This window comes from Saccostrea cucullata, unplaced genomic scaffold (genome assembly GCF_032062105.1).
Source record: "Saccostrea cucullata isolate Sc308-1 unplaced genomic scaffold, CSIRO_AGI_Scuc_v1 ctg495, whole genome shotgun sequence".
In the NCBI taxonomy this organism is placed as follows: Eukaryota; Metazoa; Mollusca; class Bivalvia; order Ostreida; family Ostreidae; genus Saccostrea; species Saccostrea cuccullata.
Window position 1 is genome coordinate 58,373 of NW_026923961.1, and position 72,089 is coordinate 130,461.

The 72,089-nt window shown below is 35.3% G+C and overlaps 2 protein-coding genes across 2 annotated transcripts; both read right to left on the reverse strand.

Annotated features, from left to right (window-relative positions):
• Positions 1 to 40,099: 40,099 nt before the first annotated feature.
• On the reverse strand, positions 40,100 to 44,542 carry LOC134265339 (uncharacterized). The gene has a single exon (XM_062747559.1). It carries the CDS (start codon positions 44,540 to 44,542, stop codon positions 40,100 to 40,102), a length of 4,443 nt encoding a protein of 1,480 aa, XP_062603543.1.
• Positions 44,543 to 52,443: 7,901 nt separating this feature from the next.
• On the reverse strand, positions 52,444 to 54,122 carry LOC134265338 (uncharacterized). Its single transcript, XM_062747558.1, has one exon. The coding sequence runs from the start codon at positions 54,120 to 54,122 to the stop codon at positions 52,461 to 52,463; it is 1,662 nt and encodes a 553-aa protein (XP_062603542.1). The 3' UTR covers positions 52,444 to 52,460.
• Between the last annotated feature and the right edge of the window lie 17,967 nt (positions 54,123 to 72,089).

A 72,089-nucleotide genomic window follows, 5' to 3' on the forward strand; every position in this document is an offset into this window, starting at 1 on the left:
TTTTTTTCTTGCATCCATCTTGCAGCAAAAATAATGTTTTGCTACATGTATTATCGTCGACAAAAATCTGATTATAACCATAAGTACAAAAAGGATATTATGCATAGATGTTTTAATTATTCACCGATTTGAAGAAAATAAATAAACATATATTTTTAATTTTTTTTATTTATAAATTTCTTTTTTCTATTACAGGTAGCTCACGTAAAAAAAATTGAAACAGACTACAATATTTCATGATTTCTATTCATTTGAGTAAATTACCAACGATTATAATACAGGTCTGTTTCTTGAATCAATTTCTTTTGGCAAAAATAAAACAAACCCTTTCGCTTTTATCGGCCTCAAATATAAATCCCCTCTATATAAAAAGGTCATGAAAATTTAAAGGACAGTTTACATATAATATTGATCACTATTTAACACAATCTGAAACAGGATTTTTTCCTGCAAGTTTTGTACCAAATTTCATCTATTTTTTTCTATAAAGGAGATAAATATGATATTGAAATTTTAACTTTTACTTGCCTGATTTTTATTTGGTTTATTCCATTGATCCGATACGAAGAGCGAGCTATTGAGTACTCCGACAGTATGTGTTGACATTCGTCGGCGCGAACTCTCTATGACCCCTCCATAGCATGGCTTGTTTTGTTGGCGCGTCGGAGATAATCTAAAGGAATGCCGGCGTGGAAGCCCCAGTATTGCCTGCCTCTTATTATAAACACTGCCAGCAAATGGACAGAAGCAAGCATGTGGCAAGGAGGGCAGTTTCTACCAAATGAAAAAACCAAAAGCTCAAGCAAGTTTTGCTTGACTGGAGATGGCGGGCGCTATCCAATAAAATTGTATATATTTAGTTTTTGTATTTTTGACCTGAAGGACGCGTAAGTAGTGAGGTGAGTGTCCCCTTATATTTGTCCAAGCTGTTCAAATCACTCAGATGAGTAGAAACTGTAAAGAGCTGAAAAACAACGGAGTCAAGCTATGTGTACAAGGTCCTACGAATGACTCACAATCACGTAGAGGAGAGAATTCCGCTGAATCAGGAGTAGTCAAAACTAGAGGAATTCAGAATGAAGGGAGAGAGCAAACCGCCATTATAAACAACATCAGCCATATCAGCCGATAGAAGATTCCCGCCAATTTACGTCTCCCGCTTCAGGAATCGTACAGAACTAAAGAGCTAGTTTTGGCCTATTCTTAATCAGGCACGTTTCTTAAACTTAAAAAAGCATTCTGTTACTTGACCAAAACCTAAGGATGACCCATCACAGCAACAGGATTGCAGACAATTGCACATAGTGATTTGCCTGCACATGTACATGTATATTGCAGTGTGCAGTGTTTCCTTGCAGTGCTGTTGTACAGGAGATTTGCTGACTATCAGATCAATACGCTCATTGGCACTTAATTTATCACCACGACAGGTTTCAATTTTAACGACAATTAATACATGTCGTCCTCCACAAGGTCTTAATACCGCTACTAACCCCTCCTTATGATGAAATCCAAGTTTCGACAAACCCAGCACAGGCAATTGTATCATTGTCACGTGTCATTTCAAAATTAGAGGGAAACAAAAGCAGTGCGCGATAGTTTCATTTTCTGTGTATTTAGTCCTGTAAACTACTGGTTTATTTCATCTGTCTAAATACTGACCCATCATTCTTAAGAAAATTCTGTTTATTTATCGCAAAAACTTGAGACACTGTCTGTCCTCCGGTGATCTCGGCTCGTCCTTTATTATTGTAAATACTAGTATATATACCTCTTGTACCATTCGCATAGTTTTTGAGAGAATAATTGAATTAATGTATATATCTATATATATAAAATCGTTCACAACAATTGAGCAGCAGCAAAGCAACATTTTCTACCAGACTTGTCTAAAGGTACCGAGAAAGTATTGAAAGAAAGGTCATATCAACAATGTTCATGATGTCATAAACTTGATAACTGCCGAAAATTGCTACTTTAAGATTTTGTTCACAACAACATCTAAAACTAAAATAAAATTGAGAAAAAAAAGGCATTATAAATAAAAATATTAGATTCAGAGGTATAAATCAACATTTTTAAAGCACTATCCATAATGCCATCTTTTGCAACACCTAACAATTAAATGAACTTGATCTATCAGACCATTATTTTTTTCATTCTTGAGCATTTCTTGGCTTTTATTTACCCATCAGCTCTGTACAGACATCTGTGGTACTATACGGAAGACAATACAAAAACAAAGTTAAAAAAAGAAAATTTTAACGAAGAAATGAAAAAAAGAAAATGTCTGCCAACTATGAAAATATATTAAAAATTTTAAGAAAATGCTATAAAAGTATAGTTATTTTAATTTCATTCTATGAAGTATAAGGCAATAACGAAGATACGTGATTTTCCTCTGTTCGTTTTGTCAATTTTTTTAAGATTGTAAATCATGAAAATTTGTTTGAGAAATATTTAAACTACGTATACCGTCTTCAAAGGTGGTAAACGATATCAGAACAAACAAAAAATATAATGAACACTATATTATAAAAATAAATTATACGGTGAGGAATTTATCAAGTTTATTTGTAGGACCTTGTACCACGGGTCGAATGAATCATGGTGTGAGTTAATGGTACCACCAAAACAAAAGTAGAGGCAAACTTTTTTCACTATCAATTCCTTTCAATAGCCATTTTTTAAGCTTACAATACTATATTTCCTTCATATTACTTTACTTTAGTATAAAGTGGGAGGGGGCAAACAGCCTTTCAATGAACATTTTCAATAGTAAAAGTATTGTTGGCAAAAAAGTGGGGGGGGGGGGTTAGCCCCCCCCCCCCCCCTGTTGCTACGTCCCTGGAATGTGAGGTATTTGCTAACAATAAAATAAATAGATAAATTAAATAAATAAAAAAGTTAAATTAGATAAAAAATAAAATTTCGAATTCGTTTTTGGATGTTTATTTTTACAGAAAAAACTTTTTTTTTAGCGGCTATAGACTGAAAAGAACAGACAATCGGTCTCTAAGCCATGACCCTGACTAAAAATGGAAAACTGAAAAAAAGGGGGGGGGGGTAAATTAAAGAAGTTAAGAAAAATTACTTTGAAGATATACGGTCGAATGTTTTGGGTTCAAATTAGGTAATATGATTGAAAACTAACATTTCAACTCTGACAAGTCCCACACGTTAAAAAAATTATTTTTCAAAAAAACAAATTGAAATATTTGTCCGCTCTATGATCCGACATTTGACCTCCAGTTGCCGATAAGTATTGTTTTAAAAAGAAAAGCCACATCAAAAGCTCTCGAGGAACAACTTTTAACAGTAAACTGAAGTAAGAACAGTATGCAGATCTATGATTTCCTCCTGATATTTTTATGTTATTCTTAGAAATGAATTTCTGAAATAACTTCCTTTAAACAATGTATTTACATTTGAAAAAAACTCCCCTCCATCATGCTGTTTGAATGTTCCCATAAAAGATATACAATAATTATGATGTTCTGAATAAAGATGTTTTTATAATAAGGCGTAATTTTGTGCTCTTGTGGTGAAAAAAAAAAGAAAGACAGAGAGAAGACATTTTAAATTTTTTTTCTCTTTTATAAAAGCAAAATACACTGCTCCGAAAAATTATCTATTTAATGTTATTTTAGGATGATTAATTTACGTATGTATATAGTATGTACTCGTGGTATTTAATGGGGGAGAACAGTGTTTCCGAAAATTGTAGCTTATTTTCAAATTAGAGATATATAGGTCGTTTTTTTTTTAAATCTTAATAGTAGATTCATTTGTACACACTACATCATTTTAAGATTCATCCTTTTGTGCATGCTAAGTTAACGTAAGTAGATTATTTTATATAAAATTAAAAAAAAATTATATACAAACGCTTATTTATAGACATAAGTCCTACGTTATTTAAATATTTTCAAAAAGAACTGCTTTTTATTGTTTGCTTCATACTTAATGTTTGCTTACAAAACGACCTTTTTTTTGTTACTGAAAATTAAAATAAGGAGAATAACTTAAATCATAGTTGCTATTCAAAAAAAAGTGTCGATTTTATTCATTTTTATTTCCATTTATTCGTTTCCACTCTTTTTTACGGAATGGATTTTTAAATAATAATAATAATTGTTAATTCGTACGTAAATTAGTTAGTAATTCACTGGCTAATTATTTACCATGCGTTTAATAAATATCAAATTCAATAAACGAATATGTTCATAAAATTCATTTTCTACTACTTACAAAAAAAAAATAAAAATACATATTCCAAAGTTCATGAGAAAGCGCGTTAATTTTTTTTTTCATTTTCATATTTTTCATGAAAGGGGCATACTAGTTGCTATAATGTAGCCCTCTCCAATTTTTAAAATCTGATATCCCAAGCTAGAGGCATGCATAAAGCAGATAATAAATTTCCTGATTTTTTTTTTTATTTTAACATAAAAATATTTTATATAAAATCAAAAAGGAAATCCAATTTCGTGAGTTTCGGGGGAAAATACTCCAGCGGAAAAGCAAAAAGATCAGTGTAAATTGACATTTTAATGAGTTCATTTTTAGAGTATTTTGTGAGGGGTTTCGACGCAGAATTCATTTTTAAACAGAGAAAATGTTAATACTATAGTATGTAAAATATAATGTGTTTCTGTCTTGATATTGTGAAAATCATCTGTATTTTTTTAACAAATGATTTCCTACTCAAAATCTACCTGCACGGTTGTAAACACGGCGGAGTAGACAGTAGGGCTAATGGAAGAAAATTTAGAAAAATAAATATATCTTTATTTAAAATATCTGCTACCAAGTGTATACTCCACTAAAATATCCTATATATCTTCCGTAAAAATGTCCACATTTTCCCGCTAAAATGTCTAATAGAAATTTTAAAAAATGAATTCATTAGCAAAAGAGGAAATTTGCAACAAAAAAATTGGGGGGGGGGGGGCCTTTCAATAAACATATCATAATTAATTCAAGTAAAATAATTAGGTTCAGAAAAAAGTATATGCCTTAAAGGGGGGTCATTATCTTCAGACAATGGACAGGCGTGGTTTCCAGATCATAATTCTAAGTTCAGTTCAACATTTCAAAAACATTTGATTATATTTTACTGTTATATAAATTTGAAATTAAAAATGAACACACTTGCACAACAAACACCCGAACGAACAAACAAATAAACAAATAAACTATCTTCTCAAAAATATAATGCAAAGATTTTTGGAAGGAACTTTTCATTTTACGTAGGTCGTATTGATATTATTGCAACAGTATTCTGCAACATTTTTGTTTATCATTTTGTTTCTAGTTTCCGAATGGAGAGGAGTGGATAAAAATCCTTGGGGCTGAAGTACAATACCGGGGCAGCGGATCCTATCCTCAGGCACCCACAATTAAAACCATAGCTAAGCTAGACAATTTTTTTTTTTAAAATCACATTTAAAATGCTATATTTGATCACACCCCAGTATAAAAAAGCAAAAGGACGAATGAGAGATGAGGCCTTATTTGGATGACCATAACTGACCAATGAGAGGGGTGTAAAACACCAGGACTGACAACTGGTGGGTTAGGATATATAAGGCACGTCCGGTCAACTGTAATATACATTCATAACAGCGGTGATTTATAGAACATAGTGACCCACGACCATACTTTACTGATATATACCTAAACAGAGAGACCTCCCTCTCTCTCCCTGACCCGAGGAGAGTCTATTTATAGACTTCATAAGCTCTCCGTCCCCTAAATTCACCGACATTGACCTCGGTAGAGTTAAAAATAGATACAGGACTACAGTGATGAAGAAGAAACCCAGATCTGCACTAGCTAAAGTTTAGAAAGGGCAAAAGATATCGACCATGTTTGTTTCGTCAAGGGTATCAGAATTTCTAGACCAACGAAAAATTTCGAAGACGAACAGAAATATATGAACTATTTATATTAGATAATGAAGTATTATTTTAGTGTCTGTGATAGTTAACTTTTTTAACGATTTTTTTCCCACATCTAACTAAAGAAACCCCCAGGAAAACAAACAAACAAAAAAAAACAAACAAATAAACAGACAAACACACAGACAGAATTCTAAAAACTTCCAGAAGACTACCATTCATTCGAAAGAATGTATACAAAGATGAAGTATTTAATAGTTTTTGGACTGTGCACTTCCTCTTTTCTTTTGATTAGTAAACTACGTGTGATGGGAAAATTTTCAATCATTTCATTCGATGACAGCTGTTCGAAATTCTCGCACCTACCAACTTTTTTCCCCCAGATTTTCAGACTTTAAAAAAAAATCAGCAAAACGAACAAAAGAATATAGATGACAATTACAATTTAATTTTAAAGTAACTATGAAAAGTATTTATATAACCACAGTAAACCGAAATGTACTCTTTTGTCTTTTACATCTAGTAAGCGTCAAAATGTGTTTACTCATTTTTCTTAGTTTGGATCTGTCTCGCATAATATGAGAGACAGATCCAAACTATATTATATTATTAACATATTATGGTAGAACTATACGGTCTGTAAATAGCCGATGAAGACATTTTTCAAAGCCAAGACCCCGCTCAAGAATAATACGACCTGATTAGTGTATGAGCTGTTCATTGTTTAAGGTTGTCGCTAAAGACAACAATTTTTTTTGTAGTTAAACGTCTTGTGTAGATTCCTGGAAGTCGTATTTATGGGACAGACAACACCAAAGGCATTAACCGGAAGTTATTGATAGAATGCTGGAATTAAGTGTAAGGGTCAAGGGTCAATTGACATGTGCTCAACAAGATAAAGAACGGCAAAATGAGAAGTAATGCAGTTTAGCGCCGTAACATGGGGGCTGCCAACACCTTGTGGCGGAGGAGAACTGCTGTGGGAGAAACAACAAACGTTTGATGTTTTCACATCGATAGCGTCATCCCAATTACTCTGACAAAATTCGCCACGTCCAAGAGGGTATGTCCGACCAGAACACAAATAAGATGTCAGTCTGTCATTAAAAAATTCTGTTGACATGCGCACTGAATAGCTACAAGTGTAATTTACAGGTGTATCCTAATTCAAACTAGTGCTAATTGTAACGGGGACCGTTACAGATGTTCCCCAAACGCTCCCCAACTCCTTTCTGGTGCCATATTCCCTGTAAGCTTCATTAAATCAGACAAACTCTGTGCATTTTGACTTAAACAACGTTTTCTCAGAAGGATACCAATTATATTCAAATTTTAGCATTGCACCCGTGCGCATGTGAATGCATGTCCGTTATGATCATATCATCTTGTCTACACTATCTACATATTTTAATATACAATTTATTAAAGCATTCAGTCCAAAAGTATGAAAAACCACTCTTTCAAGTGTATTTTTCATTTCACTCGTTCCAAATGCACGCACGTGCGTGCACGTGCATGATTACCATACCTTCTTGTAGGAGTCCCTTACATCTATCTATATTCTAAATCCCATCCTGTTTGGTTGAAAAACAAGGGAGTTATAGCCATTTCAAGTTTAAGCCAATCAGATTGCAGCACACGTGCATGCACGTGATTTCATGATTTTTTTTTCTATATCATATTGTAGGATGTCCTAATGCATGACAATGTTTTAAATTTCAAAGCATTTCGTCAAAAAACAAAGTAGATATAGCCATTTAAAGTGTCAGCCAATCAGATTTCAGGACGCGGTCATGCGCATGCTTTCATGAAAATTCTTATATATCATGCTGTAGATCTTCATAATGTAGGTCTATGTTCAAAATTTCAAAGGATTATGACAAGAAACAAGAAAAATATTGAGACTTTAGTTTCAGCCAATCAGAGCGAAGCACACGTGCATGCGCGTGCGATCTTGCTATCTTGACCATGTCATCTTGTGCATACTACTAATATATACTTATAAAATGAATTTCAAAGCATTTCATCAATAATTTTAATAGTTACGTCTGTATCAATTATATTGGACATTTCTCGTGTTGCACGTGCGAGCTCTTGCAAGCACATGTGCATGCACATGCTTTCATGAAAAAAATCTTATATTACAGGCTGTAGATCTCCCTAATTTATGACTAAGTTCAAAATTTCAAATGATTTTATCAAAAAACAAAAAAGATATTGAGACTTTAGTTTCAGCCAATCAGAGCGAAGCACACGTGCATGCGCGTGCGATCTTGCTATTTTGACCATGTCATCTTGTGCATACTACTAATATATCCTTACATTATAAGTTTCAAAACATTTCGTCACAAAATAGAGAAGTTACGGTTATATCCATTATATATTGGTCATTTTAAGTTTTGCACGTGCGCGCTCTTGCAAGCACGTGCGCGCAAAATGACCTTGATTCCGCAAATCTCAAGCACGTGCGCGCAAAATGACCTTGATTCCGCAAATCTACATAATATGCCTACTTACCCTAAAAAGGTTTCACCTAAGTCGGATGTGTAGTTTACAAGATCACTCGCGGACAAAATTTTCCCAGGAAGAAAAATAATAATAATAATAAGAACTAGAGCAAAGCTCGTTGCAAAGCAACGAGTAGGTCTTCCGTCCTGTTTTGACCGGAAGTGATGTCAACAAAAGAAAGCAATGAGCTAAGTTGTCTCCATTGACTTTATAATTTCAATTTTGCGTCAAAACCTTAAAAAATAAGCTATTTTTGGCTACTTCCGGTTTGACCGGAAGTGATGTCGACGGACGGAAAATTAAGTTTTTATGCTTCCAGTGACATGTGTTACCGCAAAATATGTCAAGAACGGCAAAAATATGCATTTTCGTACTACTTCCGGTTTGACCGGAAGTGACATCGTCGGATGTATTTTGATGACCCAGATAGATTCAGCTTAGCATTTTGAACAACTTTGCTTCTTTGATGTATTAAAAATTTTAATACTTTTTGAGATATAAAGGAAAAACGTTTGGCCCCTCTCGGCCCTTTATTATAGGGGCCAGCCCTTTTTTCGAGATATCGTTTGAAAGATCAAGTAATTCTACACTTCTTTTGTTCTATATGTCTTAACGAAATATTTTCATGTGAAAAGATATCGAAGAAAAAGTGTTAGAAATTTTAAAATTCTCGACATGCCCTTTTTCGGACCATAGCGAGCGTCGGCGTGCAGCACTTCCGGTGAAAATGAAATACGTATGTCACATCTACATATATTGCTCTATCATTGCTGAAAAACTCAAGTTTCTACCCTAAGCCGTTTTTGAGAAAACTTGCGGACAAACTGACCCCCTGAAAATCACTAAATCGCAAAAATCTCAAAACCGGAAGTGACGTCATCAAAACAAAAAATTATATATCAGCTTTGTTTGATGTTCTATCAGTCCTGAAAGTTTCATGAAAATCGATCGAGCCGTTTCTGAGAAATCGTGTACACAAAATCGGTAAGAAAAAAAACAATAATAATAATAAAAATAGTGGAAAAGAAACCTAAGAATAACAAGAAGGTCTTCCGCTGAAGACGGAAGACCTTAATAATAATAATAAGAAACAGAGTAAAAACAATATGTTCCCCAACTTCGTTTGGGGAACATAATTAAGTTCCCACATTTCAGGTAAATGATCTTGTACAGACAGGACGGAAACAAAAGCCGGAGAGGGTCATTGAGAGTTTATAATCATTAAAGCGTCCGCTCAATCGATGCCATGCTCTGTCGTTTATCCAGCAGTATACACATAAAGGCTTCAATCATCTTACGATATTGACAAAAAGTAACGTAGTTCCGGGAAACACAGAATTCCTGCTGCATTGATATTGCTTATAAGAAATTTGTGATTTCATTGCATTTAAATTCAGAATGAAAAAAAAGCAATTCAATAAAGGTCAACCATTCAATTGTTAACTGGTTCTCTCGCAGAATCAAACTGGTCGCGGTTTTGGTTTGTGGTTGATATAGTGTGTTGTGGTTGATATTAACACGGTGGTTTATGGTTTATATTGATACGGTGGTGCGTGTTTTATATTACAGGGTACTTTGTGATTGATATTAACATGTTGGTGTTTGTTTGATATTACACGGTTGTTTGTGGTTGATATTAACAAGCTGGTTTGTGGTTGATATATTTACACGGTGGGTTGATATTTACATGGTGTGTGATTGATATTGATATACGGAGGTCTGCAATACTTTTTTAGATAAGTACAACAGAATGGTACAGTAGGGATACCACTAGTTCTAAGCTAGCTGATGCAGATAAAAAGTTCCAAGCGGCTTCTAATCCTAACTAACCATGCTGTGTGATATGGGAAGTTAATATACTCTGATTTTACATAAATAGCCTTCTGAAGGTAAAGTAGCAACAACAATGAGTGTCGACTCATAGACAAGGCTGTTGTACGGGAGGGGATAAGTCGGGTCAACTTGTTGTAAAGGACACTCAGTTCCTATTGTCTGCAATCTAATTAAAATTAGATGTTAGATCCGCTCGCATACTCCCTACACTAACATCTAACAACATCTCATAGAGGGCCATGTCAGAGGTCAAATTCAGAACAGCTCTAGACTTATCCGCTTCAACAATATATGATGATTTTGCAGGCGACGATTTGATTGGTTGATAGAATTTGACCTCTGACGTGACCCTCAATGGGATGTTGTTAGATGTTAGTGTAGCAAATATGCGAGCGGATCTAACATCTAATTTTAATTAGATGGTATTGTCTGTCAAGGACACACAGTTCCTATTGTTGTCAAGGATACTCAGTTCCTATTGCCTGTCAAGGACAGTCAGTTCCTATTGTTTGTTAAGGTCACACAGTTCCTATTGTGTCTGTCAAGGACACTCAGTTCCTATTGTGTCTGTCAAGGACACTCAGTTCCTATTGTCTGGCAAGGTCACGCAGTTCCTATTGTCTGTCAAGGACACTCAGTTTTTATTGTGTCTGTCAAGAACACTCAGTTCCTATTGTCTGTTAAGGTCACGCAGTTCCTATTGTCTGTCAAGGACACTCAGTTCCTATTGTGTCTGTCAAGGACACTCAGTTCCTATCGTCTGTTAAGGTCTGACGTGACCCTCAATGTGATGTTGTTAGATGTTAGTGTAGCGAATATGCGAGCGGATCTAACATCTAATTTTAATTAGATTGTATTGTCTGTCAAAGACACACAGTTCCTATTGCTGTCAAGGATACTCAGTTCCTATTGCCTGTCAAGGACACTCAGTTTCTATTGTCTGTTAAGATCACGCAGTTCCTATTGTGTCTGTCAAGGACACTCAGTTCCTATTGTGTCTGTCAAGGACACTCAGTTCCTATTGTCTGTCAAGGTCATGCAGTTCCTATTGTCTGTCAAGGACACTCAGTTCTTATTGTGTCTGTCAAGAACACTCAGTTCCTATTGTGTCTGTCAAGGACACTCAGTTCCTATTGTCTGTTAAGGTCACGCAGTTCCTATTGTCTGTCAAGGACACTCAGTTCCTATTGTGTCTGTCAAGGACACTCAGTTCCTATTGTCTGTTAAGGTCACGCAGTTCCTATTGTCTGTCAAGGACACTCAGTTCCTATTGTGTCTGTCAAGGACACGCAGTTCCTATTGTCTGTCAAGGACACTCAGTTCCTATTGTGTCTGTCAAGGACACGCAGTTCCTATTGTCTGTTAGGGTCACGCAGTTCCTATTGTCTGTCAAGGACACTCAGTTTCTATTGTCTGTTAAGGACACTCAGTTCCTATTGTCTGTTAGGGTCACGCAGTTCCTATTGTCTGTCAAGGACACTCAGTTCCTATTGTCTGTTAGGGTCACGCAGTTCCTATTGTCTGTCAAGGACACTCAGTTCTTATTGTCTGTCAAGGACACTCAGTTCTTATTGTCTGTTAAGGTCACGCAGTTCCTATTGTCTGTCAAGGACACTCAGTTCTTATTGTGTCTGTCAAGAACACTCAGTTCCTATTGTGTCTGTCAAGGACACTCAGTTCCTATTGTCTGTTAAGGTCACGCAGTTCCTATTGTCTGTCAAGGATACTAAGTTTCTATTGTGTCTGTCAAGGACACTCAGTTCCTATTGTCTGTTAAGGTCACGCAGTTCCTATTGTCTGTCAAGGATACTCAGTTCCTATTGTCTGTCAAGGACACTCAGTTCTTATTGTCTGTCAAGGACACTCAGTTTCTATTGTCTGTTAAGGTCACGCAGTTCCTATTGTCTGACAAGGACACTCAGTTCTTATTGTCTGTCAAGGACACTCAGTTCCTATTGTCTGTTAAGGTCATGCAGTTCCTATTGTCTGTCAAGGACACTCAGTTCTTATTGTGTCTGTCAAGAACACTCAGTTCCTATTGTGTCTGTCAAGGACACTCAGTTCCTATTGTCTGTTAAGGTCACGCAGTTCCTATTGTCTGTCAAGGACACTCAGTTCCTATTGTGTCTGTCAAGGACACTCAGTTCCTATTGTCTGTCAAGGACACTCAGTTCCTATTGTGTCTGTCAAGGACACGCAGTTCCTATTGTCTGTTAGGGTCACGCAGTTCCTATTGTCTGTCAAGGACACTCAGTTCTTATTGTCTGTCAAGGACACTCAGTTTCTATTGTCTGTTAAGGACACTCAGTTCTTATTGTCTGTTAGGGTCACGCAGTTCCTATTGTCTGTCAAGGACACTCAGTTTCTATTGTCTGTTAGGGTCACGCAGTTCCTATTGTCTGTCAAGGACACTCAGTTCCTATTGTCTGTCAAGGACACTCAGTTCCTATTGTCTGTTAGGGTCACGCAATTCCTATTGTCTTTCAAGGACACTCAGTTCCTATTGTCTGTTAGGGTCACGCAGTTCCTATTGTCTTTCAAGGACACTCAGTTCCTATTGTCTGTTAAGGTCATGCAGTTCCTATTGTCTGTCAAGGACACTCAGTTCTTATTGTGTCTGTCAAGAACACTCAGTTCCTATTGTGTCTGTCAAGGACACTCAGTTCCTATTGTCTGTTAAGGTCACGCAGTTCCTATTGTCTGTCAAGGACACTCAGTTCCTATTGTGTCTGTCAAGGACACTCACTCAGTTCCTATTGTCTGTCAAGGACACTCAGTTCCTATTGTGTCTGTCAAGGACACGCAGTTCCTATTGTCTGTTAGGGTCACGCAGTTCCTATTGTCTGTCAAGGACACTCAGTTCTTATTGTCTGTCAAGGACACTCAGTTTCTATTGTCTGTTAAGGACACTCAGTTCTTATTGTCTGTTAGGGTCACGCAGTTCCTATTGTCTGTCAAGGACACTCAGTTTCTATTGTCTGTTAGGGTCACGCAGTTCCTATTGTCTGTCAAGGACACTCAGTTCCTATTGTCTGTCAAGGACACTCAGTTCCTATTGTCTGTTAGGGTCACGCAATTCCTATTGTCTTTCAAGGACACTCAGTTCCTATTGTCTGTTAGGGTCACGCAGTTCCTATTGTCTTTCAAGGACACTCAGTTCCTATTGTCTGTTAAGGTCATGCAGTTCCTATTGTCTGTCAAGGACACTCAGTTCTTATTGTGTCTGTCAAGAACACTCAGTTCCTATTGTGTCTGTCAAGGACACTCAGTTCCTATTGTCTGAGGTCACGCAGTTCCTATTGTCTGTCAAGGACACTCAGTTCCTATTGTGTCTGTCAAGGACACTCAGTTCCTATTGTCTGTCAAGGACACTCAGTTCCTATTGTGTCTGTCAAGGACACGCAGTTCCTATTGTCTGTTAGGGTCACGCAGTTCCTATTGTCTGTCAAGGACACTCAGTTCTTATTGTCTGTCAAGGACACTCAGTTTCTATTGTCTGTTAAGGACACTCAGTTCTTATTGTCTGTTAGGGTCACGCAGTTCCTATTGTCTGTCAAGGACACTCAGTTTCTATTGTCTGTTAGGGTCACGCAGTTCCTATTGTCTGTCAAGGACACTCAGTTCCTTTTGTCTGTCAAGGACACTCAGTTCCTATTGTCTGTTAGGGTCACGCAATTCCTATTGTCTTTCAAGGACACTCAGTTCCTATTGTCTGTTAGGGTCACGCAGTTCCTATTGTCTTTCAAGGACACTCAGTTCCTATTGTCTGTTAAGGTCATGCAGTTCCTATTGTCTGTCAAGGACACTCAGTTCTTATTGTGTCTGTCAAGAACACTCAGTTCCTATTGTGTCTGTCAAGGACACTCAGTTCCTATTGTCTGTTAAGGTCACGCAGTTCCTATTGTCTGTCAAGGACACTCAGTTCCTATTGTGTCTGTCAAGGACACTCAGTTCCTATTGTCTGTCAAGGACACTCAGTTCCTATTGTGTCTGTCAAGGACACGCAGTTCCTATTGTCTGTTAGGGTCACGCAGTTCCTATTGTCTGTCAAGGACACTCAGTTCTTATTGTCTGTCAAGGACACTCAGTTTCTATTGTCTGTTAAGGACACTCAGTTCTTATTGTCTGTTAGGGTCACGCAGTTCCTATTGTCTGTCAAGGACACTCAGTTTCTATTGTCTGTTAGGGTCACGCAGTTCCTATTGTCTGTCAAGGACACTCAGTTCCTATTGTCTGTCAAGGACACTCAGTTCCTATTGTCTGTTAGGGTCACGCAATTCCTATTGTCTTTCAAGGACACTCAGTTCCTATTGTCTGTTAGGGTCACGCAGTTCCTATTGTCTTTCAAGGACACTCAATTCCTATTGTCTGTTAAGGTCACGCAGTTCCTATTGCCTGTCAAGGATACTCAGTTCCTATTGTGTCTGTCAAGGACACTCAGTTCCTATTGTCTGTCAAGGACACTCAGTTCCTATTGTGTCTGTCAAGGACACGCAGTTCCTATTGTCTGTTAGGGTCACGCAGTTCCTATTGTCTGTCAAGGACACTCAGTTCTTATTGTCTGTCAAGGACACTCAGTTTCTATTGTCTGTTAAGGACACTCAGTTCCTATTGTCTGTTAGGGTCACGCAGTTCCTATTGTCTGTCAAGGACACTCAGTTCCTATTGTCTGTTAGGATCACGCAGTTCCTATTGTCTGTCAAGGACACTCAGTTCTTATTGTCTGTCAAGGACACTCAGTTTCTATTGTCTGTTAAGGACACTCAGTTCCTATTGTCTGTTAGGGTCACACAGTTCCTATTGTCTGTCAAGGACACTCAGTTTCTATTGTCTGTTAGGGTCACGCAGTTCCTATTGTCTGTCAAGGACACTCAGTTCCTATTGTCTGTTAGGGTCACGCAGTTCCTATTGTCTGTCAAGGACACTCAGTTTCTATTGTCTGTTCAGGACACTCAGTTCCTATTGTGTCTGTGAAGGACACTCAGTTCCTATTGCCTGTTAAGATCACAAATGTTCCTATTGCATGTCAAGGACACTCAGTTTCTATTGTCTGTCAAGGACACTCAGTTCCTATTGTATCTGTACAGGACACTCAGTTCCTATTGTGTCTGTCAAGTACACTCAGTTCCTATTGCCTGTTAAGATCACACAGTTCCTATTGTCTGTCAAGGACACTCAATTCCTATTGCCTGTCAAGGACACTCAGTTCCTATTGTCTGTCAAAGACACTCGGTTCCTATTGTCTGTCAAGGACATTCAGTTCTAATTTTTGTCAAGGACACTCAGTGCCTATTGTCTTTTCCTTACTTTGACAGTGTTGCCGAAATCTCATGCATAAATTTATCAACAACTAATTCATCTACTCAATTAACTGCTCCTGTATGTATACGAGAGACCCGCATATTTCTAAAATTGACCATTTCTGTGTTAACCAAAGGACCGCACATTTGCATAAATCTAAAGCTTTCTGATTCCATTATGCATGTGTAAAAAAGAAGACATACACTTACCATTTACTACAGTGGTGCCATTTCATTGAGAATTCTGAAAAATAGAACAGAAAATCAGTTTCTGACTAAAATGATTCACTTAAATATACTTTAAATACGCTGTTTAACCCTTTGCGACCCCCCTTAAATATGCAATTCGCAGCTGATAAAAACGGTCAAGTTGGTTTAAACCCGAGATGACCCCAACTACCCTAAAACCAGACAAGCGTGGCCCACTTCAGGTATTGAAGGCTTTGTAATTTTAAAAGAACTCATTTAAGTGGATGCTACATCGCAGAATTATTTTATCTTTGTACAGCAATGATTTTACCTGAATCTTTGTAATGAAAAGTAATAAGATAAGAAACCTTTTGTTTTAAGAAAATCCTATCACCAAAGATCTTTATACCAAAGTAAGCGCAGTAGTTTATATTTATTGTTCAAGATAAAAGAGAACCAATGGCAAATCGGATGTGTAATGCAGAATAATTCTGGTCAGCTATTACATTAAACCTAGAAGTTTTACAGATAATATTGTGTATTGTATAAGTCTAAAGCGGACGGTAGCTTTAAGGTGCTCTGTCCGCCCGTTTCTGTCCCTTAATCCCGTCATCAATCGCTAAAATCGGCTCAGCTGAGCTAACGTTACGTCATCTGATAGCCTAGGAACGCATTCACAACATTTATTATACACAATTCTGTATTTGCTAAGTTTGTAGTTATATAACCGGATAAATTCTACTCACATTAAATCTCCAGCAATTGTTTTTTTCTGTATATTTTTATCCAGAGCATATGCCAGATTTCTCTGAAATATATTGGTTCAAAATTCTTGACAAGAATGAACGATGTTGATGATGATAATGTTTGTGATGACTTTAATTGGTCAAAGACAATAATTAGCCCTTTTTTTTAAAAATTATATTATAAAAACAAAGTATTTTTTCCTCATTCCTTTATATTACCAAAGATGGGAAAATTTGGTTACCAAACGCAAGAAACTATTATTTTTGAAATTACCAAAATGAACATACAGTCTCCATGCACAAACACACAATTAAACTTAATTTTAAAAAAAAGACAGGGAATTATAATATTTGGTGTAGAAAGATTAAAGTATCTCATTCGTATGATTTATAGTTAAAACTTATCTGAAATTATATTTTCATTATATATCATTTTATTTTCTGGTCTTATACAAGCATTTTATCATAAAAATACCACAAAGATGCCAATACAAATCTAACTTCACCTTTACAATTTCGGACAACTGAAGCACTGTGTACTTAAAGAGATTTTGTTGGTCATTTTTGCAAATATTTACATATAAATATTTATAGATAACAGTGGCAGATTATGTACAGCTATATGCCTCGAGAAAAACATCTTCACAATAAAGCCATAATTGATTTACACAGTCCCTACCTTTACGATGTACGAATCCTAATAAATCCGACGGACGAACACATTATACCATTTTTCATTCTAACCAATTAATTTGTGAATGAACCCTGGACAGGGGTGAGATTCCGGAGAACCTATTTCCGCACGTCACGGTTTGCATCATCAGCAGTATGTAGCCGGCGAGTCAGTGCCCGGTAACCGTGCTAAGCCATGCCGGATCAATACAGACTTTACCTCCCGGTTCTCTTTTTAAGCGCACTTGTTCGTTTATTCATTGCATCTATATAATGGAATTTCATTAAATGTGGAAACTAGATAGTGATAAAAGGGCAATTTCTTCATGTAAGAAAACGCTGGAAATGAAACTACTGTACTGTACTTGTATTCATGAAACATCTATATTTAATATATTTTTTTTAAATTGAAAGATATCCTTTTTTTCTTTTTTTTGTTAAAACAATGTCTCTCTTTCATGATCCTCTTTTCTAGCGAGTTTTTCGGGTTTTTTATGATATTTATATCTGCAAAACTTGAAAACATTTTTGAATATTGAGCTGCGTCTAGGTGTGTATTGATTCCAAGTGAACATGATCTGCACAATAGAGTAAGTCCCGCCCTTTATATAAGCACAAAAATCTATCCAGAGTACATCCCTCAGTGATTTGTACTGTTATAAAAAAAACATTTAACATCTTTGTTGTACTTGGAGCACTGTTATTCAGTCCATTAAACATGTTCTTACTCTAACATCTGCAAACATGTATTTCATTATTTAATGGATAAACTTCGTGAGCAACAACAAAACAATTCAACGTAAAACGGACCATCGCTTCACAAAGAGTATATCTATAAACCAAGGCGGCATTCAACATCGATCCCAATGCAAATGACGTCACTTCCGTTTCATACAGGTTATAACCCACAAACTGATCCCCTCCAAATCGATTGCGAGGGGAGAATAACTTGTTTTTCGATGAATTCCCCATGCAATGTACTCTGTAAATAACGTCCATGTTCAAGCTCCGGGGCAAAAAACTCAGATGAGCTCACATTTGATCTCGGTCTCACTTTAACCAAAGGAATATGATCTCAGTCTCACTTTAACCAGAGGAATATGATCTCAGACTCACTTTAACCAAAGGAATATATAGCGGAAAAGTGAGACTGAGATCAAAAGTGAGTTTGTCTTAGTTTTATGGCCCTAGAGCCCGAACTTAGAGATGAAAAAATTTGTCAAACGGAAACCATCTCTTTAATTCAAGTTATCTGTTCACTTTATATTTTGATTACTAGGCAGTAACTATGGTGACAAGCCAAACTAATTGTTTCCAAACAGAGGCTCGTGGGCTACAACGCTAATCCAAGTCAATGCATATAAATTTTCTCTCCAAGATTAAAAAAACAATTATCTTTTGCCCCGGTAAAAATTAAAACCCAGATTTCGACCCCCTCCCCAGTTTTATAGCCCATGGCTTAAGTAAAATTCAATCTACACAAAATGTGAAAGTTTTTGCGACAAATTTAAACCAAAAGATCCATTGTTCCAAAATTATCAAGAAACGAACAGGCAAAACGCTAAATTCATGTTTGCCCTGTTGTTACACAGAGGATTTCTATAGATTTCATACATACACGCAGGATAACTAAAGATTTCACCCATACACAGGGGATAAATATAAATTTCATCCATACACACAGGATAACTAAAGATTTCACCCATACACAGGGGATAAATATAAATTTCATCCATACACACAGGATAACTATGGATTTCACCCATACACAAGGGATAACGATAGATTTCACCCATACACAAGGGATCACTATATATTTCACCAATACACACAAGATAACTGTAGATTTCATCCATACACACAAGATAACTCTAAATTTCACCCATACACACAGGATAACTATAGATTTCACCCATACACACAAGATAACTATAGATTACACCCATACACACAGGATAACTATAGATTTAACCCATACAAACAGGATAACTATAGATTTCATCCATACACACAGGATAACTATAGATTTCACCCATACACACAGGATTACTACAGATTTCACCAATACACACAGGATAACCATAGATTTCACCAATACACACAGGATGACTATAGATTTCATCCATACACACAGGATAACTATAGATTTCACCCATACACACAGGATTACTACAGATTTCACCAATACACAGAGGACAACTATAGATTTCACCATACACACAGGATGACTATAGATATCATCCATACACACAGGATAACTATAGCTTTTACTCATACACAGAAGATAACTACAGATTTGTTAGAAACTTATTACGTTGTAAAGTTATAAACACCGACTTTACCTGATTATTAATTCTAATTTTTATACGGGAGGAATATATACTTTATAATTTAATCAAATGTTGATGACATTTAATTTGTTATAGGACTGACAGGATTATAGAACAGTAATAAGCTTTTTTTCATTTATAAAAATTGTTCGCATGATACATGAAAAACAAATCGTGTAAACCCTCTCATTCAACCAACATTTATACAAAGTTTTCAAAAATAATTTGTAGGGATCATATATTGTGGTCTTGGAAAGGTAAAAAATTTCGTAATATAAATTTGAAAACAACAACCTTAGTACCTATTTTCATTTAACATTTAAAATTGAAAATTGCTCGATGATCCACGTATTTCGTATACTGAATCAAAGACGTACGAGAACAAAAATTGGTGTTTATCAAAAAGTGATGAATCAGCAGCATTTTTAAAAATGTGAACTTCTTCCACGATTTTCCTAAATTTTTATTACAAATTATTTTAACCTTTAATTATGTCTCCACCATATCTTAAGGCTAGCACATCTTTACAACCTATAGAGGACTACGTGTTTTTTCCTTTGATAAATTAATGGTTTGACTGTATTTATTATTATGTAGCTTTTATGTTTAAGAATTCGGTAAATTGCGTCTAATTTGCAATTTGGTTTCAACAGCACTGTGCTGAGCTAATTCATGCATCGATAATGAAGTAATTTTATTATTTATTTCTTTTTTGTCATCCCTGAGATTCGGGGGGGGGGGGGAACCGTTATACTAAAGGATCAAATTATATCCTCATTTCCGAGCCCCAAGACCGTAAACTGGGAGCAGACTTAAGTCAAAATTTTGATTCTGAATATCTTTATATTTCTTTAACATATTATCTACAATTTTGCAGTTATGTATATAATATTCAAGTTCCAACAAATGATGTGGATTTACCTTGGGCTAATGTGCTATAGTCATTATTTGATAAAATTTGATTATAAAAGTTTTTCGTACGGACAAATGACTGAGGCGCTAAATTTTGAATTCTACAAAGGCGTGAGTTCCTTTCCGTTCGACACTAATTTATTTTAGAGTTTAAATTTTTTATCTGTTACGAGAAACAAACATGTGACCCATGGGCAACATCGTTCACCTGAATGTGTAGTATCGCGAGTACTTCGCAGTGATCGAACTTACTACCGCTCTTTTTTGGGGGAGTCCAGAAAGCTCTAGATTGCGTGATATTTCTGGGGCATATTATTAATTACAGTTTGTGAAAATCGAATGATTCAAACAATCTTTATGCCGTAATTACAATGTATTGCCAAGGGATGAATTCCAAATAGTAGATTGTCAAATAAGGAAAGTTTAGAGATTTTATCTGCTTTCAAAAGTAAGTATTTTCAGTAAAAAGTATATGAGAAGAGTCCGCTTAGTAATAAAAAGTACAGTATATCTTAAAAACTGTAATATATGAGAACTAGCTCATGTCGAAGATTTTTAAGGCTGGTTCAGCGAATGTTAAGCAAGAAATTTCAACAGGATTTATTTCTTATCTGCCTTTCTAAACTACACAATGATCAATCTTGCATTGTATTCAATAGCACATTGTCACCATCCAAAAAGAGTTCCGCTAAGTTAAGTAATCGCGATATCAAGTAATACTTTTCATACATTTTACAAAATTAAAAAAGAAATATTTCCTTGAACAAAATGTAACCCTGAATTCACCGCCATGCCTCAACATCGGTAAGTCTAACTGACCCCTATAGTCATGGAGAAGAAGGGCCTTTTCTTATCATCAGCTATGTTAATGATCTAGATTCAAGCCCACTCTGACCTAGGATCCAAAGCTCATGGGTGAACAAGGCGTGCAGATTGCCTATAGCTTCAGATATTTAAAAAATCATATTCGATTTCTGAATAAAGAATTCAAACCGAGTTCTCATCACTGAAATTCATGAAATTAGGATAAATACAACTTAACTGAGAAAAACAAAATATCGGAAAAAATTATTCATTATTAAAATATAAGATGGTATTCGTGGGATTCAAACCATAGCAATGAATATCCGGGAGTATCATACTGCTTTGAGACTAACACGCTAACCACTACGCTACACAGCTCATGAGGAGTTTAAGTTTAATGGACTTCAATTATTTCTCGGAAAGATGTAAATGTTTTGTCATAAAAGTGTACCTTTAAGGTATATTGGGTTTTTGAGACATTTCATGAGACATTTGATTTTTTCCATATATTTCTATGTTAATTTTCTGCCATTATTGTGACCTCATCTTATACTCGGAGGTCATGGTTCAGACAATTTAGAATTTAAATTTTCGGAGAAAGCTTCTTTTCGCATGTTTTTTAAGTTTTTACCTTTTCTTGCCCAGTGCCTTTTCAGAACATTTTAAGGATATTTTAAACATACATCAGTGAATAACTTCCATCCCCATTTGGTGGCCCCACTTAACCTTTTGGGCCACGATTTGAACAAATTAAATCTGCACTTCCTCAGAAAGCTACAAAGTTTCATTTTTTCCTGGCCCAGTGTTTCCTGAAAAGAAGACTTGTTAAAAATATTAATCCACCCTTTAATATTTTTGACCTTTTCTTGAATATCACCTATGGGCCCTCCTGCCCATTATTTGAAAAATTTAGAATTCCATTTCACATAATGATGTTTTGTACAAACTTTGATTAAAATTGGACTGTTCAAAACTCTTGTGGAGAAGACAAAAATTTATAAAAGTTAATAGACGAACAGACAGACAGACAAGCGGGCGCCGGAAGTAGATGATAAGAAAATAGGCATCATTCCTATAATTTGGTAAAACAATCAAAAACATATCCTTTTTCCCTTGGGGAGGTCTTTATTAAAGACATTGAAATCTGGTATGAAAAGCGATGTTTAATACCATCTGGCAAGTTACAAAATTATTATTCATATGCAATCTGAAATAAACATCTAATAAGAAGTCAACTAACTCCATGATTTAGAGTTATAGGGGCAGACGACGTCTGACTCAGGACAGATTACGTCGGTTTTCATAACGAGCAGACACCGTTCACAAGTGACCACGGTCAGTTAACGATTAGAGACATTATTGCGGTCAATTCCCACGCAAAACACGAATACCGTACTGATTTACAGATGTGAGTGCGCTCAATTTTGCTTCAGAAATAGAAACCCTCTAGACAAAATTACGTATCTTTTTGAAATAAGTTCCCCCTCCTCCCAACTCAAGTCCTAACTCATCTTCCCGCCCTATCCCCTTGCCTCAAAAGTCTTCGAACTCGCAACTCTCTTTTAACCCTGTGTGCCCCGCCAAAAATATGCATACATTTTAAAAGCAACCGAGTCGAATGAAAAAGGGATTCTGAAGGGTATTATCATCCTCTACATCAGTTACAATTCGTTATCCGCCATTTTAATTTAACGAGCTGACGTCACAGACTTGGTAAAAGAGAGATAACCACGTGACTTTCTTCTACATCAAGTTGAGCAAACTGAATTCTATAAATTATATTTTGTTTAAAAGTAAAATAGAAAAAATACAATGTGATTGGTAACTGCCGGGAGATTTTAAAAAGCAAGCTCAGATACGACTAATAAACATTGTTTGAGAACATTTGATGCACCAACATAAGTAGAAATATATGAAAGGTTATGAATGGTGGAAAATTATCTTGTACACGGCCGTACAAATTCCTGGTAAAGTACAATATGAAGTGTTGCGTTTCCTATCTCAAATCCGGGGTCGGCAATGAGTCAAGGCCAAGAGGGGTGAAAGATCTCTCAGGGCCTTTTTTTCGTAGAGGCAAATAACATCAACCTCGTAAAAATCAATGTAGCATAGAACGCTTGGATAAAGCATTAAGTAGCATGCATAATGAGAACGCGATCGGCTGACACGAATTCTAATACTTATATGTGTCTCCTCTTATCTTCTTACCGCGCTTATGCTAATAGTTAGGTATCGTAGTATAAAGTGTACTGATCGACTTGTGAAATGGATCATTAGCTTCTCGGATTATCCTCTCCATAACCCCAAACGTTCAGCAGACGATCTCGGGCAAAAAAATATATACAGCAAGCTCAAGGTTATGGGCGTTTCATTCGATTCATCATTATATATAAGGCGGTAATTATCATAACGGAAGGATAGGTTCAGAAAACGGCAATTTTGCGACATCTAGTTCTCAATGCGTCCTTTGGGAGCAGTTACCTCCCCCCACAGTAACGCGCACTTTCATAATTAATCAGCTCATATAGTTCGGGATGACCAGTTAATCGCTGGCGGGTCACAGCTGCTGCTAGTTTACCGGCATCGAGGAAATTCTGCCCTGTCTATATTTATTAATGGCTTACAAATACTCAAGGCTCACGGTTTATAAAAGCTCCAGGGCGCCCCATTTTAGCGACATCGTAAAAATAATATAAAAATCATTATTTGCTGCTTCTGTGACTAAAATGGTCTTGTCCAGGCAGAAAATTACTGTTTTCTTATTTTAATTTTAGAAAAAAAAAATAAACAAATTAAATTGCTTTTTTATGAATGATTTTAGTCAAGAAATCGATGTCGGTTTCATTTTTAGTCGAAATTAAAAAGAAAAGTACATTGATCAAGTTTTTTTTTTTTTTGTTCAGCACCAACAATTTTCTTTTTTTTTAAACTTTAAATACAAACCGAGAGATTAACTTTCTAACCTTATAACTTATTACAGTTCAAACAAACTTATGGAGTTTGCAAATGTTTAGCCATACAGAACACAGAAAGGATTTTAAATGACACTTAGCTTGATAAATAATTTAAAAATATTGATGAATAAAAATAATATGTGCAATATTCTGCAAATTGACCCCTCAATCAACCAAATTCTGTAATGTTCTTAATTGTTATTTGTAAAGGGGAATTAAACAGACAATACGAATCGAAGAAGAAAATAAAACGAATTCTAACATATTATCAATGATTATAAAACAGCTCTGCATAACGATTTAGATAATTTTCTTTTTAATTTAAATAAACAATATGCTAATAATACCCCCTAAAAAAATTGTTAAATATAGTTAATTTTTTAATACTTTGATAAAATACGAAACTTTATTTGACATGAAGTGCCTAAATATTTCCTAAATTACAATTATGTAATTTTTTAGAAATAATTTATGATATGAACTATTTCCTTTTGATATAAAGAAAGTCTCGTAAGCCGTAGAAAGAAAAGATATATGAAAAAATGACATTAATGATAACTTTGATTTACATTTTCTGTTCTTAAAACTTTGACTACATGTAACTGAAGTAAAACCTTTGATTTACTTTAGGGAAAACTTTGATGTACTACAATGAAAACTTAGATTTACTAAAATAAAAACTTAGACTCACGGACTTTAACCCTTTAGTTAACCGTAGTGTAAACCTTGATTTACTTGAATAAAAACTTCGCATTTAGTGAAAACTTTGATGCAATAAAAACTGTAGACTGCACATTACAATGGGAATGAAAAAATTACAGTAAGCCGGATAGGACAGGTACGGGATTAAACAGTTTTCACTGTATTATAATCCTTTTTTTAAAACAAAGCACAAAGTCATTATGAAGTACAAATCAAAATGATATTTAAATGGGAATTATCGGGAACACGTTTATACGCTGCAACCTAAAATACTTCCTTTTAACATGTTATAATATACTATTCATGTAATTAAGTTGCCATTTTTAAATATCTGGATAGCTTCAGATACAAATTACAATTTAATTACAACTCAAATTCAGTGGAAGTCATAAACTGACAATATGGTTCTATCATTTAATTAGAAGCCGATTGGTATTTTGTGTAATCAATGAATATTGCACGTTCATCTGTCTCCTCTACAATATCTTACCGGTTATTTAGTACTGTCATCCTGGTTCAACACTCATTTGTTTTAATTTCCTTACTTCATCACTAATTATTTTTCATGATAAGAACAATGATTGGGATTTTGGCGGAAGTTTGATGGTGACTTCCGGTTTATTTTGGTAACGATGCGACAAGTACTGGTTTGAAAGAAGGCCGATCTTTGATTGATAACAATGGTCATTTATTGACCGCTCGTGAAGGCAGACTGACCCTCGAGTCCTCGTGCATTGTGAGCCAGAAAATCAATCTAACTGTCCGATCTACTGGCCACAGTCTCAGGAACAGCAGACATTTTAGCTCAGTATGTTTTAAACAATAATTAGCTTCAGTTCCTTAATTAAAACTTCGTTCTTATTATTCAGTTAAAAACAGAGAGGGGTATATACACTGAATAAAGTTTAAATCTAGATCTTGAACTAGTACAAAACCTGGTATATTGATCATACGGACATAAAACTTATTTTCTAAGAAGTGGCTTTAATAATTTGTTTAAACAGTTTAAGCATTTCCATTAATAACGCACACTGCCCTATATCATGTATAAAATCTTCCTTGTATTGGCCCTAGACTGACCGCATAAACTGTTAAACATTTGTACAACACAGTAGATAAAATTAATGAATTGATAAAAAGATATACTCACAGAATCAGAGGAGAATCGTGAAGAGTTATTCCATCCAGCACGGGGCCACACTTTACTGGACTCTCGTTAATTCTGTTCGTCAGTCACACTTCAGTAGTGTGGTGTAGCCAGGATTTTTTTTTTTACTCGGCTAGTGCACAGCCGACCTTATGTTGACCCCGCTGATCGCCAGATTTAGAACGAGAGACGATTTAACCCTGTACGTTTGTTTCGGCAAAACGAGAATTTTTTTTTCTTGTTGTGTGTGATTTTCGAACAAAGGGCTTTGTAAACATTGAAGATCCTACAAACTGTTAGCGGCGAGTGTAGTAATTTTAATATGGGTTATAAGGGAAGTCTGGACATTTTCTAAAGGTTTCCTCACCAGCTTCTCTCGGCCCGACATGTGCACGACTGGTCATCCTATCGATCATTTCACGCTCGGCAGCAGCCTCGTTTGACGTGAATGTGTTAAGAGCGTCGTTAGATTCTAATTAAACACTGTCGTGTATTCAAAGCGTATTATTATGTCTAATGATAAACAAAGGCGGTAGTTATTTAGCGAGAGATTGGAGTTGATATATATTACAATGAAAAGTGAATATAATCTGGAACGTAAGTTTCAACATCAGCAATATACAAACCAAAAAAAAACTATAAAAAACATTGGGAAAAAAATCATAAACTTTTCCTCCCTTGGGCACAACATAACTAACTAAAATCTGCTGTACATTTCGCTGCCTCACTCGATCCAAAGTATGACGTATGTTTCTAATTGTTACCTCACCACTATCATCAATATCTAATGTCTGTGTCTATTGGTTACTCTGTCATCAATATCTACTGTCTATTGGTTACTCCGTCATCAATATCTAATGTCTGTGTCTATTGGTTTCTCTGTCCTCAATATCTAATGTCTGTGTCTATTGGTTACTCTGTCATCAATATCTAATGTCTGTATCTATTAGTTACTCTATCATCAATATCTAATGTCTATGTCTATTGGTTACTCTGTCATCAATATCTAATGTCTCTGTCTATTGGTTACTCTGTCATCAATATCTAATGTCTGTGTCTATTGGTTACTCTGTCATCAATAATGTCTATGTCTATTGGTTACTCTGTCATCAATATGTCTGTGTCTATTGGTTACTCTGTCATCAATATCTAATGTCTGTCTAATATCTAATAATGTCATCAATATCTAATGTCTATTGGTTACTCTGTCATCAATATCTAATGTCTATTCCTATTGGTTACTATGTCATCAATATCTAATGTCTATTCCTATTAGTTACTCTGTCATAAATATCTATTGCCTGTGTCTATTGGTTACTCTGTCATCAATATCTAATGTCTGTGTCTATTGGTTACTCTGTCATCAATATCTAATGTCTATTCCTATTGGTTACTATGTCATCAATATCTAATGTCTATTCCTATTGGTTACTCTGCCATCAATATCAATGTCTATTGATAACTCTGTCATCAATATCTAATGTCTATTCCAATTGGTTACTCTGTCATCAATATCTAATGTCTATTCCTATTGGTTACTCTGTCATCAATATCTACTGTCTGTGGCTATTGGTTACTCTGTCATCAATCTACTCTCTGTGTCTATTGGTTACTCTGTCATCAATATCTATTGTCTGTATCTATTGGTTACTCTGTCATCAATATCTAATGGGTGTATCTATTGGTTACTCTGTCATCAATATCTAATGGGTGTGTCTATTGGGTACTCTGTCATCAATATTTAATGTCTGTGTCTATTGGTTACTCTGTCATCAATATCTAATGTCTGTGTCTATTGGTTACTCTGTCATCAATATCTAATGTCTGTGTCTATTGGTTACTCTGTCATCAATATCTAATGTCTATTCCTATTGGTTACTATGTCATCAATATCTAATGTCTATTGGTTACTCTGTCATCAATATCTAATGTCTGTGTCTATTGGTAACTCTGTAATCAATATCTTATGTCTATTGGTTACTCTGTCATCAATATCTTATGTCTGTGTCTATTGGTTACTCTGTCATCAATATCTAATGTCTATGTCTATTGTTTACTCTGTCATCAATATCTAATGTCTGTGTCTATTGGTTACTCTGTCATCAATATCTAATGTCTATGTCTATTGGTTCTCTGTCATCAATATCTAATGTCTGTGTCTATTGGTTACTCTGACATCAATATCTAATGTCTGTGTCTATTGGTTACTCTGTCATCAATATCTAATGTTTGTGTCTATTGGTTACTTTGTCATCAGTATCTAATGTCTGTATCTATTAGTTACTCTATTATCAATATCTAATGTCTGTGTCTATTGGTTACTCTGTCATCAATATCTAATGTCTGTGTCTATTGGTTACTCTGTCATCAATATTTAATGTCTGTGTCTATTGGTTACTCTGTCATCAATGTCTAATGTCTGTGTCTATTGGGTACTTTGTCATCAATATCTACTGTCTATTGGTTACTCTGTCATCAATATCTAATGTCTATTCCTATTGGTTACTATGTCATCAATATCTAATGTCTATTCCTATTAGTTACTCTGTCATAAATATCTATTGCCTGTGTCTATTGGTTACTCTGTCATCAATATCTAATGTCTGTGTCTATTGGTTACTCTGTCATCAATATCTAATGTCTATTCCTATTGGTTACTATGTCATCAATATCTAATGTCTATTCCTATTGGTTACTCTGCCATCAATATCTAATGTCTATTGATAACTCTGTCATCAATATCTAATGTCTATTCCAATTGGTTACTCTGTCCTCAATATCTAATGTCTATTCCTATTGGTTACTCTGTCATCAATATCTACTGTCTGTGGCTATTGGTTACTCTGTCATCAATCTACTCTCTGTGTCTATTGGTTACTCTGTCATCGATATCTAATGTCTGTGTCTATTGGTTACTCTGTCATCAATATCTATTGTCTGTATTTATTAGTTACTCTATTATCAATATCTAATGTCTGTGTCTATTTGTTACTCTGTCATCAATATCTAATGTCTGTATCTATTAGTTACTCTATTATCAATATCTATTGCCTGTGTCTATTGGTTACTTTGTCATCAATATCTAATGTCTGTGTCTATTGGTTACTCCGTCATCAATATCTAATGTCTGTGTCTATTGGTTACTCTGTCATCAATATCTAATGTCTGTGTCTATTGGTTACTCTGTCATCAATATCTAATGTCTGTATCTATTAGTTACTCTATTATCAATATCTATTGCCTGTGTCTATTGGTTACTTTGTCATCAATATCTAATGTCTGTGTCTATTAGGGTTACTCTGTCATCAATATCTACTGTCTGTGTCTATTGGTTACTCTGTCATCAATATCTACTGTCTGTGTCTATTGGTTACTCTGTCCTCAATATCTAATGTCTATTCCTATTGGTTACTCTGTCATCAATATCTAATGTCTGTGTCTATTGGTTACTCTGTCATCAGTTTCTACTGTCTATTGGTTACTCTGTCATCAGTATCTAATGTCTATTCCTATAGGTTACTCTGTCCTCAATATCTAATGTCTATTCCTATTGGTTACTCTGTCATCAATATCTACTGTCTGTGTCTATTGGTTACTCTGTCATCAATATCTAAAGTCTGTGTCTATTGGTTACTCCGTCATCAATATCTAATGTCTGTGTCTATTGCTTACTCTGTCATTAATAAAGTTTTCCCGCGTTTCGTAGAATAGCGGGAAAACATTGTATGATAGGAACGTATTTTATTGGAAATGCCTGTTTATGGTAGGCGTGGCCAAAGGAAGGCCAATGAGAAGGTGGTATTTTGTGAAGTGTTGGATCATTCTAAGCCAGTGCTCCGCAGAACACACACGTGTTTTTGTTTATATCTATATTCAAATTAATACGTTGATATATGTAATATATTATATATATATGTAACATTGTCATATATTTTGATTTTGCTCTATTGTACATGTACATAAACGGTTTTTATGCATACCAAGTACTGCTCCGAATGCACGTCCGGCATTCTCCCTTGAGGCATTATTTACATAGCGACGGACACAGGTTTTCCATAGTTACTCGTCTATGGTTTTTTCCTGGGCGGTTTTTAATGTCTTTGATAGGGGTATAATGCATAGCATGTAACGCATAGTTAACCAAAACATTGCAGTACTTCATTGATCACATACACAATAATGTATGCCTGTTTGTTATGAATTGTTATTAAATAAATGCCAGCTGCTCCCACTAAGCTAGCCTGGCTTACAGCTTATGTGTTGTATTATTTGAGGTGTAGTCTGTCAAATAATAAGTGAAGATTATACTATCTAATGTCTGTGTCTATTGGTTACTCTGTCATCAATACCTAATGCCTATTGGTTACTCTGTCATCAATAGCTAATGCCTGTGTCTATTGATTACTCTGTCATCAATATCTAATGTCTATTCCTATTTGGTACTCTGTCACTTAAGTCTTTGTCTATTCCTGTTGTTAATCTTCCATATTATGTAATATTATTCTATTACCCGCTGAATAATGAAGCTACGCCCTTCAGCGTAGCAGCAGTCAACAGTGCTTGACGACGGGTGATATTAAAAAAATAGCGACTGCGCAGATTTTATACGCGTACGGTTCACTTTTATATGTATTTGTATAAAACATTCAGTATAATATAATAAATATTGCATGTAGTTGAGTGTAACATTGAAAATTTTCACCCCTCGAAAACCATTGTGAACATGGTTTTCTTGGGGCGAAAATTTTCAATGTTACACTCAACTACATGCAATATTTATATAAAAACAATAATATCAAAATATCTTTTTACAGGTATGAATTTAGTTTATTGTCAAACCATAAACATGACTCATGACCTGGATAGTAATTATATTTTTATTAAATACAACATAGACTACCATTATAAATATCTACTGATCAGACGTCAATACATTACAGAAGTACATGATGTAATCAGTTCCCCACACTCAGGGGAACAACAATACTGTAATTTAAGGACAGACTAGACGTTCCTTAAGGTCAAGATCTAGTAAATGAAAGGTGCCTACAGATTTATCAAATTTGAGAAATAAATTCCTTTATTGATGTTTTACAACTTTAGCTTGGTCAAATAAGGTGTTCGGGGCAAAATTTGTTGGTAAACAAGATTAAAAACTGTATTTTAAACTGTCATTTTCAACGAAAAATTAAGAAAACCAGTCAGGAATATGGGAGTTTTTTTCATATTCGACAGAGAAAATGTATCCAGATTACCTACAGTCTCTCAGAAAACGGTAATTAGTATGTTCGATGCCTCTTCTTTAAATCAATATCAAATTCAATATAGGTATCCGGTTTACTTTTCATATTAGTTCAAATTGAATGTCAAATTGAATGAATTGAATTTTCTACATAATTCTGCTAAAGCCGTGAAGTACGGGAAAAAGAAAATTGAAATTGATTATGACGTCATAATGGATCTAGCACCAAAAAAGTAGTCTAAAGTTATTACTAGATCCTGACCTTAATAATAGATAAATTTTTCAAAGATTTTGTCATTGAAGTATTGCCACTTAAACATGCTTACTCACAAAAAATTGAGGTACCTTACCAGGCATTTCTGCAAGATACCATGGGTAGTTTTCCATATGTAATCCTTTTGGGAAGAAAAACAATTTTCCAATTTCAAATGTTTAAGTGTTTGGATTTTGTAAAAAAGTTTAGAAACTGGTTTAAAAATCAGAATATTATTAAGATTTTGAATATTTTTCTTACATTACGAAGATATACAAAACAAATATTAAGGAACGTCTCGTCTGACCTTAATTGGTTGTCAATATCTAAATCGAGGAACAACATAAGAGTTGAAACCAGACGGATACCATTGGCTGCTGACCTTCTTTTTAACCAATAAAACAACTTTTTTTTTTTACCTTTCTTCGACTAATTTATCTTTAACCCATATCGCTATAGGACTCCACCTTTCTATAAAATACGCGATACGTCACTATAAATACAAGCATTTCTGCATGCTCTGTTGTTTTTCACACAAAAGATTGTTTTTTAGTCTCGTTTTGACAAACTATATTCATCAAGACCTTGGTGCGAGGTAAAGACAATGTCTAATGGCCGTACGGGGACTATAAATAGAAAGAGATGACCAACTATAGCTCTCCGCCAAGGTCTCGGAGCGACGATTAATGAGGAGTCCGTCCCTTTGTTTTTATTCCTTTACATAACCTGGAGCTATATATATCTAGGTGTCCGTCAGCGGCTCCTTACCGTAATTTGGATGGACCTTTCTTTTTCACTCAGTTGAAACAACTGACCAAATGAAAGGAATGGGATAGAAAAAAAAACACATCAAGCACAAATTTTAAATTGATTCATTCGCAAAACATAATATGCACAAGGTAAAATACATTTTAATTTATTAAGTTAAGTTTGCGTGAAAGAAGTCTACAGGAAACATTGTTTTTAAGAAAATCAGATTTGACCAGTTTAATATGGTGTTGTCAAAGAACTGAGCAAAAAAAGTATACAGACTAGTCTTTCAGCTTTAATTTACCTGTGCCTATAGCTAATATACCGGTATTTTGTAAATGATATCGGTATATGATCATTTTACAGCGCATATTGTGGTCAGCTGCTTGCTCCCCTGGCTTTACCGCCTCAAGTGTACTGACCAAAGCATTGTTTGGTTTCTATCAGTGACCGTCTTGTTTAAATGTCTGGCCACATCGTGTTGTCTAGACTCGCGAACGTTTTTACTGGACAAAACCATCTTAACCCATTACATCAGAGAGGTACGGTAAAGGGTAAATCTCCTGTTCTGCCACTGGGTGAAAGAGTATTTTCCTCTTTCTTTTTAAATACACAAAACTTCCTCTTTCTCTAAAAACAAGCAGCTTACGATATTAATAATTTCCTACCCTGTTTAACGGAAATCGTTACAGATTTCTCCACACTTTAACTGAAAACTGACCCCTCCCGCGCCCCGGTCAATTTGTCAGACTGACCTAAATAAGACATTACTTCACCAACACCAGACCTGAGTAGAACAATAAACTGAACTGTTAGGGATTCAAAGGGCAAAATAACATTTAAAAAATGACGTAGTGTTTTGAACAAAGTTGCGTAAGAACTGACCTGGCGTAAAGAGACAGAAAGGTCACATTAACCAGATCACGAGAAGTTGTGATCGAGGGGTGGTCAGGTAACAGCGATAGTGTGAGGGAGGGTGGTGAGGTATAATGAGTTAGGTGTGAGGGAGGATGGCCGAGTAACGAAGTGGGTGAGAGAGGGGCGTTTAACCAGACATCAACAAAAAATTAAAACCATAATTCACGCCTACTTAAAGGAAAGTCTTGCAATCAAAAATATATATCGAGCCATGAAAATCAATTATTCATATCGTCATTATGAACTATTAAGTAAGTGCGGTTCTAAAAACTTATTATTTTTTTCCTAATTTTAGAAAGCTGTATTACAAGGCTGATAAGATTATTGAGTCGCTTTCTGCGAAATAGGTTCGAAATATTTTAACTTTTGGATTGTGTCATCCACTGTATATTTCGTTTACTAGTATTCTATCTTACGATAAAGGGCAGATCACTCTAACTGCATAAAAGATCTCAATTTGAAGTGAGAAATATCCATGGTTTAAGGTGAATTAAGAAAGTGACAAATTAAAACTAAATTATGGCATCATATTAATATGTCAATTAATTTTTTTGTTCCAGAAGTGAAAAAAGATTAGATGGGTTACATGATCATTACGTAATGGCCCCTGCCGACAAAGCAGGTAACAACATTGTCTTCGTTTGTAAAGCTCACATTGTCTTCGTTTGTAAGGCTCATTTAATTCTACAAATGGTAATCCTACTTACGTATACTCATACTTCCCTTTCTAAACAAGAAATTCTTCAAATATTTTAATATTCCAAAATGAATTTGAACTACCGTGTATATATTAGATTCGAAAACGTCATAAAAATCCTTACAAACAGATACATTGCGGGTTCCAGTATAAATGTTCAACCAAGCCTCTTTCGTTACTCCTCACTAAGATATTGACAGCAGTAAAGGAAAAACTTCAAGAGTACTGTGCAACAATATATTCAAGAAGTGGTGTGAATCAGATGTGGATACTCAAAAATTCCAAAGAACTTTTGGACAATTTGAAATCACAAGAATTTTCCAAAATCAACCGCTTAAAAACTTACGACTTTCAACTTTATACACAACCATTCCCCACGATAAATTAAAGTCCAGGCTTTTTGATATCATTGACAGCTGCTTTTTCAATAAAAATGGAACTCGTAAATTTACTTACCTGCTCATTGGTCATTTGCAAAATAAATAATTTTTTGTTAAAACAAATTCTGAATGCACACACAGGTACTCTGAAGTTGAAGATGATTGAGCTTCTGATTGACAATATCTTTGTGGTTTTTGGAGACCAGGTATTCCAACAATCTATTGGAATTCCAATGGGTACTAATTGCACTCCGCTATAAGCAGACCTATTTTTATATTCATATGAAGCAGAATTTGTGCAAAATGTAATGCTTGAAAAAAAAAAACACTTGCTGTGACCTTCAACCCGACATTTAGATATATAACACAAGTGAACATGTGATGAAAATTTATTAAACGAAAGTAAAGCAAGAAAAAAGTAAAAGTTTGTATTTTGAAAAATAAATCAAGTGAAGTCAAATAAAACAAAGACGAGTTGTAACGCTCACACACGGACACACACACAAACGTTTTCGTAACTCGGAATAGTCCAGAGAATAACTATATTTTTCTTGATGACGGAATGTCCAGTGCATCTTATTTTCACGTCCGGGATTGTCCACGGCGGATCTAAAACTAACTCTCTCACACAACATACGGGATTCACTCAAACTTCAATTAACACATTTACGCAATTATCACACATACAAGTCGGACGCTCTTTGAGGTAGAGGATTGACACTAATTCCTTAAATAAATATTGAGTGACAAATTCCTTTTTACCGTCTAAACATTAATTGACTGATAAATAATTTTCGACATATTTAAAAACAGGCATTAAAAATAATTCTTTTTATAAATTAAAATTCTGTTACATTTTAAATAAATTTGTTAAAATTTACTTTGTGACAATTAGTTAGTTTTAAATTCTCTGAATTCTAAAACTTTAATGTAACATATATCGACGACGTATTGTCAATAAATAATGGTCAATTCCATTCCTACGTAGATACTATATATCCTGATGAGCTTGAGATAAAAGATACCACAGAGCCTGACACATCTGTTTCATACTTGGATATTTTACTTGAAAAAGACGTTAATGGTAACCTAACAACCAAACTATATTTTAAACGTGATGACTAACTTTTCTATTGTCAACTTCCCTTACTTATGCAGCAATATACCTTCATCACTTGCATACAGAGTCTACATATCTCAGTTGATTCGATACGCAAGAGAATGCTCTAGACATGAACAATTTCTAAAATGAGGTAAATTATTAACAAGCAAGTTGATGAAACAAGAATATCAATAGTCTCGTTTAAAGTCATTGCTTCGTAAAATTTTTGATCGCTACAATGACCTTATCAGCAAATACAATTTATAATTGAGACAAATGCTGACTGACGTTTTTCATACTTATTGTTAGTCCATTATTTATACACTGAATTGACGACGGATTTTCCCGTGATTTCCCGATCATGACAAGGAGCACACGGCGGGTGTGACCGGTCAGTAGGGGATGCTCACTCCATGGCACCTAATCCCACCTCTGATGTTTTGAAGGTCCTTGTTTGCTCTGCTCCAATTTTGTATTGTTTTATGGACTTTGATTTTGAATATTGTTCGTTATCTCCATATCCGTCCATACTCAAGGTCGTGTCTTGAAGGTTATAGTATTCGGACTTAATGTAAGATTTGGCTACCCTACATCACCCAATCCAAGGTCAGCTTATGATTAACTGGAGTAATTATATTGATGAATTAGTATATATTACGGCCAACTTCGTGATATGTGCGATGAATATTTTAATATGACTGAATGATAATTGAGATAATCATGACTCAGTGATGATTTTGTTGAAGATTCATTGACGACTGAGGTGAATGTCATGGTGGAATTGTTCATTTTAGTCTTGGTGTTATTCGAATTGAATAAATTTTAAGGTACCCCTCCATCTGTTCATTTATTCCTTATTAGCTTGTAATTTTCCAAAAGAATTAAAAATATAAGCAAAAAAGAAATTATAATTTGATCATGCGGCCTACCTTGCTGGACAGAAAGTACGTTTTCATTTGAAAGTTTGATAGACGAACAATAAACTTTATTCCAGCGAGAGTTATCTCTCTTATCAGGCGATTGATCAACCTTGAAACTGAATATAATGATTGGGTTGAATAGGCTGAAGATTTAATGATGATTAGGAAGATGATTTTATAGACTGAGAAAAAGAGATGATTTTTTAAGACACGGAGATGATTGAAATGATTACAACTGTTTTAAATTCAGTGATGGTTAAAGCAATATGAGCTGCATGGTTGGCATCGGGAAAAATATTTCAATTTTGTAAATAACTATTTTCAATGACAGGAAAATAGAACATTTATAAACTTCTTTTGTTCATATTGCTATGGAAGAACTTTTTATAAGCTTTGATCGAAACAAAATTGAATTATTATCGTCCTGTACAATTATGATTTCTTATATAATACTGTATATATATTTGGTTGTACAGAAATATTTCTTCTGAAACATTTTTGAAATCTATTTTTGTCTTATTGATCGTAAGGGTATAGATTACATACAACGTTAACAGATTTATCATAATTACACATTTTAACAGCAAAATAAAATTCTCAAAAATGCAGCTCATATTTCTTTAAGAATACAATTCAGAAAACTCCATGTCGAACAAGGTTACATGTTAGACTCACTGGTGATTATGATAATGATGTTAATGACTCCGTGTGGTCCGACAAAAATAGTTGAGAGGATTTTGTTGAAGTTTCAGTGATGACATTTTTATGTTAAAAGTTGATGAAAGATTGAGGTCGTTAGGTTTCATGTGTTAAGTAATTTGAATATGGATGGAAGATTGAAATGAACATGTTAAAAATGTCGAAGCTTCAGGGATCAAATGATACAGGCAGTGATGGTGGGAATAATTAGATCTAAGACTCAGTGATATTTAACACAATTCTGCTCTAGTTTAAAGGTCTTCAATCCCTAATAGGAAGAAATTCAATGAAATAGAAAACATAACAGATATGTAGGCATTGAATACTCAGTTTATATATATACATACTTCCCATTTATTACTATAAGTATGTTTAGTTGAATGTGTCCTAATTAATGACCTTGAATTTGGTAAGAGTTATCTTCCCTTTTTTAATTAATAAAAGAAAACAATAAAAAATTTGGCTGGTAAAAAATTGTTTTCAATTATCATGCTATTTTTAATATTTCAATACATCTTTCCACCACAGGATTTATTGATATTCAAATTATTTGAATTTTTATTTAAAAAAAACCGCTTTTCCCCATAGACTTCAATGCAATCTTTGTTAATTAACTACTGCTTAATTAATGAACTTTTTGAAAATTACTCGTGGGCAATCCTTTTTCACTATAAAATGCTTTAATATAATATCAGAGTATTGTGTACTTGACGGACATTTAAGGGTAGAGTATTTGGTCCCATTAGGGATTGAAATCCTTAATGCTAACCGAAACTTGTACAGCGATATGTTATTCACTGGCCAATGATTGTATTAAATCAATGTTTTGATTTCGATGATTTAATACACGAAAGATACATTAGTGACTCTGGTAATGATTTAGAATAATTATGTTGATGTGTTATGATGATTTAGAATGATTATGTTGATGTGTTGTTGATGATTTAGAATGATTATAATTATATTTAAGTGATGGTTGAAAAGGATTATGTTGTTGTGTCGCTGAAGATATAGAAAATACATGGTTACTGTCTAGAAATTTAAGTGATATTTGGGCGAGGGTAAGAAAACGTGATAGAGGACGAGGCTTGCCGAGCCTTCTTACGTTTTCGACCCAATCCTATTGGTAATGATGAATGATTATGTAGACGTGTTGATGACGATTTAGAATAATTATGTTGATGTGTTAGTGAAGATTTTAAATGTTAGAATGATTATGTTGATGTGTTGGTGATTTAGAATGATTATTTTGATGTGTTGGTGATGATATAGAATGATTATTTTGATGTGTTGGAGATAATATAGAATAATTATGCTGATGTGTTGGTGATAATTTAGAATGATTATGTTGATGTGTTGGTGATTTAGAATGATTATGTTGATGTGTTGGTGATGATATAGAATGATTATTTTGATGTGTTGGTGATGATTTAGAATGGTTATGTTGATGTGTTGGAGATTGTCACAACTGACCTCAAGTTGTGATGGATTCGTTAAATCAGAATTTACAAACCAAAATAAATAATATTTTGTAAGACCTCCTGTATACCAAGAAACAACAAGATTTATAAAAATTAACAATAAATTTATCTACATATGTACAATAAACATGAAAACGGCCAAAAGTTCAATCATGGTCATCACTGAACAGATTCACACTTCACACCACGTCGCAATGTATGGTCCACCATATTGTCCCTTCCGGTCCACCATATCCCAAAAGTATCCTCACCATGTACACCAATCCTCCCGTCCAGAACAAAAGCTTAATATACAATTTTGGTCACCTACAATTTTCATAGGGTTTTCTAATAAAATGTTCGAAACACATATCTGTTCAATATACTAGATTTTACAAACAAATAACGAAAGAAAACATGTATTTGCCGTTTAACAAGTAAATGAATTAGAGCGTAAATATCTATATTCTCGCTATATTGCTTACAGTTTTACATAGAAAATTGCTCTTTAAAGCTAACAACAAAAATATTGTAAAGTATAAAAACTTACTGAGCTGTGGCATTTTATACATAAAAACCATATCTGTCATGGATTTGCTATTCTTCAAAGAATTTTCCCATATATTTCTATGTAAAAGGTCTTGCTCTCAACGCCGCTACAAAACATCCCTGAATCCCAAGATCACACAGCAGGGGAAACAGCTATATAAAACACACCCAAGTTCACACAGCATGGGTTATATAAATGCACACCCAAGATCACTAAGCATGGGTAAAGCATAACTCACAGCGAAAATTTTTAAAGAACCTCATCTGACACACACTAGCCAACACCCAGTATAAATAACTGACCAAACTACTCAAACGGATGCTTCCATATAAATTTGATGAATTAGTATACGTTGATAAAAATAGAACAAATACAACTCAGTGACCAATAGTGCGTAAATGAAATAAACGATAACTCCTAACGCCCAAAATAAAGATACAATGAAACGCATTGAAGTGGTAAAATTTTCCGTTCGAATGGAAGGTTTTGAGCTATCTTTAGAACGTTTATTGTCATCTTATGACACGCCCATTTCTTTAGAAATGGACAAATACTGTCAATTTGTTTATTCGAATACCTGTAGAACAGGTTTCCATAAATATAATAGCCAATGAAATTGTCGGTCTAAATAAACACCGAGTAAACACGTGTTCGACCGAAACATGTGTTGTGGTAACATCAGTAGACATGATAAGTTCAAAAATATGTACATATGCGTTGCAATTTGAGTTTTACAGAAGCAGGGAGTCTCTAACTCTCTCTTCTAATTTTTAAAGCTTCATTTTACAGTGTAACTCATATTGCTTTTCATAAAAACCAGATTGGAGTGTCCTAAAACATTGAATTGACACATATTTTCACACTCGTTATATAAATGCACAAAATATGGGCGTGTCATTATGTTGTAACTGACGTTCAAAACATGACCCAGAATGTTTCGTCCACACGGAAAATTTTACCACTTCAATGCACTTCATTGTAATTCTTACCAAATCCTGTACAATAAGCTAATATTAAACATTGACACAATGTCACTTGTGACAATACCTCCCTTCTTAAGACACAAAATGCAATTTTGTGACATAAATGAAAAACTATGTACACAACAAAGTCTTTATGAACAAGAACTTACTCAGGAACAACACGACTGAGAAAATCAGCTCCAATGTTATCTACACCTCTAATAACTTCAGTTCTAAAGTTGAACGCTTGTAGAAAAAGAGACCATCTCATCAATTTGCTGTTTGAAACTTTAGTCTTTTGTAAATGAAGTAGTGATCTATGATCTGTCTCCACAACAAACGCTCTTCCATACAAGTAAGACTGAAATTTCTGTATAGCCCATACAACTGCAAGACACTCTTTCTCCACAACCGAATAACGTTGTTCTCTGTCTAGCAGCTTCCGGCTTGCATACGCAACTGGAAATGTACGTCCATCATGCTTCTGCATCAGCACTGCACCAACTCCATGATTAGATGCATCAGTTCTTAAGATGAATGGCTTCGTCAAATCTGGTAATCTGAGAATTGGGCTGTATAGCAACATGGATTTTAAACTCTTAAATGAATTATCATGTTCTTGTTTCCAGTCAAATTTGTTTGGAACACCTTTCTTGGTTAAGTCAGTTAAAGGAGCAGCAATAGAGGAAAAGTTTGGCACAAATTTTCTATAATAGCCAATCAAACCAAGGAAAGATCTAACCTGCTTCTTTGTCTCTGGCCTTGGTGCTTCTTGGATAGCTCTTAACTTCTTGTTGGTTGGCTGTAAGGTTCCTCCTCCAATAACATGACCCAAGTACTCAAGTTTCGTCTGCGCTAGCTCACATTTAGATGGTTTTGCTATTAATTGCGCTCTCTGAAGTCTCTCCAGCACTTTTCTCAGTTCTGTAATATGTTCTTCAAAAGTTTCTGTATGAATGAGAATGTCATCAACAAAACTATCAGTATGCTCTAAACCTTTGAGAATTTTCCTCATTAGCCTGTTAAAAGTAGCTGGGCTATTCTTCATACCGAAGGGCATTACTTTAAATCTGTACAAACCATCTGGTGTTAAAAATGATGTTAAATCTCTGTCTTCTTCTCTCATCGGAATCTGCCAATAACCCTTACATAAATCAAGCTTAGAAAAGAAACGACTATTGCTTATTTTAGTCATGATTTCATCTGGATCTGGCATTGGTTCTGGATCAAAAATCGTTACCTTATTCAAGTTACGAAAATCCACACATATTCTCTGGCTACCATCGGACTTCTTTGCCACGACAATCGAACTAGCATACGGTGATTCTGATGGTTCGATGATATCCATGTCAATCATATGCTGTATTTCTTCTCGGACTGCACTTCTGACTGCATACGGTATCTGATATGGTCTGTTTCTGATTGGTTCTTTGGTAGTGAGATGAACTTCATGCTGGATAACATTCGTTCTACCAGGTAGATCTGTTAAAACTTCCTGAAATTCATGTAAGACATCATTAATGGATTCAAGCTGATCTGATGACAGTGAATGATTTACCTTAACATCTGTGAATGATTCTGTTGCCTTCATTGGAAGAAGATGTAACAAATGTTCATTACTGGAGTCCTCTGTTTCCTCCGATTCCAAAACGACACAAGAGGCTAAAGTTGTTGGCGAGTCTGTATTCCTTTCCTCTCGAACATTGTATTTCTTCAATAAATTTGCATGAAACAAACGAATATGTCCATTCATATCTATCTGGTAATCAGTTTGTCCTTTTCTATCAACTACTTTGAAAGGTCCTTTCCACTGCATTAAAAGTTTGTTATGGTCTGTTGGAAGCAAAAGAAGAACGAAATCACCAACCTTGAAAGATCTCGGCTTTGTTCTTTTATCGTACTGTTTCTTGTGATAATCTTTGGACTTCTGAAGTTCTCTCTGAGCCAGCTCACACGTTCTTGCTAGTCGCTCCTTAAGGTCAAGCACATACTGGTAAGTAGTTTTCACTTCCGGGTCCTTCTCCTCCTTCGTCCACAGTTCTTTCAAAACTTTCATAGGTCCCCTAACATTACGTGCATAAACTAGATCAAATGGAGAAAATTTAGTGCTTTCTTGTGGAACTTCTCGATAAGCAAATAACAATGCTGGTAAATATCTATCCCAGTCTTTTGGTCTTTCAAAACTCATTTTCCTTAACATTGACTTCAAAGTACCATTGAACTTTTCTACTAGTCCATTACATGCTGGATGGTATGGAGTTGTTACTAATTGCTTAAATGATAAAAGTCGACCCACCTCTTTCATGATGTTGGAGGTAAATTGCGTACCCATGTCCGACAGAACTTCTTTTGGAATGCCAACTCTGCTGAATATCTCTACCAACGCTTCTGCCACCGTCTCTGTATCGATGTTCTTCAATGCAACCGCCTCTGGATACCTAGTACTGTAATCTACAACAGTCAAAATATATCTATTGCCTTTGTCAGTAATTGGAGAAAGCGGACCTACCAAATCTACGGCTACCCGTTCAAATGGTGTATCAATAAGTGGCATTTTCTCCAACGGAACCTTCGTCACTTTGCCTTTAGGAAATGTTCTTTGGCATATGTCACATGATTGGCAATATCTCGTCACGTCACCCTGGATTCCAGGCCAATAGAAATTCGACATGATACGGTCTAGAGTTTTCTTTGTACCAAGATGTCCGCCTAGGATACTGTCGTGCGCAATCATCATAACTTTCTGTCGCAAAGGTTCTGGAACAAGAAGTTGTTTATACAGTTTTTCATCACTAACCTTTCTTGAATGATAATGTCTGTACAACAGTCCTCTTTCAACACTAAACCATGTCTCTATATTTTCACCAATGTTCTTCTTTCTGCCAGTCGCTGCATGCTCACGATACACTTTCAAGGAAGAATCATCCATCTGCAGTTGTTTCATCAGATCAATTGTCATATCAGTATCCACTAAATCTGTAACTTTTAGCTTTTTCATACCTTTCTCTTCTTTTTTCTTTTGATTCCTTGTCTGTACTGCTTGAAGAACTTGACTACACTCTTCTCTAACGTCTTTTCTACACCACTGTGGATCAGGATCCGTCTGATTTCTGGCACCATTGATGTTACCTATAATAAGATCGTAAACAGGTTCTTTCATACATAGAGCATTGATATTACCTGTGAAATAGGGAGTGTCGACATAGATGGAAGCCTCCTGCACTGTACGAACTGTGCCGTCTATCAGAACACATTTCTGCACTTGCCCAGTCAGCTGATCATCTGTAACCAAATCTCTCTTCACAACAACACCACTACAACCTGAGTCTCTTAATACTTTAACAAAGTTCTCACCGACATAACCCATAGCAACGGGCATCTTTTCACAAACCTTGCAGACGCCTCCAATAACAGGTAATATGTGTCCACATGCGAGTTTTACAAGTCCATCTGTGACACAACACTGCAACAGTTTATGTTTGAGAATGCATGCTGATCCTATGTGAGGCTGATTTTGATGCGATATAGCATTGTCCGTCTTGACTTCAGCAGAATTCTGTAAGCTGGAACTAGAATTGTCATTAGATTTTATGCAATTCAACTCACAGTTATGTTGACTCTGTAACACTGCAGCCTTTTGAGTATTGTGCGAAGTAGGTACTGCACGAGGAATTTTCTGCTTGGAGAAACAGTTTCTTGCCAAATGACCACTTTTCCCACAGATGTAACATTTTCTCTCACCCTTTTGCTGTAGTGATCCTTGGTACGCCTGTTGTTTTTGAATGGATCCACTGTTATTACTCTGAACGTTGTAAGTGCTTGATGGTTGCTTCTGAAAAACTTGTAAGTCTTTAGTGAATGAAGTATAACCATGAGCTTCAATAAATTGATCTGCGAGTTTTGACATTTCTTCTACGCTGAGCTTCGGATGTCTTTCTTTAAGATACATTCCCAACTGCTTACTACAACTGTTTAAAAACTGTTCTCTTAAACACAAATCTTTAAGACCGTCATATGTTTTAGGACTATCTGCTAAAGACAACCATTTCTCAACATAATTGTTCAGCCTAGCAAAGAATTGTGAAGGATTCTCACCCTGTTCTGGTCTGCTGGAACGGAATTTGACACGAAACCCTTCTTCCGTCAGTTGAAAACGCCTTAACAACGCTTGTTTCAAGGTACCATAATTCAGAGCCTCTGAAACTGGAAGTCTAGAATACACCTCAAGAGCTTTACCTTTCAGGAGAGCACTAAGATTAATCGCCCATGAAGACTGTTCCCACTTAGCACACGAAGCAAACCTTTCGAATCTCTGTAAATATGAATCAATACAATCTTTAGATTCATCAAACGGAGGTAACTTTGGCAACTTAGCAAGCGATTGAGAAGCAAGACCTAATGGATCTACAGCTAATTCTCCAGCTTTTAATTTTTGTAATTCAGTTTCTTTCTTAAGTTTTTCTAATTCAATTTCGCTCTCAATCTTTCTCGCTTCTCTCTCTGCTGCCCTTTCCATCCTTTCAAAATATTCTCTCTCTTTTCTGTCAACAAACTCTTGTAACTCAGTTCCTTGCAAACCTAACTTTTCTCCTAATTGTACATACTCCATTGTTACAATATGCAACGCAACAACAAACAAATGTGAAAATAAGAAAATAACAAAATGCATATGAAAAAAATAGTTTGTACAAAACCTGCGAAAAAAAAAATAATTCAAACAATAGAAATCTTTTTCAACTAAAGCCTTTTCTACAAAACGTGAAAATAATGCAGGTATACTTGGTAACAGGAACTCTATCCCACCGCTGCCACCAAAAATGTCACAACTGACCTCAAGTTGTGATGGATTCGTTAAATCAGAATTTACAAACCAAAATAAATAATATTTTGTAAGACCTCCAGTATACCAAGAAACAACAAGATTTATAAAAATTAACAATAAATTTATCTACATATATACAATAAACATGAAAACGGCCAAAAGTTCAATCATGGTCATCACTGAACAGATTCACACTTCACACCACGTCGCAATGTATGGTCCACCATATTGTCCATTCCGGTCCACCATATCCCAAAAGTATCCTCACCATGTACACCAATCCTCCCGTCCAGAACAAAAGCTTAATATACAATTTTGGTCACCTACAATTTTCATAGGGTTTTCTAATAAAATGTTCGAAACACATATCTGTTCAATATACTAGATTTTACAAACAAATAACGAAAGAAAACATGTATTTGCCGTTTAACAAGTAAATGAATTAGAGCGTAAATATCTATATTCTCGCTATATTGCTTACAGTTTTACATAGAAAATTGCTCTTTAAAGCTAACAACAAAAATATTGTAAAGTATAAAAACTTACTGAGCTGTGGCATTTTATACATAAAAACCATACTGTCGGCCCCCAGGTCTTGCTCTCAACGCCGCTACAAAACATCCCTGAATCCCAAGATCACACAGCAGGGGAAACAGCTAAAACACACCCAAGTTCACACAGCATGGGTTATATAAATGCACACCCAAGATCACTAAGCATGGGTAAAGTATAACTCACAGCGTCCAGACCTCATCTGACACACACTAGCCAACACCCAGTATAAATAACTGACCAAACTACTCAAACGGGTTCGACGAGTATACGTTGATAAAAATAGAACAAATACAACTCAGTGACCAATAGTGCGTAAATGAAATAAACGATAACTCCTAACGCCCAAAATAAAGATAACTCTTACCAAATCCTGTACAATAAGCTAATATTAAACATTGACACAATGTCACTTGTGACAGAGATAATATAGAATGATTATGCTGATGTGTTGGTGATAATTTAGAATGATTATGTTGATGTGTTGGTGATAGTTGGTGATGATATAGAATGATTATGTTGATGTGTTGGTGATGATATAGAATGATTATGTTGATGTGTTGGTGATGATTCAGAAGGATTATGTTGATGTGTTGTATATAAATCCTCCGACGTTAACGTAAAATTACCTACAAAGGTTCTGGTCAAAATATTGGATCCTAATGCCCACTTTTATTAAAAAGTATGTTTTTCAAGTTTTGTCAAGTTTTGTCCTTTTTGGTGTGGGGATAGGTTGTAGGGACTTCAGATCTCGTATTCTTTTGAGCTTTCCTCTTAGAGTGAAAAAAACATCACTCAGTTCTCCTATACGGCAGTGAAACCTGTAAATGTTAATTGAGTGTTGATTATTTTTCATAAATTCTACCTCATTTCACTTATATAACATGTTTATTTACCGCTAATATATTTCCACAAAAATGTATTTTATAAGATGAATGTAAATATTTTTAGTATAGCTTTAATAGCTTGTGGGGCAAAATAAACTACTTATATAAGGAATGACGCTTGAAGAGGTATCTTTCTTTTCAGGGTTTTGACAAACCTCAAAACGTTTGAAAGTCAATGATCGATCATTTCTGGAAAGAAGAGATGACACAAACTGAGTCCTCTACAAGAAGGAACCGGTCGTAATAAGGGCCGAAAATTATATGATAAACTCTTTATGATGCACTTATTATGTTCCCCAAACGAAGTTCGGGAACATATTGTTTTTACTCTGTTTCTTATTATTATGTCATCCCAGACGAAGTCGGGACGACATATTGCGATTGTACGCATGTTTTTTTGTCCAAGCGTTTTCTTGGAGATGGCTGGGACAATCGTCTTGAAACTTTCCTCAAAGGAAGATCACTGGTAGTTGTGGGACCGTTTTTTCAATTTCTTTCAAAATGGCTACCGTTGCCATGGAACCTACAAAAAGCGACGAATTTTGTCCGCGAGTGTTCTCTCTGGTCCTTTGGACATTCTTCATGAAACTTTGTAGTTGTAATGGTTAGTATATGTAATGCGATTTGCATTTAAAAATTGGAAAAAAAAGTTTCCATGGAAACATGTGAAAAGCGAAATATATTTGATTTTAAATAAGTACCGAAAATTATGAAAATTGGTTTTACAAGCTTAGCTATAATGGGTTTTGTTTTAGTAATGACAAAATGTGAAAGATTTGTCCAGTCTGGGACGACATAAGCTATTGCTTGCAATGGCAAACTTTCTAGTTATTATTTTTCTTCTTGGGAAAATTTTGTCCGCGAATGATCTTGTAAAGTACACATCCGATTAAGGGGAAACCTTTTTAGGATAAGTAGGCATGTTGTAGATTTGCTAATCGACGGTCATTTTGCGCGCACGTGCTTGCAAGAGCGCGCACGTGCAACACGTGGAATGACCAATATACTTGAAATTGCCGTAATATTTACATTTTTTTGATGTAATGCTTTGATATTTAGAATATATAGACATATTATAAATGTAGATAAGATGACATTGTCAACATGCCATTTTGCGCGCACGTGCTTGCAAGAGCGCGCACGTGAAACACGTGAAATAACCAATATAATGGATATAGCCGTAACTTTTCTATTTTTTGAGGAAATCTTTTGAAATTTATAATGTAAGGATATATTAGTAGTGTAGACAAGATGACATGATCAAAAAAGCAAGATCTCACGCGCATGCACGTGCGCTTCGCTCTGATTGGCTGAAACTAAAGTCTCTATATCTTTCTTGTTCTTTGACGAAATCCTATGAAATTTTGAACATAGCCATGCCATAGGCGCTTGGGTCAGGGATACTGTATTTTTTCTATATAATGTATTGACAGGAAATTCTCTGCTCTAACATTTTTTTTCAGTGTGCAGTGTTAATTTTTAGTTTTTTGTAAACCTTTCTCGCGCGCATATACACTAGAATGTGCGGAAATTGTTTTATGCACGCTTTAAAAATGTTACACACTGGAAAATGAAACAAGGCGTGCAACTTCGTTTGCCCCTTTTCTCATTTTTTCCTGTTAAAAGTTATACGCCGCTTACCAGCTGAATTACCAGCCCCATCTCTGCAAATAATTCTTATACAATGATAAAAATCCACAGGTAAAATTCGTGGCATCTTATATTTTTAAATAATTATTTTCGGCATTTTTTCGTTTAATTTTTGTAATCACAGAAGTCCCCGGAATTACAACGTCCAAAACCCAAAACGGGCGGAAGAAAATTAATGACAGCTCTGAAAATCGCAGGGAAAGAGTATTTGCCGATTTAAACTGTCTAAAATTTCTTACCAAATAACTTACAATATGATGTTATTAACCTGTATCATTTACCAAAGGAAATTAAACTCTAATAGATAGACGGAAGGGGGGGGGGTCTCGTCCACTTGTTCAAAAGTGTGTACTAATCGAAATCAATCATTGCGTGAAAACTTAAACGAGCAAAAAAAAAATTAAATGAAGAAATTAAAAAAAAAAACAAAAGAAAGAAAAGAAAGAAAGAAAAGCTGTTTAAACTTAAAACTGTATTTCATGAGAAAGGTGTGGGAAGTTCAATAAATATTCAATGGGCATAAACTCTCTCTCTCTCTCTCTTTCTCTCTCTCTCTCTCTCTCCCGAAAAGATAAAATAACCATTTGGCACCAAAGTGTAAAACGTGTGAAGGGTAGAAGGTGATGGGGATAACTTTCGTTACGATGAAAGAAATATACTGAGGTAGGGGACAATGTACATGTAGATGCCAACTTGAATATCCCCCCCCCCTTTCCATGCGTAAAGGATTTTTGATTAAGCAACGAATTCTGGCGTTACTGATATGTATTTTGAGCTGCATATTCAAAACCAGATTTTTTGTATTTTTTTTTTTTTTGGTAAAAAATATTTTTTATGCAATCAGATAAGTTTCAACTGGTAAATATATTCTGGCTGCAGGCATATACACACCTTTCGTGTCTTTCAGAGCAATCACCTGTAGTTATAGTAAAGAAAAACATGCAGTTGTTGTACAAATAAACTAGCCGAAATGTTTAATATATTCTTAAATTTATCTAATAATGTTTCGCCTGAAATACAAGTGTGTTAGATAAGGTATAACCCCCCCCCCTTTCCGTCTATCTATTAAAGTTTAATTTCCTTTGGTAAATGATACAGGTTAATAATATTATATTGTCAGTGATTTGGTAAGAAGTATAAGACAGTTTAAATCGGCAAATACTCTGATCCCTGCGATTTTCAGAGCTGTCAAATAATTTTTGCGCGCCGTTTTGGGTTTTGACGTTGTAAGAGCGCGACTTCCGTGATTACAAAAATTAAACGAGCGAAAAATGCCGAAAATAATTATTTAAAAATATAAGATGGATGAAAAGTTTATACCTGAGGATTTTTATTTTTGTATAAGAATTATTTGCAAATTTAATTCAGCTGGTAAGCGGCGCATATAACTTTTAACAGGAAAAAATGGAGTCTGGGGCACGGAAAGGGGCAAACGAAGTTGCAAGCCTTGTTTCTTTTTAGTATACAGTGGGATACGTCATTTTTAAAGCGTGCATAAAATCGAATTTCCGCGACATTCTAGTGTATATGAAGGAGAAAGGTTTACAAAAAACTAAAAATTAACACTGCACACTGAAAAAAAATGTTACGAGTATAGTTCGAATTTCCTCGACAATACATTATATAGAAAAAATACAGTATCCTTGACCCAAGCGCCTATGAGCCATGCATTAAGATATCCTACAAATATATATATAGCAAATATCATGAAAACACGTGCATGCATATGTGCTGCAATCTGATTGGCTTAAATCTTAAATAGCTATAACTCCTTTGGTTTTCAACCAAACAGGATGGAATTTGGAACATAGATAGATATAATAAACTTCTACAAGACGGTATGGTCACAAAGCACATGCATACAAGTGCGTGTACGTTCGCTGTAATCTGATTGGCTGAATTTTTAAACAGCTATATTTCCTTGGTTTTCAGCCAAACGGGGTGGGATTTAGAACATAGATAGATGTAAAGGACTTCTACAAGAAGATATGGTCACCATGCTCATGTAAGCACGTGCGTGCACATGAAATGAGATAAATCAAAAATACACTTGAATGAGTGTATTTTTTAATACTTTTGGATTAAATACTTTAATATTTAGTATATAAAAAATATATAGATTGTGTAGACAAGATGATATGGTCATTACGCACATGCATTCACATGCGCATGCTTGCAATGCTAAAATTTGAATGAACTTGGCATTGTTAAAGTCTCGAATGCATAGATTTTGTCCTATTTAATGAAGCTGTTACAGGGAATATGGCACCAAAAGGGAGTTGGGGAGCGTTTGGGGAACATCTGTAACGGTCCCCGTTACAATTAGAACTAGTTATAATTAAATATTTACATTTGCTGTGTTTTTTTTACTAAGCCAACAATGAAATTGATTTGAAAACCATTTTCGTGTACACTCATGCGTTGAAATACACGTGACGTCGCAATATAGCTACAGCAACATTAGTAAAAGTATAACGATTTAGGGCAGCGAGAAATTCAAATATTGAGTATATTTTTGGCGCTTCCAAACATGTAGAATATAAACATGAAATATGCCTACGTGACAAGTCTGTGTGATTCACACACCAATAACTCACACAATACTTAAAAACATTCCTTCAAACAATAGTTTTATCTTGAAACTATGACCAACGTGAGATCTTTCGTATATATCTACTCCTTTGCCTTTTTGCGCACAGCACGAATATAAGACATCCTGCATATAAAATATCAACTTTTGATTCTGTGTCGACAGACTGCTTTAAGAAATAAAAACTGACCAATTACGAAAAAACTGTTTTTGTATCGAGGTAAAGGCGTTGGGGAGGTGGAATTACCAACTTATGAGGGGTTCATGTTTCCTACAGAAAAAAAGGAGAGTTCAATGTCATTTCTTCATTAATTTAAATAAAATTAAAATCCCAGGGTATAACTTTGTTGACTTCTCAGTGTTTTGGTAGTCGCCAACCAATCATATTGCAGAAAATCAAATTGCATGGCGTCAAAAGTTGATTGAAAATTTTCTGAGGGATGGACTGGTAGACAGCTCACAAACATCCATGGGCAATAGCTAAATGCTATGCGTAAAAATTTTCAGACTTTGATTTTTTTTTAGAAATAAACTTAACAAACTACCTAATTGAGGACAAAACTAAGGGGGGGGGTCCTTAAATTTCTTTATATACAGGCAAAACCTTACATTTTCAAGAGGAATCCATGTTTCCCTGGAATTCTTTTGTCTGCCGCATTTCGTGAAGATTAGTTGTACTACAATCTGATTAAAATCAGCTGTTCTGATACGCTACCGCTTACGAACATCAGATGTTCGTAAGCGGTAGCGTATCAGAACAGCTGATTTTAATCATATTGAGTTGTACTAGAAACTCAGAAGGGGGGGTGTTCCCTTACCCCTCTAGATCTGCCCTTTATTATATTCCTGTATTACCTTTTCAAATTCATTTAGACATTTTTACTTTAACTTTATTGTTGGTGATTGAGATTAGTCATGTTATACTTAACTATACTGAATACCGAGCTTTTTTCTCCGAGTGAAATTCATTAAAACCTGTCCATGGTAACCACCTACTAGTATTTATATAAATTCTCTAAATATATAGTTTCCTGAAAGCATTTGTGGATACAAAATGCATTTCGTGTGTGAGGGTTCATTGTGAGGCTGTGTGACATAATTGGTTTGGTAGTCTTCATGTTTGTTAAGGTTCAAAATTCGTAGGTAAAATTCTGATTATACTGCTTCCATGGCAACCACACCACACATAGCAACCAAAATTAATATTTCCCCTTTTCAGTTTATTCAGTTATGTTTTTTCCCTACTTAGATTACGTGAATTCACTTAGATAAAGTAAAGTAAGCAGAATCAAATGAGGAAAATGTAAAGTAAAACATCTATACTTATGTACTTTAATACTGAACCATGTTCTATGGTCGATACAAAAACCTTGTCAGCAAATACAATTTATCATTGGGTCAAATGCTGACTGACGTTTTCCATACTAATTGTAAGTCCATAATTTATATACTGAATTGACGACGGTTTTTTTCGTTATTTTCTTATCATGACAAGGAGCACATGACGCGTTTGACCGGTTGGTATGCTCACTCCTCCATGGCACCTGAACCACCCCCCCCCTTCTCAGATGTTTTGGAGGTCCATATCTGCTCTGCTTCTATTTTGTATTTATTTTAATGGATTTTTGATATTGAATACTGTTTATTATCTCCATATGTTTCATTTGAGAAAAAAAACTTGAAAGTCGAACCTAGGCCTGTTTTCAAGAGATCAGCTATGATTTTTCTTGATCGTCCGTTTTTCCAGATTTTTGTGTTGTTTAAATGGACTTTGAGCTTACCTAATCTATATTTATATTCCAACATAAGCTAGATAATTTATATAATTCTGTAGCCTTTATTAGTCAGTGAAATGTTCAATAAATCTAAACGATCTTCCTTCAGACAAAACGTTTTTTTTTTTTACTCCTTCCATACTGAAGGTCCTTAATATGTCAAAACTTGAAATAAACATATTGTGAATGTCATTATTCTTTAATATTGATCAAACTCATACGACAGTACAGATAGTGTAAATATTTGATGTTTATTTCATATACTGGATGGCTTTCACTTCCCCTGAATGATACAACCCTACCCACAACCTCCCCTCACTGTCCACACTCAGTCCAACTGGACCCTCTAGTCCACAATTATCCACACATCTCAGGAACTGTCCATTCTGATCTAGGATGTGTAGACAGTTATTGAGTTGGTCAGCCACAATGATGTGACCCATAGAGTCTGTCACTATTTGACAAGGACAGAATGATTTCATCCCCCCTGGAGGTTTGTCATTGTATCTGAATCTGACTTTTCCTGTCCTGTCCACCACTACCACTGCTTTTGCATTCTGATCAGAGGCCACTATGTCTCCATTGATGTTCTCCACCACAAACAATGGATATTCTCCTACTTGATAGATTGGATCCCCATGTTCATCTTTATCTATTTCCTGTGTCACTCTCTGTCCCTGATAACGGACTATTTTACGAAGACTAAGATCAGTAGTAACCATAGTAACTAGGATTTCCCCATACCTGGTACAGCACAGTCCTCTTGGATGCCAGCCCTTTGGTGTGGTGATCAGTGTCTTTGTCTTCCCATCTCTGACAATGTTCACAGTTCTATTTTTACCATCACTGTATATCAGTTCTCCCTGTTTGGTCACTGTAATGTCACTAGGGAATGTCTTACATGTACTGGTGACAGTGTTTTGTACAGCTCCATGTATGTCCATACAGGTTATCATTTTGTCTTTACCACTAACATAAGCTTTATCTGATCCTACACAGGCCACTCTCAGTAAGTTTTTAACATTTGTTGGAATGTTAGCAATCACTTTGGCTTCTTCTAATAATTCCTTAACAGATAAAAAGGAGACTTTATCTGTCAGACTGGATAGTGATGTCTGTGTCAATGTAGCCTTGTATTCTCCTAATTCTATGCTGACTTCTCTCCCTTGGACTGTGTTTGTTTGAAGAGAGGGTAATGGTAAATCAGGTATTTGTGGAATGTTTCTGTATTCCTTCAGTTTGGATTGGTAGTTTTTGACATCACACACTTTGTTGGACTTCAGGATTTCTTTGTTTTCTTGAACAGTTTGAATCATACTGGAATTCTGACTTCTGAGTTTGGACTGGCATGATTTCAGAGTTGTAATATGATGATCTCTGAGTGACTGGATCAGGGATTCCATTTTATTAAAGATGTTATCCACCTCTAGGTGCCATTGATTTCTATGATCATTGGTCTGTTTCTGTAAATCTGCATAATGGCCCATGGATTGGGAGATTTCTTTTTCATTGACTTTATTTTGAGCAGTATTTTTTAAAATAATGTTCTCAATTTGTTCTGTTTCTCTTTTTATCATTTCTCTCTTTCTAGCTATTATGTCTGCCATGTCATGAAACTCATGACCTCTGTGGTTAGGACCAGTGAGGCATTTGATGCAGACCAGGACATCACACTGTTGACAGTGGGCCTCACATCTCTGGTGGGAATGAGATGTACACTGAGGGAACACAAGCTGTACTGTACGCTTTGTGAAAGGAACAATGTCATGCTTCATAGACTTGAGGCTCTTGACATGTTTGTTGATGCACTCTTCACACAGACCGACTTGACAGCTGTTACAGAATTGCTGGACAGGTTTGGCACAAAGGTCACAGGTTATGAGTTCCTGAGCCTGGCTGGTGGCAGTCGCCATTCCTAGGTACCCATATCTGCAATAACAAAACGACATATAATTTTTTTTATCTAGCTCATCAACTTGTAGGGAAAGGACAGACAATTTTGTTTTCCTTGTCTTTTTTCTTCATATTATTTTTAAAAAAAAACTTAGAATCTAAATTAAATTTAGTATTTTTAAGTGTTCCAAACTCAAAATTTTCGGTTTTTTTTTAAAGGTGGAAGACCAAATCTTAAAATGATGTTTAACTCTTTAGCTGTTATGCCTTCGGCATCGGGTGACATAATACTCCAGGGCTTTCCTGTCACCTCGGGGCAAATATTCTGGTATGTCACCCTCGAAGCCATGTGATATATGTACGAGGGTTGTTCCTAAAGTAATGTCACAACTTCGATAAAAATGCTACTAGTCGACGTAAATTAACGAAATTTCACATGATCGAAGCTATTTATATTTCAAATCAGTCCTGAAAAATTCAAATTAAAATGATGTATACTTTTCAAAATATCGAATTATATACAAAGTGCAATTATGGTAGTCGCCGCACCAAAATAACGTCATAATTATGATGGATACGCGGCGTCAAACACTTAAACGCTTCCCCTTCGTTTCATTAAAAATATTTGAGATTCACGAACACATTCACATATATTTCTCTTTTTAAAAGAATTAATGGCACCCATTGTAAACTCAGTCCATACATAACTTAGTCATCTGTCAAAATTTTTTGAACAGTACCATAAGAAAAACTTAAAGTTTCTCATATCGCTCTAAACGTCTCTCATTTTGGACAACGTCAGACACCATACTAGCCTCACAGGGAACCCCGGATCGGGTGGTTTGACTGTGTGTAACTAGTGTACCCAGATGCACCCAGGTTACATGTACAAGCACTAGTGTAGTCTTCTCACATGGGGGCCAATCAAGGCAGCGGAATAATGAGGGGCAGTGTAGAGTTTTGTTTTCAGGTGGGTATGGCGGTAACCCATTGAGAGTTTCCCCCGGCCAAAGTGTTGGTCAGGGGAATGGGGGTAGTCATCCCTCAGTCATAAGGACTCAATCACACACCAGTAAGGGGGCAGTGTCCTGGGGGGAGCCCCTCTATAGTTTACAAGGTCCATTAACTCCGGTTAGGTCAGCTTACGCTATGCCTCGGGAGGCATATGAAAATACAACTAGGGAATCCCCCGGGACTCTGAGTCACTCATGTTCTGCATCGGTGTTAGGGGTCAGACAGGCACGGAGACTGTGCCAGTTGTTAGTTTGGCGAGTCCAGCTGTGGAGTTTAGGCCAATAGATAGTTATATTTCGGGTGCTTCATGCGGTAGAGAAAATACTTCTCTTGAAACTCCCATAAGACTCCAGGGGTCATCTCCCAGTGATTACTCAAGGTCAAGCCAAAATATCCCAGCTGAGGCCAAGAGTCTCAAGTACACTGGTGACCTTGAGTGGGGTCTATTCTATGCGAAATTTAGAACGTTAGTTCGATATTATAGGTGGGATGATGATGATAGTCTATTGGCTCTCAGTGTCTCCGTCGAAGGACCAGCACTAAGGTATTTCTACCTGCTCTCCTCACGGGGTGAGCATATGACTTTTCATGAGATAGCATCTAGATTCGAGCAACGGTTCGGAAAGGGTGCATTGCAGGCAGCGTCGCAAGTGGAGTTTAACTTCATGACTCAAGGGATTGACGAGAGTCTAGAGCAGTGGGGTGACCGGGTCATGGAAACCGCGCAACGTGCTCTAGGGGCGAGGGTCCCCGGACAAGTGCTCCAGGAGCAAGCAGTCCTGCGGTTTGCGATGGGCTGTCTGGATGTGCACGCAGGCAGATGGCTAATCGACAGCCCCCCTGTTAATTTGGATGAGGCTGTGAGGCGAGTAAAGACTTACCAGCTAAGCCGTCAAGCCCTTACTCCTCAACACAGAGTAGTGCGCTCTGTCTCGTTAGGCAGTACACCCTCAGGCGTGGAGAAAAATTCTCCCCCACAAGCTCCATGTAAGGGGTCCTGGAAGACCAGAAATTGGAAGCCACAGAGGGAAAATTCTGGTGTCAAGTCATGAGGTATGCATGACCAAAGGGACCCCCAAGGCAGGGGACAGGATTTCCCCTGGCAACGCAAGCAAAAGTGCCGGAGAGGTCGTTGCTCTAAATGCCATCAGCCTAGGCATTTTCGACGTGAGTGCCCAGAACGACTTATGGGGCGTGGTAAGAACATGTCGGAGCTTCCGATCAGACACCAGGCCTTGGCAGGCCAGGGGCAAAAGAGGCGCAAAGCACCAAAGTGGGCCAGGGGCAAAAGAGGCGCAAAGCACCAAAGTGTAAAGGTGTGAGTCTGGGGGAAATGACTGCACCAGATTAAGAAGAAGGTTCGTGCCCCTTGCTCATTGTGTGGGGCTAATCAGACGACTCATATACAGTTATCTTTCAGTTGATGTTCTTGTCCAGATGTCAGATGTTCTGTGTCCAGGGAGGATCCATGCTGGCGTGTTCGCTAATACCGCCAGTAGCAGATGGTCATGAGGAACTGTGATGAGCTGTTTCCAGAGACAATCATCATTTGGAATGTTTTAATAGTGTTAAAATGATTTATTTGAGTTTATATTGTGTAAACAATTTGTATTGTACATCACAGGAAGACAATAATGATCTTTTGTGTATTTGTGTAAAAGTGTTATGTGATTTTATATTGTAAATGGCCTCCACTTTGTCGGAATTGGGACATTCCTCCACAAAATGGGGGGGGGGGGGGGTGTAGTGTATTTGGGGGGTATTTTTAATTTGTACTTGGGATCGGGCTCGGGAGCCTGTCGATCTCTCTCTTCCCATGATTTGAGAGCTCCCTGATTTTGTTATATTTTCTTATCAATAGTTCTTAATTAATATATTAATTTTACCCAAAGTGATTCAGTTGTTTTCATAGCATTAGGAAATCACTTTAAAACAAACAAACACGCTGCAGGGCACAGATATCGACAGAGTCAGACGAAAATGCTAAAATTCTTGGAAATGAAAATGTTCATTCACTCAAGGCCTTGTTTATCATGTCTTTGGCTGCAGGTCAATTAAAAAACAATATAATAAAAGCAACAGTACCAGAATTGATTCGAGAGTGCAATACAGAAAACCCAACACTTCTTTTGTTATAAGATGAAAATTACAAACACAGGTAAAATTAAACTTTAAATACGTACAAGGTCCAACTACCTTTACGTTTTCTTCTTGGGGTGTTTTCTTCTTTTCGTACAACTTTGGGTTTGTTTTATTCTTCCTGGTAGCTGGTTGTCACGTGACAGGTGTTTTGTTGTTGCCTGTGTAATGACACCTAATATGCTCAAAGTTCAAAACTATCTTATAAATGACAGAGTTGAAAAGATTAACATGAGGCTCACGGGCCTTATAGGTCACCTGAGTATCATGCAACAACTTTCCAACAATTGAATTGCTTCGTTTTAAACCAAGGGTCATGAAATTCGCAATTGCTTATCATAACTATACGCTAAGATTGTTTACTTTACAAAGGTAGATCAGAGTAACAAAGAGAAAATGCATTTCCAGTTTATGGCCAGTTCTACACACCACCCCACAGGAACCACTGACCTTGAAGGCACATATTTCAAAATTTTGAAAATTTTATCATAAATTTTATTTCATCATAATTTTTTCTTTCTCTCTTTTATTGATAACAAACAATGATATAGATAACACACAGATAAACTACATTGCATTGATATTTGATAATTATTAATTACTGAAAAAAGAAAAGCTATAATCAATTTGACACAATAATAAAAAAGGAAATTTATACTCATAATGATGTTGATGATAGATAGAAGAAGCTATGACAAAGAGTTTGATAAATACATGTATAATGGAACTATAAAGAATACAATATGTTCCTATGTTAGCATGATGGGCTACCTTCCACACTTTCAAGAGTCCATAATGCCCTCATGCTAACACACAGACTCCACAACTGGTTTTGTGGACCTGCTGGTAACATATATTTACATTTACAAATTGATAAAAACTTTTTCAGCAATTTGTGAATCTGTACATTGTCATATAAAAATTCTGCAATATACTGATATGTATTTAAAGATGATTTGACAAAATTAAACAAGGAATCTTTGTTACAAGTTGTATCTGTCAATCTACACTTCATCTTGTGTTTAAAAAAAATTTAAGGCAATGAAAGATATCATTGTATTCATGGCATTGGAAAAATCTGTGTTTTCATAAAAACCTATTACAACAATGAACATGCTTCCATCTTATTTTGAAATCTAAAATTGTACTTATTTTGTGCCATGTAAAATTTGAGTCAACACAGTTCAATAGAAGATGTATTATATGTTCAATATCTCAATATTTGTGTACATTTGGATTCCATTTAATCACACTCAGGTTATTGTTTAATAATTTATAAAATAATTTATAATTAAATTCTGCTTATATGCTTAGACATTTTCGTGATTTTCATATGTTATCTGGAAGCCCATAGATACCTTGGAGTATCAAACAATTCACTCCAGTAATTTTTCGCTATTGGTCTCAAAATTTTTTTTCGATAAATATTTTATAGAAAACAGATGATTTTTTTAAATTTATTTGTGTATATCTGTTTTCTTTTAATAGTACGATAGTGTTGCGCCTTATATTAATATACTGTGCCTTTTCACAAACATATATTTTTGAAAATTTATCAAAAGTAGTCTTCATAATGAGGTATTCACACAAGATATTATACATAATATCGCGGAATATTCCATCTGCGTCATACAGGTCATTTATGTACAGAATTCCTGATTTAATCCAATTTTCAATATAAATTGATTTGCCTTTATGTGTAAAAAGTTTGTGTTTCCATATTGGTAATGATAGAAATTCGTCAGTGGATATAGCTTTGGAAAATCTTTAATCATTTTACACGCATTGAATGCACAAATTGATTCTTTATAAAAGATGGGAATGTTTTTAGCTCTTTTTAGTCATCTACTTTTATTAGATTAGTTTTCAGAATGTATTCTAATGATAATGTTTCTCTATTGAATTGGTATTTTAAGAATGATGCAAGACTAGAATTTGTATTTAGTAGCCTTGGAATCCGAGATGCTTTTGATGCCTTGAGTTTAGATTCAATGTCTAAAATGTTAATACCTCCTTGTTTTTCATCCCCAAAAAGTGTATTTCTTTTTATACGGTCTTTACTATTCCTTACAACGTTCAAGATTAGTTTATTTATTTGTTTAATAATTTCTCCGGGTGGATTGGGAAGAATAATTGCATGATATTGCAATTTCGAAATACACAATGTGTTAATTATTTCTTTTTTTCCCCAAAAATTGTTAATTTTCTCTTTTCCCATGATTCTAATATCTGTGCCATTTTATCTATTTTATCTTGCCAATTTTTTTCTAAACATAATCTTTTGTTGTGTCCTACAAATATCCCTAATGTTTTTACTGAATAGTTGGTCACTTTTTTCCTTTCTATACTTATTGCACGTATTTCTCAGTGGTCCTAGCAATAAACATTCTGATTTATCAATATTAAGATTCAGTCCTGCTACTTTCGAAAAATTTTGTACCACTCTAATTACATGTTTAACAGACTCTATATCTCTAAGAGGATTTGTAGAATCGTCTGCATGCTGTAGCATCTTAATTTCATTATTATTTCAACTTTAAAACCGTGTATATCCTCCGAAGAGTTGATGTGTATAGCTAATTTTTCTACTGTTATAATAAATAGTAAAGCAGATATTGGGCAGCCTTGTCGTATGCCTCTAGTCATATTACAAGTTTAAGAAATATATCCATTATTTTTTACTCTAAATTTGGGGGTTTTATATGATATTTTTATCCATTTCATAAAATTTGATCCAAAATTCAGAGCTTTTAATGTTTCAAACATAAAAGACCATTCAATAGTGTTGAAAGCTTTTTCAAAGTCTAAGAAAAATTCCGTTTTCATTTTTATCTTCACAATAATCAAAATATATCCTGAATTAATCTGGCGTTACATCCAATATATCTACCTTTTATATAAGCTGATTGGTCATTGTTGATAAGTTTTGAAATTACTGTTTGTAGTCTTCTACCTAGTACAAATGCTAATATCTTATAGTCAAAGTTAGTCAGACTTATAGGTCTATAATTTTTTAGAATAGATTTGTCACCTTTTTTATGAATGAGACTTATAATTGACAACTTTTGTGTTGTAGTTAACTCTTCAGCCTCAAATGATTTTAATAAGGCATCGTAAAAGTATGTTTTTATATCATTCCAAAATAATTTATAAAACTCTACTGGTATCCCGTCTTATCCTGGTGATTTATTATTTTTCATATTTTTGATAGCTTCGTCACATTCTTTCAAAGTGGGAATATCATCACAATAACTTTTTTCACTGTCTGTCAATTTTGATGAAATTTCTGTTTCCAAAATATAGTTTATATATGAATTAAAAGAAATAGTTTGTCCACACGAGTGATGGGAAACTGAAATACTTAATAAAAGAATTTTCAATAGACTTCTCTAAACAAAAAAGCAGAAGCTTGAAACAAAAAGTTCAGATGATAGAAAGAAAAATCAAAGACATTGAAAATCGACCCTTTCATGAAATAAATAACCAAGGAAAGCAAAACCTTGAAAAAGAACTAAACGAGATTTATGAGAAAAAATCACAAGGTGCATACATCAGATCTAGAGCTAATTGGATCAAATATGGTGAGAAATGTACACCATATTTCTTGCATTTAGAACATAAGCGACAACAAAATAATATGATTGAAAAAACAAGAGACCCAGGGGCCACAGCGCTCACCTGAGCACATCAGGCTTGAATTTACTCCACCCCCCTCCAGGCGTTCATCATTTGAACAAACTAGAATCTACACTACCTGAGGATGATTCCATATAAATATCACTAATCATAGCTTTGAGGTACTTGAAAAGAAGATTTTAAAAGGTTTCCCTATATATCCCTGTGTAAAACTTGGGTCGGCCATTTTGGCCCCACCCTAGCCCCGGGGGTCATAATTTGAACAAGTTTGAATCTACACTACCTGAGGATGATTCCACATGAGTTTCATCTTTCCTGGCCCAGTGGTTCTGGAGAAGAAGATTTTGAAAGATTTTTCCTATATATTCCTATGTAAAACTTGGGTCGGCCATTTTGGCCCCACCCTTGCCCCGGGGGTCATGATTTGAACAAATTTGAATCTACACTACCTGAGGATGATTCCACATGAGTTTCATCTTTCCTGGTCCAGTGGTTCTGGAGAAGAAGATTTTTAAAGATTTTTCCTATATATTCCTATGTAAAACTTGGGTCGGCCATTTTGGCCCCACCCTTGCCCTGGGGGTCATGATTTGAACAAACTTGAATCCACACTACCTGAGGATGCTTCCACATGAGTTTCATCTTTCCTGGCCCAGTGGAACTGGAGAAGAAGATTTTTAAAGATTTTTCCTATATATTCCTATGTAAAACTTGGGTCGGCCATTTTGGCCCAAAAATTTTTCATGATTTGAACAAACTTGAATCTGCTCTACCTGAGGATGATTCCACATGAGTTTCATCTTTCCTGGCTCAGTGGTTCTGGAGAAGAAGATTTTTAAAGATTTTTCCTATATTCCTATGTAAAACTTGGGTCGGCCATTTTGGCCCCACCTTTGCCCCGGGAGTCATGATTTGAACAAACTTGAATCCACTCTACCTGAGGATGATTCCACATGAGTTTCATCTTTCCTGGCCCAGTGGTTCTGGAGAAGAAGATTTTTAAAGATTTTTCCTATATATTCCTATGTTGACCATTTTGGCCCCACCCTTGCCCCGGGGGTCATGATTTAAACAAACTTGAATCTACACTACCTGAGGATGATTCCACATGAGTTTCATCTTTCCTGGCCCAGCGGTTCTGGAGAAGAAGATGAAGATTTTTTTTTAAATGCCATTAATTTTTAACAAATTCATGATTATCTCCCCTTGGAAAAACTTGAATCCCCTTCACCCAAGGATACTTTGTGCCAAGTTTGGTTGAAATTGGCCCAGTGGTTCTTGAGAAGAAGATGAAAATGTGAAAAGTTTACGACGACAACGACGACGACAACGACTACGACAACGACTACGACAACGACAACGACAGACAACGGACAAATTTTGATCAGAAAAGCTCACTTGAGCCTTCGGCTCAGGTGAGCTAATAATTGAAGAGGGAAATATGTCATATAACAACAATGAAATTTTAGGATCACTATGTAATTTTTATGAACATCTTTATACATCTAAAACCCTAAAAAAGAAGAAATTACAAAGTATATTTTGGAAACAAATTTCATCATAAATTGTTGATTAATACAAAAGTGCAGATTTAAAAGCATTAATATTTACATTCGCGTCATTAATACAATAATTAATCTTTTTAATCCTACTTTAATTGATTATTTAAACAGATATAAATATAAATACGGTCGCAGCTATTGCAATAAAAAAATTACATAACCCGCTTACGCGGGTTATGTATTTTTTCTGCAACAGCTGCTTCCGTTAATTCCAGTAATAACAAACAAAGAAAGCATTTTATTGTTTAAATTTTTTTCAGACTATGTACGCCCCATCCATGTACCTCTGACCCAGGGGCCCGGGAATTAATCATTTTGGAAGAATCACCTTTCAGCATCATTAATATGTACTTAGATCATTGGCATAATATCAAGAAGCAAAGGAAAAGATTTTCAAAGAATTCATGCATTTCACTATATAATCATTAGAGCCCCTCCCTAACACCAAAACGCCTGACCCAGGGGCCCTGAAACTCACAATTTTGGAAGAGGCAGCCTTCCTCATCACAACTATTTACATAGTTTACTGGTTTAATACCCAGGAGCAGAGAAGATTTTTTAAAAATATATAATTTCACTATGTAATCAACAGAGCCCCAACTTAACACCAGAACGCCTGACCCTGGGGCCATGAAATTCACAATTTTGGAAAAGGCAGTCTTATTCAACATAACTATGTACTTGGTTAGCTTATTTAATACCCAGGAGCAAGGAAGATTTTCAAAGAATTAATGTATTTTCACTATATAACATTTTTAGCCCCGCCCTAAAACCAGAACCCCGACCCTGGTGCCATGAATTTCACACTATCGGTAGAAGACTCAATGCTCATTACATTCATACCAACAGTTTGACTGCTTGATGTTCAGGGATATAAAGAAGAAGATTTTTAAAGATTGCATTAATTTTTAGCTCACCTGAGCCGAAGTCTCAAGTGAGCTTTTCTGATCACATTTTGTCTGTAGTCCGTCTGTCCGTCTCTCCGTCTGTCCGTCCGTCTGTCTGTCTGTAAACTTTTCACATTTTCGACTTCTTCTCAAGAACCGCTTGCCAATTTCAACCAAACTTGCCACAAAGCATCCTTGGGTAAAGGGGACTCAAATTTGTTCAAATGAAAGGCCACGCCCTATTTCAAGGGGAGATAATTGGGAATTAATAAAAATTTGGTGGCATGTTTTAAAAATCTTCTTCTCAAAAACCACTGTGCTAGGAAAGCTGAAAATTATATGGAAGCATCCTCATGTAGTGTAGATTCAAATTTGTTCAAATCATGATCCCAAGGGGTAGGGCGGGGCCAAAATGGCCGACCAAAGTTTAACATAGAAATATATATAAAATTCTTTAAAAATCTTCTTCTCAAGAACAACTGTGCCAGGAAAGCTGAAACTTATATGGAAGCATCCTCAGGTAGTGTAGATTCAAATTTGTTCAAATCATGACCCCAGGGGGGAGGGCGGGGCCACAATGGCCGACTAAAGTTTTGCATAGAAAGATATAGGAAATTTTTTTAAAATTCTTCTTCTCAAGAACCACTATGCCAGAAATGCTGAAACTTATATGAAAGCATCCTTAGGTAGTCTAGATTCAAGTTTGTTCAAATCATGACCCCTCGGGGTAGGGCGGGGCCACAATGGCCGACCAAAGTGTTGCATAGAAATATATAGGAAAATTCTTTAAAAATCTTCTTTTCAAGATCCTCTGTGCCAGGAAAGCTGAAACTTATATGGAAGCATCCTCAGGTAGTGTAGATTTAAGTTTGTTCAAATCATGACCCCAGGGGGGAGGGCGGGGCCACAATGGCCGACTAAAGTTTTGCATAGAAAGATATAGGAAATTTTTTTTAAAATTCTTCTTCTCAAGAACCACTCTGCCAGAAATGCTGAAACTTATATGAAAGCATCCTTAGGTAGTCTAGATTCAAGTTTGTTCAAATCATGACCCCTCGGGGTAGGGCGGGGCCACAATGGCCGACCAAAGTGTTGCATAGAAATATATAGGAAAATTCTTTAAAAATCTTCTTTTCAAGATCCACTGTGCCAGGAAAGCTGAAACTTATATGGAAGCATCCTCAGGTAGTGTAGATTTAAGTTTGTTCAAATCATGACCCCCCGGGGTAGGGCGGGGCCACAAGGGCTGACCAAAGTTTTACATAGAAAGATATAGGAAAATTCTTTAAAAATCTTCTTCTAAAAAAAACAAAGCCATAGTTGACCATATTTATATGGAAGCATCCTCAGGTAGTGTAGATTCAAGTTTGTTGAAATCATGACCCCTGGGGGTAGGGTCGGGGCCAAAATGGCCAGCCAAAGTTTCACATAGAAATATATAGGATTTTTTTTTAAATCTTCTCCTTTAAAATTGGAAAGCCATAATTGATTATATTTATATGGAAGCATCCTCAGGTAGTGTAGATTCAAGTTTGTTCAAATCATGACCCTGGGGAGGTGGGGGGTTAGGGCGGGGCCATAATGGCCGACCAAAGTTTTACATAGAAATATATAGGAAGTTCTTTAAAAATCTTCTTCTCAAGAATAGTAAAGTCATTATTGATCATATTTATATGGAAGTATCCTCGGGTAGTTTAGATTCAAATTTGTTCAAATCATGACCCCCAGGAGTAGGCTGGGCCAAAATGGCCGATCAAAGTTTCATATAGGAAAATTCATTAAAAATCTTCTTCTCAAGAATAGTTAAGCCATGATTGATCATATTTATATGAAAGCATCCTTAGGTAGTGTAAATTCAAGTTTGTTCAAATCATGACCCCAGGGGGGAGGGCGGGGCTACAATGGCCGACTAAAATTTTACATAGAAATATATAGGAAAATTCTTTTAAAATCTTCTTCTCAAGAACCACTGTGCCAGGAAAGCTGAAACTTATATGGAAGCATCCTCAGGTAGTGTAGATTTAAGTTTGTTCAAATTATGACCCCCGGGGTAGGGCGGGGCCACAGCGGCTGACCAAAGTTTTACATAGAAAGATATAGGAAAATTCTTTAAAAATCTTCTTCTCAAAAAAAAAACAAAAAAACAAAGCCATAATTGACCATATTTATATGGAAGCATTCTCATGTAGTGTAGATTCACGTTTGTTGAAATCATGACCCCTGGGAGTAGGGTCGGGGCCAAAATGGCCAGCCAAGGTTTTACATACAAATATATAGGAAAATTCTTTAAAAATCTTCTTCTCGAAAATTGGAAAGCAATATTTTCCCGCATTTTTTTCGTTTTCCGGTGATTTCTATAGTGAAAAACAAGAGTTTTACCAAACTTTAAGAGTAATACAACTGTATCAAAACCCAAATAAGAAATGTTTTATGAAAATCCATATAAAAATTAATATTTATTTATAAAATCATTCCAATATCTTAACTTTAGAAATTGACTTGGAGGTAGGCGGGAGAACAAAATTATTGTTTGCGCTTCTTTTTTACTCTTTACATGAGCGATGATTTGCCCCCCCTCCCGGATTCAGAGAAAAAAGGCCTTCTTTAAGGACTGGGTCCCGGAATCAAAAAACGTCTTCACCTTAGAATTTTTATGGTGTATCAAAATATTGAAGTAGTCAAGCAGATCAAAACTTAAATAATTTCCTGTACTGCTTTACAAAAGTCACTAGATGCAAATTCAGAGGTTAATTCAATAATTTATAATCGCCTGCAAAATGTATATAAATTTTATATACATTTTGCAGGCGATTAAAAATTTGACTTAAGTCGAAGTCGGTTCCATGTTTATGGGGCCGGAACTCGCGATAAGACTTGCTAGATCTGTACAAGTCATGATAGAGAAAACGTGTATGCATAAAACAACAAGAGCAGAAAGTAATGGGCACATGGAAACAGTATTTGGGATAAGTAGAGTACTAAGTAATGAGAAAAAGGGCGGGTTACAGCAATAAACGATAAAGAGGACAAGACTTATTTCTGGGCAGCCAATATGAAAGAGAGGAAACTGGAAAGAGCACTTTCAAGAAATACTAAAACGGCCCACAACAAGTACATCAATTGTGAGGAAAAGTTGAAAGACGAGTGATAAATTAGATGGATACCGGTCCAGTAACGGAAAGAGGAAATCATCTGGGCTTAAAAGATACAAAAGAATGGAAAAGCAGAAAGGGGAGATGAGATAATTATTGAGATGTTAAAAGCAGACGCAGAGGCAACAGCAAGATCTTTGGAAAAACTCTTTTCAGTAATCTGGGAACAAGAAAATCAGCTACGTGAGGAACAAGCTGGGGAGGAGTACAACAGAACAACTATTTACACTCCGAAATACCAGAGAGCCTTGTTCCGAATGGAACTCAGCATTGTTGGTAAATTATGCTGACTTTGAAAAGGCATTTGATTCTATTCACAGAGAGAGCCTTTGCTCTATCATGAAGTTTTATTTCATCCCAGAAAAAACAGTCAAAATGGTGAAACTCCAATATAAATCATTCAAATGCGCAGTCCTATAGAATATGGAGAAAAATGCAGTGTGGGTCCGAGTAAAAACTGGAGTCAAGGGATGCAGAATGTCTAAATTCCTGTTTTTGTTTGTTACAGATTTTGTAATAAGAAGAACTACAAAACCAACATGAATAACGTGTTCTACTCTCCTCAGAATTTTGGGACATCCAACTAAAGCACAAAGACTAGATGAAAGTGCTAGAAAAACTGGCCTCAGAATAAGATCGTGAAAATCAAAGTGATAAGAGTCAACTATGACATGATATCTAGCCAGTTAAGATGGATGAACAAAACCTGGAGGATGTAAAAACATTTACTTACCTTGAAGGTGTGATAACAACAAAGGGAGGGCCTGGTGAGGACATTACATCAGGCTGGGAAAAGCTGGGTAGCAATTTGGAAGGCTCAGAAAAATGTGGAGCTCATCAAAATTTTCCATCCAAAGAAAAGTAAAGTTATTTAACAGCTTGGTCTTGTCAGTTCCAATGTATGGAAGTTAGATATGGAAAGCGACACAAATAGATTTACACATTCCAGAATAGATGCCTTGGAAAATATGATTTCTTTCTTTAGTATAAGTTGATAATTTTTATGAAAGTAAAGTAAAATTTGATTGGAACTTTATCACATAGTATGAATTTATTGATGTTTTTCGAACCCTTTTGTGGTGATGCCATTTGGGGAGTTTGGTTTTTGTAGAAAGTATTTCTACATATGAAGTAAAGTAAAAGTTTATTATTCTGATGAAAATAAAGTAAAATTTGATTGGAATTTGAACTTTTTCATAAATTATATCCTAATATGAATGTATGGATTTGTATCCAACCACATTTGTGGTGATGCCATTTGGCGAGATTTGTTTGTGTAGAAAGTATTTCTACGTAAGTAGTAAAGTAATAGTTGATTATTCTAATGAAAATAAAGTAAATTTGATTGGAATTTGAACTTTTTCATAAATTATATGATAAAATGAATGTATGGATTTGTATCCAACCACATTTGTGGTGATGCCATTTGGCGAGATTTGTTTGTGTAGAAAGTATTTCTACATAAGTAGTAAAGTAAAGGTTGATAATTCTGAGGAAAATAAAGTAAAATTTAATTGGAATTTGAACTTTTTGATAAATTATGTCATAAAATAATTTATGGATGTTTATCCAACCACATTTGTTTTGATGCCGTTTGGTGAGATTCTTTGAATTTGATTGAAATTTGAACAGTCTTGATAAATGAATATTTCATATTAGATCATAATATGATGTATGGTTGTTTTTTCAAATCCAGAAAGATTTTTTTTTAATTCACTTTATCATAACTTGATTATCAAATGGATTTTTATACAAACACATTTATGTTTTTGCCATTTGAAGAGAATGTTTTCGGCAGAAAAGGCGTTCACAACAATACGCAAGTTTCGAGATTATCTCCCTTAGTGCGCTCTTTCGTTGGGGAGGGGAGTTTCGTTGCCGCGTAAACAAACAGGTGGGACAAATATTTGATACTTATATATTGCATACATTGTATCATCGATATACTGGTTTATCATAACTACATGATTGTCGGGATGCACTCTACATTTCGTTAATAACCGAATTAATTTAAAGACGTCTTTTTTTAAAGCAAAAAAATCGTAACAAAAAAGAAAATGTCGGTTGATGTGAGACTTTTCAGACGAGGGAAGATATTTGGACCTCTAATAAAACGGTACACATGCATCTGAACATTGTACGTAGGCGATCTAAATGACACATTGATTCTCTTCCTTATTACAACTTCAAAAAACCCACAAACTTTTTTTTGTACAATCAAGAAAATCAGTTACTTTTTATTAAGACTATGACGTTTATTTCGTTTTCAAGTATCTATAATTTAAAGTAGATTTGTAAATATGTATAGTTGAACTTGATAAAATCATCAAATGCATCACTGCTTTTAAAATATCATTATCTTTTTACAACATTTAATAAATTTTAAAAGCCATAAATATCGTTCATTTATTTATGCACGTTTGTATATACAGAAACAACCTGTCCCACCTCCCTGCCGAAATGGGTACTTTTCGCGCCTCTATCACAGGAGAGTTACAATCTCGAAACTGGCGTATTGAACTTTTAGTTATTTTAATTTTTAAAGTGCTTTGCACAATATTATGGTCTTTTAGTTTGAAGATCTTGTTTTAAATAATTTTGATATATTTAATTTTTTCATAAAATTTTATCATAAAATTATTGTATGGATGTTAATCCAAGTATATTTGTGGTATTGCCATTTGGCAAGATTGATGTAAATAGAAAAAGAGTTAAAGAAATACTTGTATATCTTTAGTTAGATAAGAGATGAATGGTATTATTCTCAAAAATGACATTTATATTTTTCTTAATTTAAACAATTATTAGTGCAATTCATAAATTTTGAACCTAATGGTGGAATTTTGATTCATTTTATCATTTAATGATAGTATGCATGTTTTGCTAGCCACAATGGTGATGATTTTGATTTCAGAGTTAAAAGATACATGTATCTATCAGTTTTCTAACATCAAATTTGTTCTTCCAGATATTATTGGTTATCGTCTTCTTACGTTTGATTCAAGCATCACGAAGTATTAATCTGTGTACCAATAATGACAGAGTTTCAAAGAGACATATATCCAAGTAATTGAGATGGGCTTCAAGATATTTCACAGGAATGTGTATTTTGTGCTATTTTGATATTTATATAATAGTGTTGCATTATGCATGTACTATGTCTAAATAGTAGGCAGAGTTTGACACATGGTGCACGAGCCGGAGGCGAGTGCACTATGTGTCAAACCCTGCCTACTATTTAGGCATAGTACATGCATAATGCAACACTATTGTTATTATTATGCTGACTGTTGTTATTATTTATGCGGCAATCCATTTGATTTTTTCCTGAAAATAATGGTGGTAACACAGCGCACTTGCAAAAACTCATTCAAAATCTTCATGCGAAAATTAGTTGCATGCTTAGTTATTTTGGTTACTAGTATTTTCTCTAAATAAGTCAGGATTTTCTATCCCAAAGATACTCATCTTTATTTTCTGTTTTGTTAGTAAGACTGATTTGTTTACAGACGTGGATTCTCATTGATAATTAGGTCTTTCCACCTTTCTGTGGAAAGACCTATTGATATTCTTCTGTTTATTAGGTCTTTCCACCTTTCTGTGGAAAGACCTATTGATTTGCTTATGTTTATTATTAGGTCTTTCCACCTTTCTGTGGAAAGACCTATTGATTTTCTTCTGTTTCTTTTTTTTATTATTTTTTATTATTTTTCCGCCGTGTGATTTTGAGTTTCAAGATTTATCGAAAAGATTTTTAGTCCATAAGAATGTACTTCATTAAAGATTTTCGCAGTTGACCCTGCGTATATGAACTTTGATCCCTTTCGGAGTTATTACCCCTTTCGCAAGAAAGCTTGTTATCGCTACTCCTCCGAAACCATAAACCGTAGAGAAATGAAACCTTCACTATTGTCTTCAACTAATTTAGTAGACATTCCAATGATTTATTGCGAAAGTATTCCTTGACCCGTTCAAAGAGTTATTGCCCCTGAAACTTTTTGAATTTTACAAATAATTAAAAATTTTCAAAACCAGAGGTCGTAGAGATATGAGACCAACTGCATAAGATTCATTGACCTTTGACCTTAAAATTCATTTAAAGGTCAAAGGTCAAGGTCATTCCAAAAACGAGTAAAATAGCTCTTTTTATATCTCTTTTGTCTTTCATCATATAGTTAATGTGTATGCATCATTAATATGTACTTTTAAAACTATTTCAAAGATTTAATTCTTGTCCCTTAACATTAAACCTTTTTAAAGTTATAGCCCCTTTTGCGAAAAACCTTGTTATCGCTACTCCTCCGAAACCATGAACCGTAGAGAAATGAAACCTTCTCTAATGTCTTCAACTAATTTAGTAGACACTCCAATGATTCATTGCAAAAGTATTCGTTGACCCCTTCAATGAGTTATTGCCCCTGGAAGTAATTGAATTTTACAAATAATTAAAAATTTTCAAAACAAGAAGTCGTAGAGACATGGGACCAACTGCATAAGATTCATTTACCTTTGACCTTAAAAATTCATGTAAAGGTCAAAGGTCAAGGTCATTCCAAAAATGAGAAAATCAGCTCTTTTTGTATCTTTTTTGTCTTTCATTATATATTTAGTGTCTATGCATCATTAATATGTACTCTTAAAACTGTTTCAAAGATTTCATTCTTGTCCCCTAAGATTAAACCTTTTAAAAGTTATTGCCCCTTGTGCGAAAAACCTTGTTATCGCTACTCCTCCAAAACTGTAGACCGTAGAGACACCAAACCTTCACTAATGTCTTAAGGGTCTTAAGGCATAACTTCACTATATAAGTGAAAAAGGATCTGATGAACCCTTATATGAGTTATTGCCCTTTAACTTCTTTGTGCTTCCTATTTAACCTCATAACTTGAAAACTATAAGTCATAGAAGCATGGGGTCAATTGCATTGTGACCCTTGACCTTTGACCTTTGAAATTTTTTCAAGGTCAAAGGTCAAGGTCATAATTTTTTTTTCATTTTTAATTTTTGCTATCCTTTAAGACAATTTTGGTTTCTTATTCATGGAATTAAATTTTAAAACAAAATTAAAATTCAAAGAAGGTGGAAAGACCTCTTATTGTTCTTTGAACAATAAGTCCCCTAGTTATTCTTATTTTTCTTCCGCTGATTTTTTGTTTCGACGTTTATCGAAAAGACTTTTTGTTCATCGTAAAGGTCTTTAAAAGTTGGAAACAAATTTGACCCAACGCGTATGAACTATAACCCCTTTCGAAGTTATTGCCCCTTTCCCAAGAAATGCTTGTTATCGCTACTCCTTTGAAACTGTAAACCGTAGCGGTATGAAACCTTCACCAGTGTCTTCGACTAATAGAGAGGACTCTGGAATCTATTCATTGCAAAAGTATTCGGTGACTACTTCAATGAGTTATTGCCCCTGAATGTTTTAAAGATTACAAGAAAAATTAAAAACTTTTAAATGGCAAGTGGTAAAGTTATAGGACCAAGTGCATGAGATCTTATGACCTTTGACCTTGAAAAGTAGGTCAAGGTCAAAGGTCAAGGTCATTGGAAAAGTAGAGAAATTGTCAATTTAAGCTTAATATCCAAATGACCTTGAC

Excerpts from the sequence above, each read along its gene's own strand:
- LOC134265339 (XM_062747559.1), bottom strand. The coding sequence starts at position 44,542 with ATGGAGTATGTACAATTAGGAGAAAAGTTAGGTTTGCAAGGAACTGAG.
- LOC134265338 (XM_062747558.1), bottom strand. The coding sequence starts at position 54,122 with ATGGCGACTGCCACCAGCCAGGCTCAGGAACTCATAACCTGTGACCTT.